Raw genomic sequence first — 72089 nt, 5'->3', positions numbered from 1 at the left:
TGGCGGACATATATGCCGAGCCGTAGCGCCTCCCCACTCGCACGGACCTATTGTCCCAAGCGAACGGGGAGATTTATCACCCACACTCAGACAGGGTGGCTCTCTGGGCCTGGCCCGTGAGAGGACGGACCTAAGCGCACTGAGGCTTTCGCCTAGCCTGGCTAACGACAGACCACATATCATTGAGAATGAGACGTGGTCTGGAAACCACACGTTCATTTTCTAGTATTTGAGGCGTGGTTTACGAATGCCCAGAGCAGTATCATTGGGTGCTATCTATCATGTCTATCAAATGCGCCTGTATGTAGCTAATAGCCAATCGGTTCAATGATAACAGATGACGTATGTAGAGCGACAGAAAATTAGACGAGGAAGAAGACGATTGTAGCAAAGTTCAGGGAAGGAGGAGGCAGGAACCGGAGAACAATCAAATAAAATGTATTTAAATGAAAAATAAACAAACAAAATACCTCCCAGCAGTCCCTCACAGAACAGCTGGCTACTGAAAATAAAATATAAATACCTGCCAGCAGCCCCTCATGGACGACTGCTGGCTACCAAAGTGAAAATATAACAAAATACAGGATGCCAGGGCCATTTCTACATGGTCTTTATATGGCTGTATGTGGCAAGTGTTCGAATGGTGGTGGGCGAATTTGCGATGGGCAAATATTTCCTTCAAGACCTCATGGAAAACAGGAGGTCGTTTTCACTATTAAGGTCTATCTGGCTGTGGTTTCAGCCTATCACATGGGTTTTGAGGGCTCAACTTTCGGGCAGCATCCTCTAATCCGCATATTTATGAAAGGTGCCCGTCGCTCTTTGCCAGTCATCAGGAGAACTGTTCCTGAGTGGGACCTCTCCATGGTGCTGGAGGCATTGTCTCAATATCCCTTTTGAGCCTCCGGGAAGTATTTCCCTAAAGCTGCTGTCCTTTAAGACAGCTTTGCTCTTGGCTTTGGCATCAGCCAAATGTGTCAGTGAGCTATGTGCACTCTCGGTTCATCCCTTGTGCATTAAACTCTCTCTTAGGCAAGATAAGGTTTCCCCTAAGCCGGCCTTCATGCCTAAATCCTTTCCTGTTTTCACTTTAGAGGTGTTGGAGCTGTTCACTTTTCACCCTCCTTTTCCCTCCTGGAGCATCAGAGTCCATGCTTTACAGACATATATGACCAGGACCAGTGCTTTCAGGAGAAGCGACCAGCTCTTTATTTCATGGGCGCCCCCTCATAGAGGGAATCCCATATCTAAGCAACACCTCACACATTGGCTTGTGAATGCTATAGCTTTGGCATATGAATCAAATGGAGGGCAACCCACAGGGGACATCGGAGCTCATTCCACGATGGGCTTAGCCGCCTCTTAGGCTTTGTTTAGGGGAGTGTCACTGCAGGACATCTGCTCCGCTGTGAGTTGGGCTTCTCCTCATAAGATTGTGCGTTACTACCGGCTGGATGTAACCAGTACCTCGGTAGCACATTCGGTTTTAGGGGTGGGGTCTTCTTGGTCCTTCCCTGCAACCCTGTTGGAAGTACAAAGAAGGAGTGAATGGGCCGGCTGGCCATGCACATTCCTGTCACCAAGTGTCTGACTTTAAAGAATAATGGAACCGTCACAGCGCGCTGAAACTGAGACCCCATTTATCCCTGGTATTAAAATGCGATCTGTTTCCAGATAAGTTATATATAAGTTATGTTAATGCAAGGTGTAATACGTTGTGATCGGATCTGCCTGACCACATCTGGAGGTAGTCTGGCTCGCATTGTTGGATCTTTACTAGGTGTAAACGCAATCTGGTTGTTGAAACCACATATGTATATTTTACTCCTCCCAAAAATGCTAAAAAATAAACGAGTGAGAGCGTGTTATGTAGGCTATATGTCATGTTATAGTCAGATACGAAGGCACTACTGCGACATGCATCACCGCAGATGAGCAGCTGAGCGCCTATTCATCAAGCCAACGTGCAAACATCGCAAATAAAAGTGAAAGTAAGTCACAGATGCTTAACACAAAATCATATTCAACAAGTAAAGAAACAAAATGATCTTACCTGGGCTGTTGCTACTCTCTCTTATTGATATCTTTGATTTTGAAATTAGCTGATGATCAATAAAATGCAGCTCATATCTGTTGCTTTTGGTGGCGTGCAATCCATTAAATCAGCATTTAACACGGGAGTTGAAGATCGGATTTATATCCGTTTTGCAAAAACACATTTAGGCCTATGTTGGCCAGGTGTAAATGGAATCGGTAAGATCAGAACACTTATCCGGATAACTTATCTGGATACAGATCTCATTTTAATACCAGGTCTAAATGGGGTCTGAATTGTTACACACTCCAGTCGGCGTCAAGTCATGGGTGTGGAAGCATTTTAGGCTAATTGGCCTTACCTGACATTGGCTGCGCACTTCTGTCTGTCTAGCCAGACTTGGTACAATTGGATGCTTCTGCAGAGGTCAGGTATAGATGACCTTCCCATAGGTGGTTCTCTAAACTCGATGTTTCAGAGAACCGGGTTTACAATAGTAACCTATTGTTTTGGATGAATTACAATGTACATGGGACGGTTAGACTGAAGAAAACTGTATAGTTTTAGACAAGGCATATAACATGGATTTCCAAGGCAAGCAGCAAGTATTTTAGTTAATTTATCCCGGAAATGGCACAGGTGTTAAAATAACAGTAAACGCAAGTACTTGAGGATAGACATGTGCCGGTATTCGGTAATGCGATAAATCGCGGTAATGAATATGCACGGTATTGTTATCGTGGGCTCTTCAAAATACCGTGAAAAATAATATATTCGAATTTAGACTTTTAGAGCGCGCATTAGCTGGTTATTTTCCTGCAACCGCTCAAACACTGCGTGCTGCGCAAAACGCGCGCACTCTGATGTAAACAATCCCCACATGTATAAGCACAGTGTGCATGCGGCAGTGCGCACTAGTCTAATGTAAACAATCCTCACATGGAGTAGAAGCATGGCAGAACGCTCCCGACGATTTATCCCCGCAGGGCTGCCAACTCTCACGCATTCAGCTTGACACTTAGACAGGACGCGGAATACGCGCGCAACGCGCAGGGATGTTTTGTTGCTCCGTCGACCTGCATCGACCACGCCGTGGTTAAAGTTCAAAATAGTTCAACTTTTTACTTCTAAAATGGTAAATCGCGTTGTATCTGATGGAAAACGTTGAACCAAGCGGCCAGTGTCGCGCATTCTGCGTCCTGTCTGAAAGGCGATTAACGCATTTGATACATTTCACGCGCTCTCCCACAGAGAAAAATCACAGAGCAAAGAGGACACTGACACCGACAGACTAGACAGAGCAGGTTACTTTTGATATGAGAGTTGTTATTGATAAATCAGCTCTTAGGTTCTGATCACAGATCGTTGCTCCTCAGTTCAAGTAAACCGAACATGTTACTTTCGTTTTTTATTTAAAGAGACAGTACAACTTACCGAAAGATATTTACTTGTACATCATAACGATCAATCAGTGTTTTCAAACACGGAAAGAGGTCAGTAACACTGCAGGAGAACTGTTGTGTCACAAAACGTTACATTTACCTCAGTAAAGCCATTTAATGACCAGCACATTAGTTGACTAGAAAAAATAGCAAGGAGTATTTTGCTAAATATTATATTTAATTTCTCTCTGTATGTTTACAGCAGTATGTGAGATTTTTTTCCCCTGAGAAACATTAACAGACTGGGGCCTACCTAATATTTATCTAAATGAGTCAATATTGAATTAAGACTAAAATCAAATCCAAGAATTTAATTGAATAATACAAACAGTAACCTACCAGTCATTGTCCCATGTAAACATTGTAACATGTCACTAAACTTTAAACAATTTGGTTTAGTTACCATATGTTTTGAAAATCACAATTACACATTGTGATGCAAGTTGAGGGGTTTTTTTAGAGACCCACAATGCATCTGTTTTTCTTGAGCATTAAAATATAATTTCATATCGTGATAATACCGTACACCGTGATAAAAGCTCAATCAATTAACCGCAGCATGAAAATTTGATACCGGCACATGCCTACTTGAGGATTGCATTTGCTACAAACAAGAAAATAAATTTGTGTCGATTCAGACCTTTTGATCGATTCAGTAACTGCATTCAGTAATATAGGGGCTGCTACGCCAAATTACTATTATCAAAATGCATTTTTCAGTATATTTATAGTATATAATGTAATATAATATATACACAGATTAATATATACACAGTTCATAATTAAGTTGAATGATAATTAAATGAGACATACTGGTTGAATAGTCAATATATCCACAAAGAAACACACACACAATAAATTTCAGCTTTGAAGAGAGAAAAACAATGCTTGTTTAGTAATCATAATTCTACAGAGAAAATGTCTTAAATTTTCAGCAGGAAGCATGTCCGCATTCCATAAATCCTCTTGTTCAAGTTATTTTCTCGGTGCATGACAAAAACTTTCTTTCAGAATGATATCAGCACCCGGCGGATGTCACTATTATCATTACAAAGTGTCTGAGGCAGCCATGAATTATCCAGCTAAAGGCTCAAACCCATCCACTGTCCGTACAAATCAGTTCAGCTCATTTCACACTTGGAACGACTTATTGTAAGCTATTCACATAAAATCGGAATCAAGCGCATGTTGGACTGGCTCGAGCGACCAAATATTTTTTGATCGGCTAAATAACCTTGCACTGTATTACACTTTAAAAGTGCATGAACAGAATCAGTGCCTTGAGCAGACCATTGTTAGCCGCAAAGACAAATTTGAGCTTCTCTACGAGAATGACTTGCTGTAACTGTGCCAAATAGATGCAGAGCGGCTTCCCAAGAGATGCCAAAGAACAAAAATCCCCAGTAATGTGAAATGGAGGATGTGCTCATTATTTCTGTTTGAGATAAATAGAGGTAAATGAATATTAATGGAGGATTAATCATCAGCCTTTAAAAATATGGGCTTAATTTCTGCCATGCTGAGAAGCCCTTAAAAGTTTAAATAATTGAAATAACACAGAACAATACGGGCAGTTATTATCTGCAATTTTGCCCCACCCACTTTCAGATCAGATGTCAATAAACTAAATACCAATGCAGTTTTCTCCCACAGAAATAACAAACATAAAGTTTACAACAACAGTTACAGGAAACAATATTTAACCAATTACCAAGGCAAAAATATAATCCTTAAATATACAAGGACACCTGTGCACAATGAATCAAAGAACCAATGACAACATGACACAATCACATGGGAAACACATGGCAGGATCACATGACTATAACAGGGAATCACATGTTCAACAGGAAACATGACAGACATGAGACAAGTACGTACATGAAACCTGAACATGACACAAACGAAAACAACCCGTGACAGTTTGTAAAGCTCAATGGATCATCATCATGATTTCTGTGACAAAATGGTAATTTGAGACAAATTAGTAATTTCACAATTGAAATCTCACTTCAACTGCATCAACATACACTATCTCAATTCCTTACAATACTGCATTTGCAAAAACTGCAACCTTGTATCATTACAATGCTGTCTCAATCAATGGAGTTTTGGTGAGGGTAATATTTGTCTGACTAATAGTACACAATGGGGAGCAGTGTTGCCAGATTGGAAATGCCCAAGTGTCATACCAGAAACTCAAAATTTGCAAGAAATTTGGAAAGAAATTTCTCCGTATTTGGAAGAAAATTATCAATTAAAATATCAATGATTACAATGACATTCATATAAAGTGTCACAAAACACGGAATTATCGTACATTATGGGATTTCTTTATTCTTGATCGTACAGAGGTGAAAATGATCGTACATATACGATAATTAAAGTACGTCTGGCAACTCTGGTGGGGAGTGTATGGGAAAACTGATTTAAAAACAGCAATTGCAATTCAGTTTTCTGCCACTAGAAGTGCAGGCATTAAACTCAGTGCTGTGGTAATTGTTTCACCAGGATACAAATGATATGACCTCACAGGTTCCAATCAGGGAATGCTTTAATTGAGAACATTTATGCAAATGTTTATTTCTGCAGGTTCAGTGCTTGTCGTTATCTGCATCCCCTTCTAATCAGACAGTGACGAACGCTAGGTCAGCATGGCCACTGAACAGGGTCAGCCCAAAGCATAATGAATCAATGAGTGTTTGAAAACATTTCAGCCTAATGTGTCACAGGAGAAAGTCTCCTCACAAAGACTCCACTGACTATTGGTGTAAGAATTAGCAGTTAATGATAATTTCACTCACTATACAGTTATTACAAGTACAGTGGTCCAAAAGTCTGAGAGCACTAGTGGAAATGCTTCTATTTCGCATTTTTTTTTCTAGTTTTATGTGCTGTTGTAACAGCACACCCTTATCCTCGCCATTGACAGAAATTTCCGTCATTTGCCGGCTTTCTGTGTTATCACTGTGTTATATACTGTATTAGAGGGCGCTATCACGCATCTTCTGACATACACTCACCTAAAGGATTATTAGGAACACCATACTAATACTGTGTTTGACCCGCTTTAGCCTTCAGAACTGTCTTAATTCTACGTGGCATTGATTCAACAAGGTGCTGAAAGCATTCTTTAGAAATGTTGGCCCATATTGATAGGATAGCATCTTGTAGTTGATGGAGATTTGTGGGATGCTCAATTCGGTTGAGATGATTTGAGCTTTGTGACATGGTGGCCATAAAGGGATGGACATGATCAGAAACAATGCTCAGGTAGGACTTGGCATTTAAATGATGCCCAATTGGTACTAAGGGGCCTAAAGTGTGTCAAGAAAACATTCCCCACACCATTACACCACCACCACCAGCAACCTGCACAGTGGTAACAAGGCATGATGGATCCATGGCTCTACCATCTGAATGTCTCAACAGCAATCAAGACTCATCAGACCAGGCAACATTTTTCCAATTTTTTTTTTTTTTTTTTTGTGGTGAGCTCTTGCAAATTGTAGCGTCTTTTTCCTATTTGTAGTGGAGATGAGTGGCACCCTGTGGGGTCTTGTTCTGTTGTAGCCCATCCGCCTCAAGGTTGTGCGTGTTGTGGCTTCAAAAACGCTTTGCTGCATACCTCGGTTGTAATGAGTGGTTATTTCAGTCAAAGTTGCTCTTCTATCAGCTTGAATCAGTCGGCCCACTCTCCTCTGACCTCTAATATCAACAAGGCATTTTCGCCCACAGGACTGCCGCATACTGGATGTTTTTCCCTTTTCACACCATACTTTGTAAACCCTAGAAATGGTTGTACATGAAAATCCCAGTAACTGAGCAGATTATGAAATACTCAGACCGGCCCGTCTGGCACCAACAACTATGCCACGCTCAAAATTGCTTAAATCACCTTTCTTTCCCATTCTGACGTTCAGTTTGGAGTTCAGGAGATTCTCTTGACCAGGACCAGACCCCTAATGCATTGAAGCAACTGCCATGTGATTGGTTGATTAGATAATTGCATTAATAATAAATTATAATCCTTTAGATGAGTGTATGTATATGTATTAAAATAACAAGATCCCCTACATTAAACAACATATAAATCAAAACTGCTGAATGTTATGATGAGCTATAGGACTATAAAACGACTCCATCTTATGTTTTTATCATTCCGAATCTGATTTCTTTTGGAAACCTGAAACAGGTTTCTTTTTTTAAAGAAACGTACCCACATTCTAGTGTCAAGAATGCACGGTGGTCCGTTCTTTCTTTTGACATTTCACATCTTCAGATATGACATTCTGAACCATGAAGTTTTGAGAAAATTATCAAAACACTGGTGGGGAAAGAGTTTAAAAAATGATATAGTTATTACTACTATAGTTATTACATAGTTATGACATGTAGTTATAACACAGTTATTTATAGTTGTCAGTTGTTACAATAAAAGTTAAATAAGTCTAAATATAACACACTTTCAGTTTTAAATGTTTTCAATGTGGTCTCATACTTTTGGAGCCCATTTGTAGTAATTTCCACAAGACAATCAATTTAAAGTAGAATAATCCTGAGAGATAAAAGTCACTGCAGAATCATGGCCTAACATAATCTTATATCAATGTTTTACAACCAGCATAATCTTGCCCTAGTCTACAACTACAGAAAATCTGACATAGTTCTGATCTGAACTACTTTCGAATAATCAGGAAAACCTAAATATTTAGCAGGCCATGATAAGATTACAAATGCTCTTGGAAAGTTATGTCTGAAAGACCAACATTAATGGAAAAATAGTCCTGCATATAAACACAGTGAACACATGATCAAAAACATCCCAAATGTTCATGCCCCTGTCACTGTGCTCGGAAGCTGATTGGATGACGCTTTTAAAGTGTGATCCTCCAATCAGAAGCCATCAACTTTCCTATGCAGCATGAGAGCATACTTTTGATGATGATGCTAGTAACAGACCATATGGTCATTCAGCAGTCAGGGACCTCCCATGAAATATCTAGCAACTATGCACTTGCCAAACATTTGTGGGATGTAACTGACTGGCAGAGAAAAGCCTACCAAAGAAGATGGCATAAATGAGAAAGAAATAATTTGGAAAATGCAAATCAGGTTATTTGCATAAATATTACTTCATGCCAATCAATGTGGATTAAAAACGGTGATGAAAGAGAAGATGCAGTTAGAATAAAAATCCTATTTGTTTTGTCTGAAGCCATTCTGAAAATTTTTCAATATTCTCAAATCACATAATTAATCTGAACCGTGTTATACAGGCCAAACCGGCCTCCCAGCGTTCTGAATATGCAAATGTGAATTTATGCACTGACTTATTTATATACACATTTGAAATCACAAGTGGAGCCTTGGGATTACTTGTTTGTCCACGTGATCAATTACAGCTATCCACCTGATTTGACTTTATAAACACAGCCGATTGTACAACCTCAATGATTACAAAACAGTTTTGCTCAGGGCTAACATGTTTTCCAAAGTGAAAGAGTAGCTCAATTTGGTAGATTAAAATTGAATTCAATATGCACCCATTTATAGCTGTTCTATCCAACAGAAAGAAGGGGAAAAAAATATAGAGATAAAGGCAATCGGACAATATATGGAGTGTTTTATTGTTTGAATGAGATGGCGGCTGCATAGCTAGAAATGTTCATGGATTTGTGTATTAAATATAGTCAAATGAAGTAACTGAAATAGTCAGATGTGCAGTCGATATAAATTTAAAATTGTACAAAACTCATAGGAATATTCTGGATTAAGGGCAGGTAAAGCTAAGTTGACAATGTTGATTACCACAAGACATTAAGCATTTTTCATATAGCATGCATATTGTATCTTACTTTTTCTGTGTAAACTTAAGTTCAATTTTACAACTCTGTTGCTAAGAAAATACAAAAAATCTAATGCTTTATAAGATGATAGGATTCACATTTCTGCTTTTAATTCCTACAAATTATGGCCCCATTTTAATTGCCTGAGCATAACCTTCATTTTTGCTTCTTCTTTTTTTTTAAAGCAAAGGATGACTCAATATTGTTTTGACCATGGAAAGTTTTATACACAAGCAAGATAAATTTGACCAGCTAAAAAAAGAGAGATATTTTTCCCAGCTAAATATAAATATTACTGTAAAATATTACAATGATGAAATGAATTTGACTTATTATCCATTGTTTTCAAAGCCTGTTTATAAAGTGTTTCTACTGACTGTAATGCAGTCCTTCCGGTCTGCACCCAGCTGGTCATAGAGTAGTTAATATGTTACAATATAATGGTATCAATGTACAACTTTGAGGCCTCTGTAAATTACTTTTAATGTACCTAAAATTGACCAAATTAAATATAATTCTGTTTACAACTTGTTTAACTTGTGATTTAAATATCAGTTGTGTGTCTTTATACCTAAATATTTAAACTCCTGTACAACTGACAGTATCCTCTGGGTCGAGATTTTTATTTGCCAGTTTCGAAAAGGATATGCATACAGATTTACTGTTATTAAAATGTAAATAATAGTTTGTTAGCCAACTTTGGATTTGAAAGTGCTCTATAAACAAATTTTGATTGATTGATTGATTGAAATCACTCAAACAGTGACTGATGAGCTGGGAAAATGCTTGAGAGAGAAGTTATTTTAAAATGTCATTGTTTATTACAGACTTTCAATCTTTGTATTTCTTGGTTTCATTTCTGATGGTTTTGGCTGTAGTACTGGTTGGCGGGAGAAAAAAGAGAAAGAAGTGTCAACTTAAGAACTTAAGTCAAATTTTTATTTAAACGAAATGAGTCTAAGTTTGTATTCTTTTCTGCCCTTTTTCTTTTTCTTTTTTACTATTGCTTTTACTCATATGTTTGTCCTTTTTGGTGTTCCTGCTTATAAATAAATGTTCACCTTTGTATTAGCCCCTTACTGTTGATTGTGTTTTTATTGTAGTAATGTCCTGTGTGATTTTAATTTCCAACCTATTTTGGAGTTTCCTTTTAGCGGTGTTGCCAAAATGACCCAAATTGGGTTGTTTTTAACTGCCATTTTTAGAGTGTATTGTGAATTGAAATAATCACAGAAATGTACTCCATGTACCGTACATGGCCGAAGAGTAACTTCACAGTCTTAATATTAGTATATTGCTCTGCTGCCAGTATTTTACAGTAAAAAAATAAATAAATAAAAAAATACAATATTTAGTTTTACAGTACAACTTTGTTTGCATGACAACGATGGACTAAAAACCAAAAACTTCTTCTTTTTGCGTTTTTCACGACAACGTTTTCGAAACGATCCCCATTCACACATATCCGCGAAAACGACTAAAAACATTGTCTTATACATGTCAGGGCAGAAGTTGGCGATGTAAATAAACACTACGTGCCTATAGACTGAACATATAATACGCATGCACATTATGTCCCCATTTTCACAAGTTCTTGTTTCAAAACATCACGAACATCCAAAAAAATTTCAATTTTTCATGAAAAAAAATTGGTGTCATGTAAACGGTCCCTCAAATTCCTATTTAACACTAAACTATATAACATATTTATGCATGTTAATATATATATATATATATATATATATATATTATTCAAATTCTCAGAATATATATTACTCAAATTGAGAGTTTATTAATACTTCTAACTTTTTGATGCAGTCAGCATGTCCATTGTACCATTGTATGGGTAAATCCAAAAATGTATAGTTACATATTAATACCTACAAATGCCAATGAGATTAGATTTGTGATTCCTCTGAAAAACCATTCATGCTGCATTTTTGTGATATAGTACACGATGTTCCCCCACTTCCTCCCAAGCACAAAAGTGCAAATCCATCTATGAATAAAGCGCTTTAATTTGTTTGTGTTCTTTGCCATTGTCTGATGTCTCATATCTGTGATACCCGGAAATTGAACAAATTCATCACATTTAAAGGTTGAACACACTGGAGAGTTAGCAGTTCCCATTACTTTTTTCTTCTTGCTGGCTTTGCAAAAACGAACACGGGCATCATTATAAAAGGCTTAAGAAGTAGTTGTACTTATATGAGTTTGATTGATATGAGCTTAACATATAATCCCTGCACCACAGAGGGTTTGAAGGCTACTGGTAAAAGCTATTTTCATGGATATGCTAAACACTCTCTCCCACCTATATCAGAGTCTTAATCTTCAAGTCAGTAAATAAATCAAATGGTTCCTGTTTACTATTTAAATGCGCATACCTTGTGCCTTCATAATCTTGTATCAAAATACAATAACTTACTCAGCCTCTGAAACAACATTCCTTTTCAGCTGATATCATAATTCCCTGTTACTTTTTTGCCAGCCTTTTTCCTCCTTTACTCAGGTATGTTACACCCACTTTTCACAGTTCAAATAATTCCCATTAGATAAATGCGAATTTGTAAAAACAGTGACGTCATGCGCATAATATATTATGTGTTCAGTCATTATGGTGCATTATGCTTCATTACAAAGTGACATCGCCAACTACTGGCCTGGCAGCATAATACAGAGTTTGTAGTCGGGGATCGTTTTGACCATGTTGTCATTTGTACGCAAACAAAAAGCAAACGAAAAAAAAACGTTTCAGTTTATAGTACATTTTTACCCTTTCTGTATATTTAACAAGACAATACAAATAATTTCACAGTAAAATATTGTTAAATTATACATAACATTCCGTTTTTAAACAGATATTCCATTTTAAGTTTAAATGTTATGTTTATGTGGTGTATATTGGTAACTTTAGGGTCCACTAGTTGCTTTTTAGCATGCATATTGCTAAGATATTGGCTGTTTATTAGCACTTACTGTACATTAATGTCGTATTCCCTTAATCCTACCCAATACATAATTAACAGCTACCTCACTAACTATTAATAAGCAATAATTACAAGTTTATTGAGGCAAAAGTCATAATTAATAGTTAGTTAATAGTGAGATTGGACCCTAATCTAAAGTGTAACCAGATTTAGAGCTTCCACCAAAAAAAATCATCCCAATGTATAAAACTACTTGCCTAGCAACAAGTTGAACACTGAAACAATATTACAGTAGCGTGTTTTATCCTATTGCAAAGGTAAAATGAGTTGTGAACTGAATTTGACACTGAGTGTACAGTATATGTATGTATATATGTGTGTGTGTGTGTGTGTGTGTGTGTGTGTGTATATATATATATATATATATATATACCCAGTGTATATCTCTTTTTTATAATCTCTTTTTTTTTCTTTCATAAAACAAAAGACACTGATCAAGCACAACCATTACATTTGACATTTAAAAAAAAAGAATGAAAAAAAAAATTGAATAAAGATGGATGAACGCATTCTCCCCTCAAGAAATGAATTCAAGATGGCCCCCAATTTGAGGGAACAATGTTGATGAACATGATGCGCTGTGACTACTGATCCAAAGTGAATAAAAGGCTGCACTATGCAGTGGAGATGCAGAGCCTTCCCATGGCCCCTGGCATCAATAAAAGGGGCCTTGCTCTTCTAAACTAGCAAGCAGTCAATTTCTCAATTATTCATTTTATTGTAACAATGACCCCAAATGTTTTTTTTTTTTTCTGCAAATGCACCAATAAGAAAGTCTTCAAATAATTCATCAGCCCAATGATGCAATCCACCCAACACCCTGAGGTCAGTGAATCCTAAATAAATCATCTCGCTCTTCATTCTCATTTGTAACCATTCACGTTTCTCTGAAATCTGACATTTTAAATTCCAGTGGGTGTATATTATCACTTCTGCATGACTCAGCACAAACTGACACACTGTGGACGTGCACTTCATTAGCATCAGCCGAATCCCCCTTTCCTGCTCTGCAACACGCTCTGGAGCCCTGAGCCTGACAGGGGTCGTTTGCACAAAGTGACAGTTCAGTTCCCCCACAGATCGGAGTGCAAGGGGCCCGGACCCTGCAGTGCAGTCAGGCAAGTTTCTTCTCCAGAAATGGTCAGGCAAAAAGAGCAAACGGACACTGCTGTCTGAGGGCAGACCAGCGGTGGAGAGAAAGACAGAGAGTAATGAGAAACAGCCTCGAGATGTTGCTCATCTTCTTCAGCAGGGCTTCATTTCTGACTAATTTAGGCGACACAATTCGGAGCGTCTGACTTTGAGCCATCACATCAAGTGTCACTGTGCCTGGAGAGGAGATGATGCAGAGATAAAAAGAAGAAACACCACTTGCCGATAATAGGAATGTGGGATAGCCCGCAATGCCCCATATATGGCCACCACACAAAAGCAGGGAGCCCTATGGGACCACTGCTAAAAAGATAATCCATAACAAGACTGTGGTACAAAAATAACTCCATGCCACGTAAAATATGAGTTACATTGGCCAGTCAACAATATAAAAGACTTTGAAAATTAATTAAAGGGGTTATGACATGAGAAATTTCCATAGTTTGTGAGACAACGCTTCCCCGCCATTGATAGAATTTTCTCACTTTATTATTTTTTTCCGCAGCTATACGGTAGGGGGCGCTATAAGGCATCTTCCGAAAGAGTACTGAATCTCCTTATCAAAACACAGGTTAAGAAGAAGCAGAAACAAGTGATAGCCTATTATCTTTCCCCAAACCAGTTCTGCAGGAAATCTCACCCTAAAACTCTAAAGATTTCATTGGTCATGTCAATCACTTTACTGATTTCCTACACCAAACACTGATCCCTAAACTACCCGTCACTGTAACCTTAACCAATGAAATAAGCTGCAGGGTGTGATTTCCACTCAACTGGTTTTGGTAAAAAAAAAAAAAAAAAAAAAAAAAAATGTATAATCATATGCAAATGTAAAATAACGCGACCACCAACATTAAACAGTATATGAATCAAAACGGACTAATTTTACTGAATGAAATGGCGACCCAGGATGATAGGACTGTGCTATTTTTGTGCAAAAAATCTTTATTAACAATATAAAAACCTCAGAGAACATATTTAAATAACAAAAAAAAAAACAGGTTCCATATCATGACCCCTTTAAATGCCTTAAAATCTTCACCCCAAATAGTCAACATTTCAGCGCAATGTATAGTCCAAAGCCATTAAATGCTTTTTTTTTTTTTTCACTCCCAAGTCCTTTATGTCATATCAGACAACCACGTCATATCAAGTTATGCTGGAGCGGTGAATAAATTGTGGCAGCCTATTTTATAATATACCTTGCGGTGCAAAACTAGCCTTGGTATCCCATTTTCCTAGCCGCGGCTTCACGGCCAAGGTTGATATTTCCACAGAAATCACTAGTTAGAATGCATGAAGGCTGATGAGATGGATTTCCCTGCTGTTTATATCTCAGTGACGTTCTTGTCAAACTTTTGTCAAAAAAAGCCACTTTTTGAAAATGACTTCCAACTCTAAAATGTTACAGTTTCAAACATTCCAAAAAAAGTATAAAAGCCTTTCCCAGTTACATCAAAGATGTGTCCTCAAACAAACGACTATCTGGCTGTATTCAGATTATAGATAGTTATAGTCGAATATATGAACCTGTTTGAGGCCATGTTTAACAAACCTAACGTTTAAATACAGCAACACCGCCATAAATCCGTTACTGCAATATTACCGCAATCAGCTAATGCCTGCTCAAGTGCATTTAATGTGCACCAGCATCATAATTATCTATTATGCAAGTCTAATATGTTTTTTACATTTCAAAACACTTTACTTTCATCCTCAGCAAGGCAGCATTTCAAACGCCGATGTTATCATAAAGTATAATCAAGCTCATGTTTTTGCTGGCCTGCTGGATATCATCCTAGTGCAATGGACCAGAAAAACAGTTTTAGAGATCCTCTCATCGTCCCATTCAAAGGCCACACTTTGTTACCATGCACACAACCAGGAGTGAGGGATATCAAAGACAACCATTTATTTTGGACCCACTCTTTACAGATCTTTTTTTGTTTAGTTTTTTATTTATTTATTTATTTTTGTCATGGCTGTTTGAAGCCCATTGGACGCTCATCCGGGAGGGCAGAAGCTTCATTCTGACACAACAGCGGGGCTTGTGTGCTCTTTTAAACCTGTGATAGCAATCCACTAAAGCCTCTACTCTATAAATAGAAGCTTTCAGCCTAATCTTTGAAAAAAAAAAAATAGAGCATAAGCTTCTCTAAACATGCAGATAGCTGAAAGTAAGTGAAACATCGCTTTTTAATAGTAAAACTATATTTCCAGTGCCTATAATGACAACTTGATACAGAAATGCTTTAAGATGGGGAGTTCTGTTTAAGAATTCATAGATGGAGAAGGAGTAATATTAATTATGGAGTCTGTGCCGTAATAAAACGCTCACACAATAACTGGGGAACAAAATAATCAATGGCTTAATCTTCATTTCAAGCTTGATTCATATTTAAAACATTATAAAATGAAAATCACTCTCAGCTACAAGATCATAAATGGAATATGACACAGTTTGGAATGGAATATAAAGCTCATTTGGAAAAGGGGATGAAAAAATGAAATTGGGGGCCTACTTAACTCTACTGAACCTCGATAATTCCAAAGCACCATGTTCCGCTTGATCAGGAAAGCTGCCACCTTCTCCCTATGGGGTTATTATTTTCAGCAAAGTGAGACCGGAATGGCATAGGACGGTTACTCCCCCCCTCTCTCTCTCTCATTATTCATTATTTTCGAATCACTGTGCTGAAATTGAAGTGATATTGTCAGCATCCATTCTCAGCCAACAATCTCTGTGAGCTGTTGTCCTTTCACAGTATGCTGGGTCATTCCTGACTCCAGTTGATCTCTATCTTGTGCCAGTTGTGAAATGTTACAGATGCTAATTAGCTTCAATATCTGCGACCCCGATGCAAGTCCATTATGCATCATCAGAAATGTTCATTGCTAGCAAATTCCTTCAAAGGCATTTGTGGCAATCTGTTGCTGCCAGCGCCCGTGGACAGCAGAGGGACGACTGACAAGAAAAGAAGACGTTTGTCATTGATGGAGGCTGACAGCAGCATAACAATTACATTTAGGCCAAAAGGCTAAGTATGGTGTCAGGTGCTTAAAGCAAGTTCAATTGACCCTCTTCACTGCCAAAGACAGCATTTGGGAATGCGTTTTAGGATTCACAACTGAATTCCAAAAAACATGTGTTTACTATATTAAAAGATAAAAGAGATGGCATGATGTAAACATACATTAGACTTAGTACCCCTGACCCCCAAACCCCCCCCCCCCCCCCCAAAAAAAAAAAAAAAAAACATTTAAAAAAATTAATTAGTTAATTAATAAATCCCCATCCAGGTTGTGTTACACTTCTGACATAACATGAAAGAAAGAACATAACACATCAAGAAAGAACATTCCTATTGGGTATACACCCATAAATTGTAAAACAAAAAAAAAAAAGAAAAAAAAAAAGTCATAGACATCAGTAGCAGATCACAGTGAGCTGTTTTTAGTGTGCTTTTATGTGGAAGGGTGGAGGAATACAAGGGGGCATCATAAAGACACGGTATAATTAAGCTGTGAAATGATCTCCAGCATTAAAGGACTGCAGCTGTCTGGTTCATACTCACCCTCCTTGGATGGTCGTCGCACCTCAGCGCTCAGATTGCACACCTGCGCCGAGCGCACGTGAGGAGTCAGGCATCCTTCGGTTTGGGGGTTTAAAGGCAACACCACGTTACTGAGCATCAGCACGCTCTCAGATTCCCCATCTCCTAAATGTTGCGGGCAGGTGCATTTAGCATAGACTATTCCACAGGATTCAGCTTTCTCTCCTTTCAAGCAGTTTTCCAACCACGTGCATAACACCTGACATCCAAACTGACTCGGGCTCGCCTTGTTTAAAACCACAAACTCCACCACAGACCTTTCCTCCTCATCCGTCTTCTTTGTCGTCAATCCGTTGTAGTCGTAGGGAAACACTCGCCGGAGCTGCACGAAATTTTTGTCGTAATGCAAAAAAACATAAATATTCTTGGCGTCATCACAGAGGTGCACAATGGACTCGTTGATCCTCAACAGCTCGTTGATCTTCTCGTGGGAGAAGTGATCGAACTGGTAAGCCAGCAGAGAGAATTCGGAACAGCTAATTTCTCGTTTGTAAAGTTTTAGGTAGATGCTGTATTTGGTAGGATCTGGGTTCTCCAACGTCCAAGTGCAGTTTGTGAAGTTCTTGGGAAACATTTCATTTATCGAGTAAGATCCATAGATAACTCCTTTCACTAGCGTGGAACACCAGAAATCTTGGGCACCAGTATATCCAAACATAACCAGGAGATAGGTGGAAAATATATAAATCAACAGATTACGAACAGCCTTCATCCTATGTCATTTGGCCTGCAAGAGAAACAGAGATGCACTACATTTATTGTCAGCCTATATGGAGGTGGGTAGTGATGCCATGTCAACGAGTCTCAGTCTAAGATCTCCTATCCAATTAAGCTTTGTGTTAAACACATACTTACCTACATTGTTCATTTGAACAGCTTAATTTCGATCATAAACCACCATCTCGATTTTATAGAGATTCAAATGATTCTTTCCATGGGAATGTCACACATTTCGGATAAACATTGCCACCTTGTGGTGTTTAATAAATGGGGGGCTAATAACTTTGAGCATCTGCTGTGGCAGGATAAAACAACATAATATTTAGCGATTTAATAACCATTTAATATGATCATTAGGCTACACGCTGAATGGTCTTTACCGTGTTTGAATGAGTGACAGTGTCATACACAGTGATCAATGCCTTTCAATAGCTTTATGGTCGTTATATTAAGTCGCCACGCGTTCATTTAGAAGAATAAAAAAGGCTGGCATTACATGTGACCAATAAACAAACAAACAAACAAATATTTGACAGAATAAAACGTGATGTATTCAACTGAGATGTGTCGCAATTCTGCCGTGATCTACATGTATGACCGCATAATAATCATAGCCTATCTCAGTCTGCTCAGGAACAGTTGTGATTTCGATTCAACTTAGTCTAAAAAAAACACCACATAAATGTAGTATATCGTATTTTAGGATATAGGGAGATCATATCCGGTTGTCTGGATGTCGTGATCTATGTTAAGGATTAAAGCAGCCTTGCATTCAACATCTAATTCCCTTACTGAATGCAATCTTTACAAACTTAGATTTTGGTGTGATTCTCTCTCCGCGACGATCTATTCACATCTCAACATAATGTGTTGAATTCCTAAATTTTCTAGAAGTCTGAGGGAAGGCGGTGAGAGAAGAGGAGATCCAGTAGGGGAGAAAAGCTATTCGATGTCTTGTTTGCATGAATCCTGCAGGCATTGCAGCTGTGTGCAGTGTCACATCATTACCAAACCGAGCCTTTATTTTTTTTATTATTTAATCGCCTTAAATGCGCCACTATTTGTACGGCATAGCAAAACGCGTACGATGCAATACAAAGAGAGGTTATCCATACGGGACGAAACAGTATTGGCGCACATTGCAAACATTGTGCGCTACTTTTCCTTTACTTGACAATCTCCTTTGTCGCGTCGCGCGCTTGCACTTTTCGTTGACTATGACAGGAGCGATCCAGTTTGTCGCGCCGCGTCTCGATCAGAAGCCAAATATTTAAACGAATTAGGGGGGTAATGTAGCGAGAAAAAAATGACAAATAAATAAATAATAAAAACTGCATCGACGAATTTATATTCACCTCTTACGAAGCCCAATAAGTCTAGCTGGATTGTCAATCATCCGTTTTTTGAAAATAGCGAACAGGCGTGAAGACGGATTTTACTATAGGCTAGGCTTATTCGGCGCCAAACTCCATTCTATGTCATTTTCCTGCGAAACTCGTCGATCATCGTTTAACTTCGCACTGGCCCTGGTGTTACGTTCGAGTCCTATGAAATATTGACGTAGTTTGTATTGCATTAACCAGAATAAACTACGGGATCTTGAACTCGTCTATGCATTGAAGAGGGATAAACTTGGGCGAGGACCTTCCCATCACCGTACAAACCCACCTATTTATCCATCTACTTATGTATAACAATAACACCCTAATAATAAACAGGTCTTACCTTGCACTCTGAAAGCTATGGCTATTTTTCCCACATACTTGGACACATCCTTTAGAAATTAAACGTGTCGCTCCCCTGCGAATCGATATCTCCCATTGCCTATGAAGTCTAGAGCAACAAGACGGTCAATGAGCAAAAATGCATTAGACTCCAGGCTGGATCATCATCATCATCATCATCATCATCATCTCGTTCCTTTTTTCCCACCTCAACGCAACCAAGTGATGAGAGCGCAATAGAAGTGAGCAGACACTAGAACGAGGGCGAAAAATGCTGTGAATCCCGTCTGATCATTAGTCGTTGTCTGCCCGTCCCTCAAGAGATGCCCAGGTCGGGTAGCAGGTAGAGCGCAGTCCCTGACGGATGGAGGATGCTGCTGACTCGCTGTAGAGTGAGATGGAAAGCGCTTTCTCGCCGAGCCTCAGGACTGGAGCTGCAATATCACGTCACTGCCACTAAGATAAGGCACGTATGGACGTCTCGAGCTGCGTCTCTCACCATCTCACCCCCCTTCCCCTGGATAACATAGAAACTCTTTTTTTTATTATTTGAAATCAAGGCAGAGGAATGTCCCTCGGACTGTAACGACACGGGTTCTTTTCTGCGACGGCACGGACTATTTTATTCGAATCCAATGGAATAACAATTCATAATCGGCTTGTTTCCTTGGGAATTATGTTTCGGTGAGATTTTGAGAGACGTGTACAGGAACTCGTGAAGTTGCTTCTCTTTATCGCATCATCATAAAGAATTCGAATTTTTGAATCGAGAAAAACTCTGATTTTATTTGTGTTGACGGAAAAGCTCGTACATAGAGAGAAAATATATATTTCTAAAGACAACAAAACTAAACTTGAGAGATGCATCGACGCACAATGACTTTTGAAACCGAATTCTGATGGGACTGAATTGAAACGGGTGTTTTTTGACGGGTGATTTATTAAGATCATTTTATTAGTTTTTCCACTTGGGTTTGTATTTGCAGCTGCTGAATTCACAATGGAGACCTTAGTTTTCAGCAAAATATCAAAGGTACAGTTAATATTTTTCATACAATATAATTTGATACAAGCTTTTGTTATTAAAAAAATGTAATCATAATTAAATGACATATTTTGAAGAACACGGGTTTAATCCATTATGGTAGTGACAATAAATGGATATTATGATATGTAGCCTACTGTACGGGTTATCTCAGTCAAATGTAGCATACTATACAGAGCCTATCGGTAGACTTTTAAAATTACATAGTAAAACTTTAGATTAAATGCTTTCAAGTTGCAATGGAATTTCTGATTTTTAAAAAGATTTGTAAACTTCTGCTAAAATGTAAATATCATGCTGTCAGGGTTAGTCAGCATAAATTATGATTGACTAAACGCCAATCATCTAAAAGACTTTTAAAACAAATATTTATGTGAAATTAAAAATGTATATGAAAAATGATATGAAAAATGTATGTATTTTCAATTATTTTCTGCCGGCATTGAGAATCAAACCTGTAACCATTAGGGATGGAGTTAAAAATATATATAACTTATTTATATTAAGATATTATTGATATATGTTAAAGTGTAGACAAGTGCTAATATACACACTTTGAATGAATTGTAGGCTAACATCTGAAAAACACATTGAAAACTAAACATTTGGATGAAACATTTCGAACTCTGGAAAAACCAAACAGTTTTTGAATGAAACCATAAAACTAGCATATGGTTTGCCAAATTACCAAACACACTGAACAATAATAATATATAATAATAATATATATAGCATTAATTTTTATTGTGGATAAAAAAAAAACAGTTTCTGGCATACTCACCTAAAGGATTATTAGGTACACCATACTAATACTGTGTTTGACCGCCTTTCGCTTTCAGAACTGCCTTATTTCTACGTGGCATTGATTCAATTAAGGTGCTGAATGCATTCTTTAGAAATGTTGGCCCAAATTGATAGGATAGCATCTTGCAGTTGATGGAGATTTGAGGGATGCACATCTATAGGGCACAAAGCTCCTGTTCCTCTACAACCCAAAGATTCTGGGTTGAGATTTGGTGACTGTGGGAGCCATTTTAGTACAGTGAATTCATTATGAAGAAACCAATTTGAAATGATTCAAGCTTTGTGACATGGTGCATTATCCTGCTGGAAGTAGCCATCAGAGGATGGGTATGGTGGCCATAAAGGGATGGACATGGTAAGAAACAATGCTCAGGTAGGCCGTGGCATTGCCCAGTTGGCACTAATGGGCCTAAAGTGTGCCAAGAATACATCCCCCACCCAATTACACCACCACCACCAGCCTGCATAGTGGTAAAAAGGCATGATAGATCCATGTTCTCATTCTGTTTACATCAAATTCTGACTCTACCATCTGAACGTCTCTACAGAAATCGAGACTCATCAGACCAGGCAACATTTTTCTAGTCTTCAACTGTCCAATTTTGGTGAGCTCTTGCAAACTGTAGCCTCTTTTTCCTATTTGTAGTGGAGATGAGTGGTACCTGGTGGGGTCTTGTTCTGTTGTAGCCCATCTTCCGCAAGTTTTGTGGCTTCACAAATGCTTTGCTGCATACCTCGGTTGTAACGAATGGTTATTTCAGTCAAAGTTGCTCTTCTATCTGCTTGAATCAGTCGGCCCATTCTCAACAAGCATCAACAAGGCATTTTCGCCCACAGGACTGCCGCATACTGGATGTTTTTTTCCTTTTCACTCCATTCTTTGTAAATCCTAGAAATGGTTGTGCGTGAAAATCCCAGTAACTGAGCAGATTGTGAAATACTCAGACCGGCCCGTCTGGCACCAACAACCATGCCACGCTCAAAATTGCTTAAATACCTTTCTTTCCCATTCTGACATTCAGTTTGGAGTTCATGAGATTGTCTTGTCCAGGACCACACCCCTAAATTCATTGATGCAACTGCCATGTGATTGGTTGATTAGATAATTGCATTAATGAGAATTTAACAGGTGTTCCTAATAATCCTTTAGGTGAGTGTAATTCCGCGTTGGATCTGATACCCCATTTTGGCACATAGCATGGGGGCTAAAGATACATATGGGATAAACGGAATCATTGATTATTCTCTAAACCACTAGATGGCAAAAAAAAACACTACTTACAGTACTTTCCGAAACATCCCATTTGCAAGATGCACATGGATGCATATCTACAGCACGGATTTAATTTCTCGTACTATTTATAGGCCAAAAAATATTTGTGTAATAGACACGCACGTTGGAATTTGGCTGATCGAAGGGAGCAGGGTAAAGTTGATTCTGTGCTAATTTGATTACATTTTTTTTTCAATGTTGTACATTTAGGAAATGATAATCGCCTAAATGATTTAATATATATTTTGAGATAAAAGTCATCTTAATGATTTTCAGTTTTGTTCAAGCTAATTAAAGCAACAGTTTTTCCAACAACGGACGAATAATTAAAAGTATGGTATTTGGGTTAAAAGGTGCCCCTGCTGTGGGGGCTAAAGGCACATTAATTAACATGATAATAAACAGCTGGCTGACTTTTCATTTGTTGACATAGTAGATTCAGTTGGTAAATGTCATATATTAAATTGGGTGTCCACCTCAGAGATCACCATATTTAGGCTATCATGAAATCATTATCTTAAAAAAAAAGAAAATAAAAAAAAGAAATCATATTAATCATATAATAAAATATAATTTATTGTTATGTAAAATGTACTGTAAAATATAATATTTTTGAAAAAAATATATAAAAATTTTAATGACTGCATTTTTACGCATAAATGAACTATTTATCAAAATAAACGAAATAGTGCAAACTTTGCAAAAGTAATTGTTTTGAACAAATATTAACTTAGACTTTATTAAAAGCGTATTACTTTAGCTAAAGTATTTGTATTAACACTTTGTGCCTTTTGCCCCGTATGTGAAGTATATATTTTCTGCAATCATGGGTAATGAAATAAATTTTTCTTAAGGTGTGCCTTTAGCCCTGTTGTATCCTATGGTTGAATCCTACATGTACAGTATGGAGGACAGAGGAGCTGGAGATGGATGGAGGTCTCGCAGATGTCTATGATGCAGTCAGAACTCGGGTCGGAATTTTTAAAGGCCTATTTGATGACAATATGTCATGTTAATGTAAAATATTCTTTAAAAAAAAAAGGCAAAGTATGAATTATATTTAAGGCAATTTGAACATTTTTTTCAGTAAATATTATGTATGGTTGCATTCCCCATATACTGTTTGGCTTCATCACTTTCTCCCTCACCACCAGTAAGCTGGTGTGTGGTGGGCATTCTGGCGCAATATGGCTGCCATCGCATCATCCAGGTGGATGCTGCACATTGGTGGTTTGAGGAGATTCCCCCTTCCATGTAACGTGCTTTGAGTGCAGAGAAAAGCGCTATATATGTAATGGATTATTATTATATTATTACGTTTTTGGTAACACTTTATAATAACTACACGCTAATAATAATTAGTTAAGTATGAGTAAACCATTAATTCATCATTCATAAAGCATTAATAGACATTAATAAGCAGTTTATAAATACAGCTATAAATGTTTTCTTCTTGATTTAAAAGCATATCTATAATTTGTTAAATAATTGTATTTCCATCCTTTATTAATGATCAATTTATCATTTATAAATGAAGAATTGCATTTTTTATGAACCAGTTATTTGAGAGTTGTCAATGGTTCGTAAGATTACTTAGAGCGTGTGAGTAAATGATTCATAAACTATTTAAATGTACATTCATACAGCTTATCATTCAGACATATAGAGATGGTTACTTAGTGTGTTAATAAATGCTTTATTAACATGTATCAATGCTGTAGTTCAGGGTTTATTTGGGTTGTTAAAAACCATTTAGTAGTGGTCAGTTGACTATGTTCGTGAGCTCATCTAAAGTGAGGACTATTCATGCCTTGTAAAGCATTTTTAAAGGCTGTTAAATATTTCTATGTTCTGTATCACTGTGTTGTGTTTGTTACTTTTTTACTGTTTAGAAGATTGATGCGCCTTTAAATCTCCGTTATAAATGCTTTATAAGGCATGCATAGTCCTCACTTTAGATTAGCTCACAAAAATAGTTAACTAACCACTAAATGCTTTATAACTACCTGTATTTACTACATTTACTTACACTTTCTAAGTGATCTTATGAATGACTGACAACTCTTAAACAACTGGTTTGTAAATAATGCTAAACTTCATTTAGAAATTATTAATTGATCATTAACAAAGTATGAAAATACAATTATTAAACACATTATAGATATGCTTATAAATCAAGAAAAAAACATTTATAGCTGTATTTATAAACTGCTTATAAATGTCTATTAATGTTTTATAAATGATGAATTAACTGTTTACTCATGCTTAACTAATGAGTAATAGCGTGCAGTTATTATAAAGTGTTACCACGTTTGGTACGAGCCCTTATTTTAAGTTAAAATTTGATCAATTTTACCTTCAGCATCAACACTGAAATAATTTTATAGTTGCCTAATATTACTGTACTGTAAAAAAAAAAATGCCTACTGAGTCATTTTCGCCATATCGACAACTAAGATGGCAGATGGCGCCAGTTCTCATAATGCTTACAACATGGTCACAGTAGTGTTTACAGTAAAGATCTGGCAGGGGTTTTTAGTACCATCAAATTATACAAAAATTATACCTACAGAGCCTACAGAGATTCAGCCTGCAGAGATTTCCAATTTTTTCATTTCTGTGTATCAAAGAATAATGATATACTGTACACTCACATGGTCTCTCTATTAGGTGCACCGTTTGATGTGCGATGCGTTCAGAGATGCTCTTCAGACCTCGGTTGTAACGAGAGGTTATTTCAGTTACTGTTGCCTTTCTATCAGCTCGAACCGGTCTTGTAATTCTCCTCTGACCTCTGGCATCAACAAAGCATTTTCACCCACAACTGCCGCTCACAGCATACTTTCTCTTTTTCTGACCTCTCTCTGCAAACCCAATAGAGACCCAATAGAGAGGCTAGATCAGCAGTTTCTGAAATACTAAGAACAGCCACCTCGCTCAAACAACCATGCCACATTTAAAGTCACTTAAATCACCTTTCTTCATCATTCTGATGCTCAGTTTGAACTTCAACAGACCGTCTTAACCATAAATGCATTGAGCTGTTGCGTGATTGGCTGATTAACAAGCAGTTGAAACGGTCCACCTAATGAAGTGGATGGTGAGTGTAGATTCACTTGAACACTTTATATGTCCATATCAGTAAACATGATAAGCACGTGCTATAACTTATTTGTTTATCTCCTGGCTTTTAATGTTGAAATACATAAATAGGCTACAACCCACAGGGATATTTTCTCAACATACAGATTAAATGATTCTTATAATTACTAAGTTATGGCTGTAGTTCACTATATTTTCCAGAGGTAGCTACAATGCCCCATTTCATAAACACTAATAAAACCTTCCTTGTGTGTATTTTCAATCTGTGACAGGTCATTACAACATCAAACCAGCCTTTCAACGCTAGAGGCTTGAGTCTTTATTTCGGCCTGATAAACAAAAGTATCATGGTTTCGATGTTGGCTCATGTGAAGAGCTGCACAGCCATTGTTTATTTGACCTCTAAGAGTTTGTGTGCTCTATATTTTCTGCCTTAGGAAATGTCCTCATGGTTTTGTGTAAATCTGATTCATTCTGATAAAGTGTCTAAGACCTTCTCTATTTATGCCTATTCAATGAGTGAATAAAACAGGCCACAGGGTCAATCCACCTGGGACTGGTTTTGTATCACTGTAATACAATCTTTTTAACGTGACACAATATTTTTCTATAAAATGGACATAAATGGTTTGTGTGTGTGTTATAGAATAAAGCAAGGCCTACAAGTGGATGTATTGGAATGCTATGAGTGTCATAAATAAAAATATGTAAAGAATTATTAACAAAATTGTCATTTTTGAGTGCACTATCCCTTTAAGGCAAAGTGATTATTTCCCGAAAGTGGGGGAGATACATAGATTTCTAAATGGGTGCAGGATTATATTAGTTGCTTAACTCCTGCTAGCTTATCACTTATCTTGCTTTAGACTTTATTAAAAAATACCCAGTAATATTTTCATTTCTTTGAAAAGTAGGTCATTTGGAATATTTATGTAGCATGAAAGATGGCAAAATATCTTACTTTATTAAACAATCTTTTTATGCAGTGTTGTGAAAGTCTTTTCTTTGACATTCAGACATGCAACTAAAAAGTCAATAATGAAAATCTTTGAATGAAACAGCTAGTGTCTTAAGTAATTGATTTAAATTTCAGAGATGGCGACATAAAAGCGTATTAACAAAAGAAGTAAAAAAAGAAAAAAAGTATCCCGAAAAATAATTACTTACATAAACAGGGTGTCATTTATTTTTACTTTTTTTTTATTAAATGGGAAAGCTTTCCCACACTGCGCCTGCAACAGTCATTTCATAAGCAACAAACTGGATAATTGACAGTATGAAATGTTTTAAAAACCACTGGGAGGTGAACCACACATCCACACAAGGACACATAATTCTTGCTGTCATCTACTTAGTCCATACAAAGATGTTTATCAGTAGCAATCTGTCAAAGCATATTCACTAAGGAACTGATATAAATCTGCAGACAAAACAGACTAACTCTCTCCATTCACTGCACTTCACAGTAACAGCTCTGTCAAAAAAAAAAAAAAAAAAAAAACTATAGACGCTATAAATTGTGATTATAGTTCAATGCTTACCATCAAAGGCTTTCAAGCTATTTTTCTATCATTTGAATGCTCCTATCCATTTTTTTTCAGGACAGAAAATGCATTCAACATTAAATAATTAACATCCATCATTTATTTGTCTCGTCCACCCTTAAAAAACTTCTCATTTACAATTAGTACAGAAAATAAGGTGCCAAAACATCATAAAGACCATAATCGGAGCATATCACACCTGATCTAAAATATGTGTGTTGAATAATTGCTATTAAATTAGACATATAGACAAAACTGTTAAAGGACGTCATTAAATCGCAATAACATTCAAGCGGTTGTGCTAAATTTTGAATAGTCATTGCTAGAGGGTGTTGTTATGAAATAAATAATTGTCTCCATTTCAATGAATTTATCTGAATTAGAATTGAACACACCACACAAAAAGTTTAATTGCAAAATTGAATGACAGGAAGAAGAATTGCACAAATAATGTATTCTGAGAAAAGACGTGCTCTTCTAGTCTTCAAAAGTTAGTCATTAAATTATATAATACAAATAGAGTCACATTTCGAAAGGACGAACTATCTGCAATGTTAAAGTGAAAGAAATGCATTTCACACATTTCCATACATTTAAATCCAATTTCCTCACAATTACATTTTTAGGTAACACTTTACTTGAAGGGGTGTGCATAAGACTAACCTTCATAATCATGACATGACATATGTTATGAATATGAAGGAAATTTTAAGCAGGTTTGTGACAACTGTCATTAAGTGTCATTCGCTCAGTTATGACATTTTTTAATTCAAATATGACATTGAGATGTCTTTGTCATTACACCTTGACATAAATCAATAGAGTGCATCATAACCTGTCAGTGTCTTTGTCATGACAACTTGACACTAAGACAACACAACTTGTCATAAACATGACATAGCAGATTAATTATCAAACTTAAGAAACCACCTAGCTTTATGGGTTAACATTGCATTAAACTGTCAGGTGGTTGGTTTTGACATTGGCTGTCATGAAGCCATTATAACTTTTTAATGACAAATTCGATTAGTACCACTGTAGTTGAGGTCACAAAAAATGTTCATGACACCGTTGTAATGGCCTCATGACAGCCAATGTCTAAGCCAACCACATGACAGTTTAACTTAATTTTATGTCAAGGTGTCGTAACAAAGACATCTCAAACAATGTCATATTTGCATTAAAAATGTCATTATTGAGCGAAAGAAACTTAATGACAGTCGTCATGAACATGCATAAACCCTACTTCATATTCAAGACATATGTCATTGTATGGTTATGAAGGTGGCATGTCAGTCTTATGCACACCCCTTCAAGTAAAGTGTTACCCATTTTTATTAGCAGCCTCAATTCAAATACAGAAAGTGGATTGGAATTCAAAACAATTTTTTAATCAGTTTCTGAATGGCGCACAACAACCGGGGTAGCTTTGTTGAATTCATTAGCATCAAGGCATGTGTTGATACAGTATCTGTGTTTAACTTGTTTACACCTCATAATAAAAGTTCACGACTACTCAGCTCATCACAACAGCTTTATAAACACTCCACCTCCTATTATTGTGTATAGGAGATAATATTGTTACTGCTACTCACATATACAGTAGTGTAGATTGCAAGTTGATGAGCCTTAAGAGTTGATCATGATGCAATAACACAGTGCAAACAATTGCTCTACTGTAATTCTATCACAAAGACTGAGATAAAATTAAATAAAAATGAGGTCCAAGTTCCCAGCCAAATGCAATTTACACTATTAACACACAATCTTTATTTTTCTCTCACAGCAATTTGCTGTGATAACTTCTTACTTATTTTTGCTTGATCAGTTGAGTCATTTACTTGTTATGTTTCATCTACAAGGACACAAAGTATGCATATGAACACATCATTTTGATAAACCGTGCTTTGCTTTGAAATGTATTTCTTTGTATATCTGTAATCGTGATAATAGTTAACCGAAAGTAACTAGCATTTTTCCTTGAACACCATAGGCGATTCCTCATACTCCAACACAAACGTTCTTCAGCTGACTGTCACATTGTGCTCCAAGGGTCCTGAAGTTCAACAAAAGAACGTCTGTTTTGTTACCAATAGTCCTTTTACGTTCAGATCAGAGAGAGAGGGAAAAAATAATCTTAATCTCTAAAGGAAATCGGAGGAAGCACTAACTGGTAGAAAACAACTGCAAATGTAACAGAGGATATTTTAATCCTACCCCCTCAAAAAGGTCCCCAATCTCAAATCACCACTTCTTTTTCATTAAAAATCAGTGATCTCTTGCTTCACAGATTGCGTTCCCATGCCTTTGGTTGTTCTGGCACGGCTTGTGAGTGTTGCATCGAAAATCCTCCTCAGGCGGCAAGAAGAACATCAGGAGTGACCTGGAGGCGTCCCACATACAGCGGCCATAATGAAGAGCGGGGAGCTTTGGGAGCTTTCAGCTCAGTGAGCTGTGATGGTGGGGGAGAGACTATTCAAAGCCTTATTGAAACATGAATACACTGAGAGGGGTGTCTCCTGTGAGGAAGAGGGGCCAAATATCAGGCTGTTGGAGCCTCGCCGTCTATCTCTGCCATGTCAAGACCATTCACTTTTTCTCCCTGCGGCTGCATTTGACTTTGAAATAGGATTGTTGCTGAAACTATTACAAGTATGATTTTGTTTTAGACAAATGGTCTCTGGGCATCCACAAGTATCACTTTCAAGATCCCCAACCTACACGTCCCCCAACCAGATAAACACACTATACCAAAGAGTGGAAATACTGTCTATTTCCTCTGAAAATTATTGACATGAGATTCCTCCCACTAGACATCTTGAACCAAATGAGTCATTGGAGAAATTGAGATTAAAGGAAACTCCAAAACAGAACTGAGTCTGGAGCCTTTATCTTGTTTTGCTGTTTTTTAGTACATGAATATTATAAATAAGTTTAAGACCATGTCTGGATTAAAACTGTGATAAACAAACAGGATTTTAATGGACCCTCCTCGACTGAAATCCTAAACCAAGAAGCAGGCAAACAACAAAACTCAAGAAAGATTCGCAACATCATAAGGAAATCATAAGGAAAATTGCCACAACCAAAGCTTTGAATTGACCTCTTTTAAACCCCACATTTACAGAACTATGACAAACGTACTTGGTTACTTATGTAACCTTGGCTCCCTGAGAAACGGGAACAAGTACTGCGTCGCTAGACGGTGGTACGGGGAGAACTCCTTTTTCTCCTAATTCTGAAGCCTTTTTAATCACGCAGTGAAAATGCATGGCCATAGGTTTGTGCAGAGTAATAAAACGAACCAATGGCAAGGCAATGGAGCTGCACAAGCTTATGGCGAAGAAACACGTGCGACAATGTGGGCGTGGCATCTGGCTAAAAAAGCAGGTGATCTGGCACAGGATACACAACGCATTCTCACCCCAAGGCGTCACCTTTGACCATGCTTCAATATTTGACGTTTTAGGCGCCCTTTAGCGTCACTTACATGACGCGATCCTACGGCGTCATCTAACTGACGCTAAAGGAAAGCGTCTGTTAGAGGACGCGGTTAGGTTTAGGTGTGGGGTGGGGGTAGGGTACACGCGATCCTAGGGCGTCATCTAACTGACGCTAAAGGGCGCCTAAAGCGTCAGATATTGAAGCATGTCCAAATGCTTCCCAAGGCGTCAGTTAGGTGACGCCTTGGGAGTGAGAATGGGCTGGGATACACAGATTAAATTCTACTCAAGCGACGAACTGAGAGTTGTGCAGCAATAGCAATGCCTGAAACGCAGTACTCATTCCCGTATCTTAGAGAACCAAGGTTACGTATCTGAGTACTTTCCCTTTCGATATTTTACTTGTACTGCGTCTCTAGATGCTGTTATGGGGAACCAATACAATCACGCCATGCAATGGCTGCGGAATTTGGCCTTAAGCCCTAGAAGAGCCTAGAGGAACCAAGACATAATAGGGAATACTCATTTTGTGCTGAGCCACATAGGAACGTAAACCAGGAAGAACTCATAGAAGTCGATCCTGCCCTAGACAATCGTTCCAGGAAACCTGTATGGCCTAGGCAGAAGGGCCGAGAGCTGGTTAGGTAAGAGAAGGCAATATCCTGTTACCAGTTTCCCAGACCTTGATCAGAGCCACAAAGGTATTGTAGCAATAGGCAATAGCCACAGAGTTACCCCATATGGTAGGGAGGAAAGTTTATAGTGGTTTGGGCTCGGCTGAGGCAAACAAATTGTGAGTAATTACTAGTTAGTTCCAATAATCTTCACTTTATAATACGGATCCAAATAATTAGTAATTCCCACAGAAGTATCTAGTAACACTTTCATCTGTGAGCTATTACTTACTAATTATTTGGATCCGTATTATAAAGTGAAGATCATTGGAACTAACTAGTAATTACTCAAGTGTTACTACATGATCTAGTCATGATTTGTGCAAACGTTTGAGATTTTTGGTGAACTTTAGTATACTTTTAGAAAATGTCTTTAGTAACACTTGAGTAATTATTAGTTAGTTCCAATTATCTTCACTTTATAATACGAATCCAAATAATTAGTAATTCCCACATGTATCTAACACTTTCATATGTGAGCTATTCTTTACTAATTCATTAATAAGAATTTATTTTAGTTAATAGTAGTTACTAGATTGTTAATAAACTTTTTCAGTATTTCTCTGGGAAGTATTAAAAAAATAGTAGTTATTGATTAGTTAATAGTGAACTACCACTTTCGTCTGTGCGCTATTACTTACTAGTTCGTTAATCAGAGTTTCTTGTTAGTTAATAATAGTTACTAGATTGTTAATATTATGTTACTTATTAGTTCTTGTGTAGTTATTTATTAACGAAGGAACCGTATTCTAAAGTGTTACCCTTGTTTTCTATCCATGTAGCCACTCCGAAGTCCGAACAAAGTCTTATGCATTTACAACGGGTGAATCTGTTGTCACTGGTGATTGTCGTTTAAACCTTTCTGGATTTCAGACGTTTCAGATATTTCAGCTGTAATACCTTTCTTAATGTTTGAAGGGTGTGAAACACCTCCCCTGAACCAATATTTGGTATCTTCCAATAACGTGTCAGCTTTCCCCCTAAAGTCCAACTTCCAATTACTTTGCTTCTTATTTGCCAACGTTATTGTTTCAGCCCACTGCTTTCCCCAAGACGAACCACCAGCTTTTATTCAGAGCAGTGGAATTAATTGGTGAATCCCTCTCATGCTTTGAGAAATGAATAGATCTACATAATCAATTACACTGTGTGGGATGCTGCCAACAAAACTTTGGAGAAATGTCTGCTTCATGACAAAAGAAGAACTGTAGGGAGCGCAGACAGCAAACGAAGCGAAGCCTGACAGGGTTGAATCAGAATTGTGTATAAGAAAAAAAGAAAAAGAAAAAAAAAACTTTACAGACTTATGTGACTGTTTGCCCTCTTCTACAAATCTACTGCTCCACATTTCAGAGGCCCAGCATGGAAGCTGTTGAGCACTGGCGCAATGGTTTCCTCTGGCTGTTGATGACACATCATGACTTCTAATGTTCTGGCAGATGGTTGTGTTTGTGTCACGTGGATGAATCTTACTGTGCCAATTAGTGTTTAGAAAACTCAGAAAGTTATAATCAAGCTTTGTTTCGGCTGGTTTTTAATCTTGTTTAAGTTGTTATGTTGTTAAATGCCAACTTTGAAATATTATTGGAAAATGTATTGGCTCTCTCAGTAGTGAAACTGTAATTTAACTTCGCTTGGTTGCACAGGATATGACTCGTATGCAGCCGAGATAAATTCTATGATTAAAATCACATATAATGAGACTCTGATGAAGAGGTTAATTACTGAGGCCATTTTAAAAAACTGAACTGTAATTATATGTCCTATAAAAGAAGGAAATGTACTTAAGCAATTACTCCCTTTTAAGCATTGCTCATTTTTATTTTTTTTACCCATTATTTCCGTCATGTTAAAACATGCTTGACCAATTCATAGCATGTTTTTCTACATTAGATGCTTTTTTTTTCTGTTGAGACACATCAACATCATATGGTTTCAATTGGTTTGTAGAAATCATTCCATTCAGCCGTTCTTGGATCCTATCCTGGACAGGAAAAAATTGACAGGATCTATTTCACATGTCTATTAAAGAGCTGACATTTACATGTTTGTCTTCGGGCTCTAGCATTAGGCCAGCACTGATGCAGCTTAATTTCCTCTGTCAAGATGCCATGGTGCCTACGAGCGATTCTGGCATGTGGCGTCTCTGTTCCGCTTCATCCCCTCACACCTGAGGCATGGCGGTCCCTTCAAGCATATCGAGGACCATTTCACAGCCCACAAAGATCTCAGCCAGATCTATTTATAGTTTAGAGTATCAAAGTTATATATCATGCTAACTGGAAACTTTGTTTAGAAAATGAATGAATCTCTCTGAGGCTCAGTAGTCACATTTAACCTCAGAACTTTATGAGAACATTTATGATACATGTTAAGATGCATCAGCAGCTGGAGTTGAAAAAAGGGGTGAAATCAAGTCTTGTACAAAAGCGATTCTCTGTAAAGGTGCAAAAAGGCTATAAATATAGAGTGATTGCAGCTGCTGGTGCAACCTAGCAATTAACAACTTTTATTTGAGGGTCATCAAGAAATTGGCAGAAATTTTTATAAAATTGTCCTTCATCTAGAGAGTCTAGGGAGATAAATAGAGTAGTATATGTACTAATGCAAGAGTTGGTATCTGCAATGGGTGTGACGTGGTTGGTGGATGAAAAAAACATGGCAAGATGGAAAACAGTGACCGTCTACTCAGAGTTGTACACATCCTCTGACTTGGATATGAAGAGTTCAGATGCAAAAGCCTCTAAATGCCATTTGAAATTTTCTTCTTTAATGATGATTTTTATCAAACTTGTATATTTAAGTTCAGTAATTTCACTTAAATAGCAATTAATAGGTAATTATCATTGCCATTTTAGTGAAATTAGTAAACTTAAATATACAAGTTTGATAAAAATCATAAATAAAGAAGAAAATTTCAAATGGCATTTAGAGGCTTTTGCAGTTTCTATGGCACCACAATCAATGGCGAAATTAATCTGCAGCAGTTGGGTGGTACAAGTCAGAGCTCTTTAAGTTGTTTGCGTTCATGATTATTGTAATGTTTTAAGACATGAGGCAATTTAATGCTGTCTCTCATGACATGTTCGCTGCTCTAGCTATGTGTGTTCATGTTTTTTGAAGGAGGCGTGGGTTTGGAAACACTCTGAAGGGAGTGTTATGGCATTATTTTCTTGTCAAATGTTGAGAGCGCATTATTGTAGCGCGAAAGTACATTAATATAATGCACGAGCGCGAATCTCTCTGTTCTGTTATACTGTGCCGAGCATGAATCCTTCCACTCTCAGATAATACGAATTTTCTCTGGGGTCTCTCAGAGAATATGGCTGCACTTAAAACATTTTCATTTCAATCTCGAATCTCTCCTCTTCGCTTAAAGTAAGGTGTATGTGCTTAGACTGTGTTCCGTGCGTTCGTGCAAGTCTAAGTACTCTCAGAAAAGGCTTCAACGGCTGACCAATGAAGAGGCGACATCGTACATGGAATCTTATTGGCTGATATTCAACCGCACATGCACTTCAGCTTTAAGTGAAGCTACTTCAGATTTTTAATGTATAGTGTTTTTTTGGTTTGTTTGTTTTTGTTTTTTAATTTGTTTTCTTTTAGCTGACTATCACCGGCTGTTAGCATATTCCTTTGACTCCCATTCATTTTGGTGTCACTTTGTCAGCGAACATCTGAGGCATCCAAAGACTTCATTTGCCCTTTATTTATTTCTAAAGAAACACGACAATGTATAAAATGCTTTGTATCTTACGTTACGGCAATGTAGAAGCCGTTTTTTATAAAAATAGGCTAAAGATTGCATCATAACCACGGTCTTTCTGTCGCACAATAGAGACATTACCGTACAGACAGAGAAGCTCGCAGGCAATCGTTTACTGTCTATGAGGCAATCAGGTGGACATGGAGGCAAAGTCAAGGGAGAAGCTCATGTATAGAGAGCTCATGTAGAAAATATTTCAACGTTTTTGAGGAATTAGGTGATTCAGATTTGTCTTGGCACAACTACTAGAATATTTACAACTGTACGACAGTCGTCAAGCTCAGTTTGTCTAGCTGGCCACCATTTTGTTTGACAATATTTTGAAAGTCAACAAGAAGTGACATCATCGCTTAGAGCAACTTTAAGAATAGCAGCATATCAAATATCCTCCATATTCTACACAAGCCAAGGCTCAAGTTATTTCTTTTTTATTTATTATTAGTATTATAGCATCTTCTATGAACTTATCTCCATTTATACATTTTAATAAGATTTTTTACTGAGAAGAGGTTTCTTTTAATTTAAATCTTTCACAAAAAGGTTTCCTGCCAAATAGGTCAATTTCTGAGTGAGATAATCTCTGGAGCACAGAGTTTATTCACAGGCCCTTAATCCGTCAGCACAGATTACGCAACACAGACTGTGTTGATCTAATCATATCATTTTGTACTCTAATTCATTATGTATTGTGAAATGTAATGAAATAGAAAACAAAAACACTTTGACTGTATAAATATATGAATACTTAAATGCGTGTCTTTGTTGTATTCTACAAAAAAAGTTAGTCCCAAACACCCACAGCAAATAATGTGACTATAATTATAACACAATATCTTCAAGGCGTCATGTTGTTCACCGCCAACCCCCTATGTCTTACCTAACATACTAAATTTAGCACAATTAAATTGAAACGTATGCTGAGAGAATTACCTTAAATGAAATTTTAGAGCATGTTTCATTTTATTCACACCCTCTGCTTCTCATTCTGCTCACTTGTGGTGTTCGCTCGAGCCATGGCTGGATTTGTTAGCGAATTTTAAATCAAGGCGTTTTTACCCCAGCAGTGCTCCTGTTTTTCAGAGACAATGCTCCGGCGCCACATGAATCCTCTGGGTCTTTCGTCCTTTTTCCTTTGAACACTACACCAACCACTGGGCCCTCGGCTGCCCCAGACCTCCAACACGGTCTTTGCAAATATTCAACCAGAAGCTGCCCTCATCATATGAGAGACCAAATGCATCTGAAAGTATCAGAGTTTCTCATGAGAGGCCGAAACGGTCCCTTGAATGGGCATATGGCTGCAGCAGATGTGGCTGTTTGGAGGTCAGTTTTGAGAGGGTGGATGAATATGGTTTGGATTCAGTTGTTGCTTTTTCACAGCCAATTGGAAGAAAGTAAAAATGTTCTCACTGTCACCTGACTGAGACTGTCCCTCTTTGATTTTTTTTTCTGCAAAATTTGAATTTTAAACACTAGATGAAGGTAGATGAAAGCATAATTATTTTAACTAAAAAAATAATAAATGAAGACACAAAGGATGGATGACCTGTATAACTAGAATTAAAATAAAAAGAAATGGAAATTAATCAAGCGGTTTAACCTTTAAGGGTGTACTCACACTAGGCACGGTTGCCATGAACCGGGCCCGAGTACGATTGTCCCCCCTCCCCACTCCCCCTCTGGCCTGCACTCACATAGGGTTTCAGCATTCGTGCCGGACCACGCTTAACGTTACGTCATTATGGTGCGACGGTTTCGGGATAAACAAGAAGAGCGGCGCTCTCTGAACACAATGGAGTCCATCGCTCTGTTTTCTTTGTGGATAATTTTGTGTCGTTTGGTCCACGGTGGTCCACAGCCCTCTCACAGCCTGTTGTTAAACAAATGTGTCGCCTTAAGGCGGGCATACACTGTGCGATGTCTGTGCGATATCAGAAAGGTACCTACTCACAATGAACGAGTAAATCGCATGCGATGCAAAGCCAAAGCTCAGGATTTATGTGCTCACACTGTACAGTCCGATCGTCGAGCTGCGACTTCACTGCTCACACTATACGTGTAATATCTGCGATAACCCCCTGGATTGCGCCTATTTACGTGTATGTATCCAGAGATATTGTCAAAACAAGCATCTGCTATCAGTATCAAGATGATTTAGTATTTTCAATTTATGCATTTAATTATTATTATTATTATATTATCATTATTAGGGGAGGCCTATAGGCTAATTTTACTATTAAATTGATCCGCTATTATAATTAATTTGCCACGCAATATTTTCCCAGCACATAACCAACGTGCTGTGAGGATGATAAAATATTAATCTTACTCCTCATTAAAAATTGTCTAAAACATTTAGGTCGATTACAATGAATTATATACATATAAAATAACTATTAACAGTCTATAATATGTCCGAACATTGCCATTATTAATCATCAATGAAAATTAAAAACAGGTTTATTTCAAAAACATTGTTTGACAAAATAATAAAAGAGGTGTTACATATCAGGTGGCTTGAAGACGGTGGGTAATATTATTGTGACGATCACCAGTTGGAGTGCCCCAGAGAATCACCAGAGGGCACTCCACATCAGAACTGATCAATTCTCCAGAACTCCATTTCCCATAATGCCTCATCCCGGTGACTGATTACACACACACCTGCACCTCATCAGACTCTCTATTTAAGCCACACTCTTACACTCACCCAGTGTGAAGTATTACATTGCGACTGTCTGTAATTTCTGAGCGTGTTATCTTGTTTCTGCCTGATTGTTTTGTGACCCTGCCTGTTTTGGATATCTCCCTGTCTGCTGCCTGCCTACGTTACCTCTGCTTTGTTCCTTGACCTTGATTGTTTGCTGCCTGCCCTGATCATCTGCCTGGTATTGTACTTCGATTTAGCCCTGTCTTCACTGCTGTATCTGCTGGTTCTGACGCATGCCTGTTTGACTACTCTGATCAATAAATGTAAGCTGCACATGGATCCCCTTGAGTCTTCCAATTCGTAACAGAATACTTCGCCACACAAGGATCCAGCGGCTTTCCCTGTGGATACCAGCCATGGACACATCAGCCCAAATTCTGTGTCTCCGTCAGGGGAATCGTTTGATTGAGGAGTACGTAGAAGATTTTATCAAACTAGCACCTTTCACCTCTATGAGCCAGGACTGCCTGATGATCTTCTTCCGAGGAGGGCTATCAGAACCGCTCAGGTCATTCATGCCCTTGCATGAGCCTAACGGGACATTAGAGAGCTATATTGCACTGGCCCTTCTGTTAAGCGGTTCAGTGTATACGGTGGGTATGGTAGATGAGGAACCCCGTGAACCCACAGTATCCCCTCGGACTGAGTTTCTCCACACTACACCCACCAATCCAGCCATCGGATCGGTATATGGCCATCCAGGACTTGTTTCCAGCGTGGCTGACCCCCCGCTGATGTCAGCTCGTGCTATCAAGAGAACCATCGCTCACCTTCGCCATGTCTCAGCAGAGCTTCCAGAGCCTCGCCACGCCGAGCCTGCGCTCACCGTCAGCCCTGCCGAGCCTGCGCTCACCGTCAGCCCTGCCGAGCCTGCGCTCACCGTCAGCCCTGACGAGCCTGCACTTCACTCAAGCCTCACGGGTGATGAATCTCCTGTTCAAGTGAGTGATTATGAGTATCCAGTTCAAGTGAGTCACGATGAGTCTTCAGTTCATGTGATTAAGTCTTCAGTTCAAGTGAAACGCCACCGCAGGAGGAAAAGGAGGGTTCGTTCGGTTCGCCAGGCTTCGGTGAGCATACCAGGACGCCTCGCCCTGCCGGCCCCGCCTCTGCGCCTCGCCCTGCCGGCCCCGCCTCTGCGCCTCGCCCTGCCGGTGTCCTTCAAGCTCTGTTCAAGCTGTGCCCTTCAACTCCCTGTGGACTTCTCCAAGTATTTTTTTTGGGGGGGGGCAGTAGGTACCTTGTGAGGGCCATGGAGGCGATACAGACATGGCCTTCATCTCATCCTGCTTTGCCGTGGCCTCCCGAGGGGTCCTCACCGCCGTGGGCAGCTGAGGGGTCGTCACCGCCGAGGTCTCCTGAAATGTCTTCACCGCCGTGGCCGCCCGAGGGGTCCTCACCGCCGTGGGCAGCCAAGGGGTCGTCACCGCCGTGGTCTCTTGAAAGGTCTTCACCGCCGTGGCTGCCTGAGGGGTCTTCACCGCCGTGGCTGCCTGAGGGACCTTCACCGCCGTGGCTGCCTGAGGGACCGTCACCGCCGTGGCCGCCCGAGGGTCCCACAGTTCCGCCCTGGTCACGTCCACAGCCTGCTCTGCCCTGGTCATGCCCACAGTTTGATTAGCCTTGGACGTTTGAGGGTCCGACAGTTCTGCCCTGGTCTTCGCCTCGTCCAGCTCCGCCCTGGCCTTCGCCTACACAGCCTGCTCCGCCCAGGTCGCCTGCTCAGCCTGATACGCTCTGGTCACCTGCTCCTCTTCTGCTCCACGGACCTGGCCCTCCATCCCACCCCCAGACCCGCCTCTGCTCCACCGCCCACCTGGACAGTTTTGTTTGTTTGTTTGTTTTGAGCGTCTGGAAGCCGCTCTTTGGGGTGGGGCTATGTGACGATCACCAGTTGGAGTGCCCCAGAGAATCACCAGAGGGCACTCCACATCAGAACTGATCACTTCTCCAGAACTCCATTTCCCATAATGCCTCATCCCGGTGACTGATTACACACACACACCTGCACCTCATCAGACTCTCTATTTAAGCCACACTCTTACACTCACCCAGTGCGAAGTATTACATTGCGACTGCCTGTAATTTCTGAGCGTGTTATCTTGTTTCTGCCTGATTGTTTTGTGACCCTGCCTGTTTTGGATATCTCCCTGTCTGCTGCCTGCCTACGTTACCTCTGCTTTGTTCCTTGACCTTGATTGTTTGCTGCCTGCCCTGATCATCTGCCTGGTATTGTACTTCGATTTAGCCCTGTCTTCACTGCTGTATCTGCTGGTTCTGACGCATGCCTGTTTGACTACTCTGATCAATAAATGTAAGCTGCACATGGATCCCCTTGAGTCTTCCAATTCGTAACAATTATCCATTTTGCAACACGAACTGGAGGTAATTTGTAGCTCGTTTTTATTTTAATTTTATTTTTGCTGCAGATGAAATGGTTAAACTTCAGTTTTCGCGCAGGTGCAGTGAGGGAAAAAACACTGAGTTTAGGGCAATCGGTTCGTAGCTTTGCTTCCTCTGTGCGATATAGTCACGAGGAGCGACCAAAATTTCTGACATGCCAGAAATTCATCCGTCCATCCGATTGTCGATCGTGAGAGGTTGATCGCCTCGTTTCTCCCTGTACACTGCACGAACACTGCACGACAAACGACGCACGACAAAGCTGAAAATCGGTCCGACACGAAAATGAGTCGCACGAGTCAGAATTCGGCTCAAAATCGGACGAAAATCGCACAGTGTATGCCCGCCTTTAGTGGCATAAAAAAAGTTTCACATAATCGTGCTGCTAGTATGAGGAGGTTTGCAAGGTACCAGCTGAAGTGCAGCAAGAACTTTGCAGCTTTGATTACGGACTACAGTTCCCAAAACCATGACGTCACGCGTCTTGTTCCGTGCTCCAGCACGGTTAGCGCTCACACTGCATGCGAACCGCGCCCGAGTGCAACTGAACCGTGCTCTGGCCCACCTCTTCCAAGCGGGCCAGGGCCGGCTAATCGAGCCGCGCCCGGGCACAGTTCGGAGCACTCACACTAGTCAAAGAACTGCGCTTTGGTGGTGAGATAAATTGTGTGAGATAAATTGTAAGTATTATGCTTTCATTTACTCAAATAGTTTGAGAAACCAGAGTTAAAAGCCACAAGTTTTTTTGTTGTTATTATTATTATTCATCTTAACTCATTCGTCACCATTGCGTGGCTTAATTTGTCATGTGGAAACGCGAAAACGAAAAAATAAATTTACGTACATTATTTCTTTATTATTCATCATTTTGTTATTTTCTGCAACTTTAAATGTGTAAATAACATAAAATTCATGGCAATGGACATTGTTTATTTTTGTAATGGTATCTGAGTGTTTGCAAGGTTGATGCTATTCAACTATTTAGCCTACTTTAGTGGAGTTTAATGTAAAACAATGCTTAGTGTTGCTGTCCTGTGAGGAAAAAAAGTAGGCTACTTCACAGTTGTACGTGAATACTTAATGAAGTAGGCTATGAATTCCTTACATTCCCCCACTGGTTATTTTGAAAATTAAAGTAACAAATTGTAGGTCTATTACCACAATATTAACAAATTGTTGCTAACTACAGCTGCCCATATTAAAGTACTCATCTGAAGCGCTCGGACATGTCCACTCAGAATTGTTCTTGTCGCCTAGCAACTATGACTGACAGCTGCCGAAAACGAGCAGGAGTAACGTTACCTTACTGGACTTTTTATATTCAAATGGTTTTAAATATTCAAATAGGGTTGACAATCTGAATAACTAAATTCACCATGGTCCATTTCTGTACACAATAAAAACAATACACTAGCCTACAAATTCGCATCAAGGTATGATATAAATGAACATTTTAATATCAATAGGCTATATGTGCCTATGTATGTTTTTTTGTGTTTGTTTTTGTTTTCCTATTTCACATTATTTATGCAAGTTAACACCCAATACTTGAACAGTTTAAAGTGTAATCTGGGCATTCAGGAAGCAGCCTCTGAATACGTACGCATAAAACCAGCTCTGGCCAAAACTTGGCTAAGCCGAAAATACAGACTGATCTCATGAAGTAGCGTGTGTATGACACGCCGATTCCTATTTCCATTTTTGGCGTGCTATCAAGACGCATAATCGCCTTTCAGCGTGTTTATGAACGCCGTTGACTTAACGTTACATAAATATATGACTTACCTCAACCTCGTTCCTAAACCTAACCGTCACTGGGGTTAATGGCATTTATGACTGTTCCCTTACCATCCTCGGTAAAAAAAAGATATGACTTACCTCAACCCCATCCCTAAACTTAACCGTCACTGGGGTTAATGGCATTTCTGACTGGAGATTTGACTGCGTGTACAGACACGCGGAATGACGTGAACGTTGGCGTAGACATTTATGCATACACGCGGATACACGCGGATAGCTCAAAATGCGTAGAGATAACACGCCACCTGACCGTATATGTTTACGCAAAAGTCATGATATCATGTTGGAAAATACATGCCTTGGAAGCACCGGGGCTGAAACATCCTCCCATGCAGTGGCATAGCCACCTATCATAGCCTCAGATTTCTGATTGCTTTAAAAAAAACTTTAGGAGGCAAAATATGTGAATATGTGAATTACACTGCGCAAACCAAAGTAATTCTATCCACTGGATGAAGAAGGATTGGCTCTCAGTCTCCACAGTACATTTATTGATTTTATTTTTCGTGTTCGCATTTATGAAGAAAAAACTATGTTACGGACGTGTTCTCTGTTATGAACGTGAGAGCTCTGAAAGCGGCACTAAAATATACTTTAATGGTGCCATGTGCAAGAATTAGTGTGTAAGAAAGAGCTACATCAAAAGACTGAGAAATAAGGGCAATGATGTCATAAAAAAAAAAAAACCTGAAAAGTTACAGGTGTCATAATACCAGTTTCGGCCATCGGCATGCGGTCGGGCAACATAACCATCAGTCAAACTGCAATACACAGCTTGTGGGCGTAATTGAACCTGATGTCAATCGTGTGGAAAATAGGCCTACAGCCCACTATTACATTTCATTTCAAAGAAGAGTTAAAAAAAAAATGATTGGTCGATATTATGTATGTATGAGGAATACGTCTCGGGTTTCGACTGTAACCCTTGTTCCCTGAGAAGGTAACGGAAGCTACGTCGAGAATCGACATTATGGGGAACGCCTTCAGCGTGATGCGTTTGAAGCCTGTATGGAACTAGTCCAGTCTTGATTGGTGTTGCGTGATGACGTCACTCGTGACGCCGCATGTGACAGTGAACCTGAAACTGTAAAAGGACACCGGCAGCATAACAGCGCCAGCTTTCAATTGGTCGAAGCAAGTCGTTCTCAGGAGCGCGAAGGAGTTGCCGAGGGACGCCGAGTTCCGTTCCCTTCTCAGGGAATGAGTGTTACAGTCATAACCCGAGACGTTCCCTTTCGAGGGAACTTCAGCTGCATCAAGAATCAACACTATGGGGAACGGATGGGATGAAAATCTAGCATACTCAAGACGAGAGAACTTGTGAACCCGGTGTATAGGGCAGATCTAGACTGAGATGTTTTATGAAGGTGTGAGGGGAGGCCCAACCTGCGGCATCACAGTCCTCTTGAAGAGAAACCCCTGACAGAAGAGCCTTAGAGGAAGCAACTGGCAGAGGCGAAGGCAAACTGTGCGCCTCGTAAGTTAAGGTTATAGCCTCTACAATCCATCTACTTGTAACAGACAAGCTTGTTACGAAGTGTTTTTTTAGCTGCTGTTTTTCTTCCACACCGCTAGGGGTGCTATGGTTCCTATGGTTCCTAAATGTGCTCCTTAAGTAAAGGTGGGTTTGTAGAAGTGAGCAGGACAGCAGCAGTAGAAAGCATGGCTTACCTGTTTTTGTGCTATGTCCAGGTTGGGAAATGTTACATTTCAAGCTCAACTTAAAGTAAGGATTTGTTTCTTTTCCTGTTATAAAATGTATGCTTCAATAATGATGTTTGTTGTTAAGAAGTTTGATACAGTTTATTTACATGTATTTTAGAAGGACTCTTTATTGATGACTTTGACGTGGCATGTTGTGTTGCCAACGGTAAATATGGATTCAAATCTCAGAATGATGTAAGCTTGGGACTTTTTGCTTACTTATGACTGTTCCTGAAATGGAAGAGTCAAATGCATGAGGATTGTTATCAGTGGTAGTGAATTCATCTCAAATGGTTGGATTATTAATCTACTGAGGGACTACTTCTACTTTGGACATTGATTTAGGGTCTATACCAGCAGATAAGACCTACACACATCAATTTACACTTCATTGAAGTGTTCAACCAATGACTACATGTAAAGTAGTCCTGTAAGCTATCTGTTTTTGTTTATTGTAGTTTATTTGTTTTTCTTTTGTACTTACTGTTTGAGTGTTGACAATTATTGTTCTTTTTCATGGGAATATAAAAACAGATATAGTGTTTATTCATTTGGGCATAATTTTTTTCTTCTTGAACAACTATTAGACAATCGGAATCCCCCATTATTGTGTTTTATAACTTTGTTTCGCATTGAGAATACGAGACAGTTATATACTGATAGTCTGCCCCTTCTTAATTGACCAGAAACACACATGAAGTTGTTCCTGACCTTCTCCACCCCAAGGTCCTCTGAGTATAGACCTCGAGGGCCCAGACCGGGCACAGTAAATATTGCTTAGCTTGCTCATCCGTCACATGCGGTGGAGGAAAAAATGCATGAAGAATAATAGACCATGCCACATTTCACGGCACCTTAGGTACATAACCAGGTCTAGGGTGGAGAATGGCCTTTACTCTGCCAGGAGCGAACTTGAGACTAGAGGAAGCAACCGATAAAGCCTGTAGGTCCCCAACTCTGTTGAGGGAAGTAATTGCAAGCAGGATGGCAACTTTAAAGGACATAAATTTCTCATACACCTCATCCAAAGGCTCGAAGGGTGCCAGGGATAACCCTTCGAAGACCACTGTCAGGTCCCAGGAGGGAACTCTGGACTGGATGACAGGCCACAACCTCCTAGCTCCACGAAGGAAACTATTAGTGGGTGTCTCACCAAGGTGCCCACCCCTAAAGGCGTGTGGAAGGCAGCTATGGCTGCCACATAAACCTTAAGCATGGACGGGGAGAGCCCGTCAGAGAAGCGACTCTGGAGGATCTCCAGTACTGAAGCCACCGGGCAGTTAACTGGGTCCAACTGAAGTTCTCTGCACCAAAGGTTAAAAACATTCCATTTAAGTAAATAAAGTTTCATCGTGGAGGGGGCTCTAGAATTTAAAATGGTCTCCACAATCTCAGTTGAGAGACCAGTATTTAGGAATTGGTCTCCTTCAAGGGCCAGACCCAGAGCTTCCATAGCTCCAGCTGAGGGTGAAATATTGTGCCCTTGGCCTGGGAAAGAAGGTCTCTCCTGATCGGGATTTGCCAAGGATGGCCTGATAGAAGAACCATGAGATCCGAAAACCATACTCGGGCCAGCCAGTACAGAGCTACTAGTAGTAAGCTGATCCTGTATCCCCAGGGGAGCTGGATGCGATAGGGAGAACCAGAGAGGGCAGTGAGAATTCTCATGAGTGGCAAAGAGATCCACTTCTGCCTGACCGAACTCCTTCCATGTTAGCTCCACCGACTCTGGGTGGAGTCTCAAATCCCCTTGCCTCAGCCCCTGCCTCGACAAATTATCTGCTCCCACATTGGTGCTTCCAGGGATAAACATAGCTCTGACTGAGAGAAATTTTCCCTGGGCCCACAGGAGGACCTGGTGCACCAGTCTGCATAGAGGGCGTGATCTCAGGCCCCCCTGTCAGTTTACACTGCATGAAAAGACTCAAATCCGGCAATATCCGGGCATGGTAAACTCCTGTGCAATTTGATGTTTGCTGGATGTATGTGGGAAAAAGCGGATCAGAGTAACACGGAACAGTATATTTCCAGACAAACCCGGAAACCTCACCTAAGCGGGCATATACAGGAATCCGTGAAATTTCACGGACATATACAGCTGAAACACTGCTGGGTGTGAGAGGTGTGAAGAAGACCTTTCATATGTTAATGACTGACACTAAGGGTGCTGGCTGTTCTCAGAGGAAGGAGTGGCAGGGGACTTCAGGATTGAAAATTATCTCTGGTCTACAGCAAACAAGTTTTTTGTACAGAAAAATAAATAAATTCTTAAGGCCCTGAAACAGAAAACCGACGTCAAAGAACTAGCAATGACTAAAGCCAACTCTAGGGTAGGCTTAAGTTATGTCGCCTGTGTCAGGGCCTTAAAACCACTGTATGAAAAAAAGTATCCTAATCAAATATTCTTTTATAAAAACAGGACAAAATAAACACCATGAATATACGTTCACAAAAACATCTGAATATTTAATGAAATAAAAAATACAGGGAAACATTTCAGAATATCTAAATTTTTATTGTGAAGTTTTACAAATTGCAGACAACAACATTTGTCGCCATTGGCTTTGCTTAGTTGGGGACATTTTTATTTAATATTCAACAATGTTATTGAACTGCCTGCATTGACACCATTATATGAGATCTGAACTGAGATGGACAATGACATCACGGTTTTGGCAGAGTTAATCCATGCTTATTTGGGCATGCATGATGTGAAACGAGTGGTCGCAAAACCACCGGGCTTTCCCGTGTTATTGTCAGCAGCTGGTTATCCTTCCATGTTGAAAGGTAAGTCCAGCTGCATCATATTTATTCACAAAATTAAATAGATTCACTTGCAACGCGTCATACCGAGGTTTGTGGTTTGAGTGAATAAGTTCTTCCGCAAACAAACAAGCTGCAAGAAAAGGGGGCGTTTTGAGGTTTGAAATTCACCACTCACAACCATAAACACAACAATGTGGTGACGTAATGGAGGTGCAACCAATAACGTTAGTGTATTGCTTCAAGCTGCGAGAAAAATACTTTAAAATTACAGCATTCTTTCCCGAAGAAAAGAGAACAGTTCGAGGTTTGGAAACACTTTTCTTCTATTCACCTTATTTTGCACGACAACAAGGGTGACGCCATTGCGTTCGTTTTGTCATCTTACTCCCGTCTGAGAAAGACTTCAACTTCCGGCTCATGAGAGGGATGAGATTCTGCGCTAGTTGAAACGAACGGTAAAATATGTCAAGTATTAAATGTTCAGTTAGGTGCTGCCATAACAGTTGGATTAAGAGGAGAGAACAATTGGACCAACGGTGTAACGAACATAATGTGAGGCGGTCAGATTGTTGTTGTGGTGCACTTTACGATTTAGCTACACCCACCACCTAAAGACGAGGAGCACCGGAGGCAATGGCGGAAGGCACTAACGTTACATTTGGAAGCATAGGCTTGAAAGTGCCCAACTGAGGCTAAACACGGAAACGATTCTGATGAGAAAACGCAAAAGTGGCGTTGCGTCATCTTTTTTTTATTCTGCGTTTAGACGAGCGTTTTGTGTGAGAAATCCGCGTGCAAATGGAGACGCAAAAGTGTGTGAAATTCAATGTAGTATGCACTTCAGGCGGCTAGGAGTGCATACTACAACAACACCAAGTCCACGCGCCTGCGTACAACTTTCACCGTCAAGCAAACTTTTGCGTTTATATCGTTTACACGGGTAAGATTTAAGATTTCCACTTGGGGGGTGGTTTCACTTTTTTTGCGTTTTTGAGCCTCAAAAACGCCATCGCCGTGTAAACGAAAGGCACATCCGATAAAATATTTTTACGTTTTCACCCGCGAGCGTTCTCGTGTTAACAGGGCCTAAGGACGGGAATCCGATTGAGGAACACCCCAGAAATGGCTCGGCTACGATGTTCCGATAAAGAAGTCACGCCGGGTGTTGAATATTGTCAGATTCAGGTAAGCTAACTTGCCTAACTGTTATGTGCTTGTTTGCCTAACTTTAGATTCGTGAAGTCCGTTCTATGAATGCTTTTAAGATCAGTAACAAGCCGTAAACAAAATACAATGGATCTTGCATGATTACCATTGCCCACATATACATGTTATTTATTTAACTTTGTGATATTGACCTAAGAGTCTGAAAGAATGAATGAATGAATATTCACGGTAGTACAAGATAGTATGGTAACTTACATTAGTCTTACAATAGCTCACATTACTGCTATTGCACATTACGAGATGTAAACAACACTGGTCCAGATGCACTTCCTGTTTCAGTTTGTAAAAGGCTTCTTAATTTCAAATGTAAAGAAAATATCTTGAATATGTTTGTTTAACTTTTTGATTCAGTTGTTCTGTTGGTTGTACTTTAACCCAACGTTTATACAGTGTTAAAACTGAAACAGGAAGTGCTTGTGAAATCTTGTGAAATGGTCTATACAGAGATTGCTGATGCTAGCAGGCCAGCTAGCTACATCTCTCATTCAGATATTGATATTGACTTATGGCGAGTTAGGAGATTGTGTATTGTTTCGTTTTTAATTAATGTATCTTTCTCACACACTGTTCTGTGTAACTATGGGTGCCATCATCAATGAATTCTCCATGATCTATTTTAAGTAGCTACTAATGTAAAAAAAATGTTTATGGTTATAATATTTCCATAGATGCATCAATGAGAGTCAGTAATGCAGTGGATAACTATGAGGATGATCACATCCACATGCCCCACAGCTGTGATGCAGAATCACAATGGGAGGATCAATCTGTCTTTGGCCACAACCTGATCTTCTCAGAGAGACTCTCCAGCGTCTTGATGCTCTTTAGCGAAAGTATGAGCAGCACAGACTAACGTTACATGAAGAATCTTACAACGCTTCGAAAAGAATAAAAAAGGCACATGACGTGAACATTGCGGTAAGTCCAATTATTGTTCTATAACGTGGCTGTAAGCCATAGTTCGGTTACAATTATTGTTTTGTCTCTTGCGGTTACTGTGATGGTCAGCTTATTCCAACTGAAAATTCAGTTTTGTGGTTCTTGAAGATTGTGAATCAATTTAATTGCTTTTTAATTTCAAACTTTACAGGAATCTGTAAGGCGCCTCCATAATTCAGAGAACAACCCACACAAATACGTTCCACAAACCAGGTAAGACTGTTTCTTATATACTATAGCCTAAATGTTAGTTTAATCTACTACTCTATGGATTTGGAATGCCAAAAGTGAATTTCAGTAATGATACCTGCAACTTTCCCCCCCAGAATAAATTCATCACATAACCTGGCTGTGACCACTTACCTCTTCGAAGAATTAAGGTCAACTTTTACAGACGTTGACCCTGAATGTGTAAAAGGTAATCTTAAAGATGTTGTAATCATTTATTGTCCTCTGTTTTACTTATTTTTATTGCCATTACATTTATTTATGATATATTTAGCAGGTTGGAAGATGTATTTTGAGACTTTGCGGAGGAAGTATTCTTTGGCTCAGCCTGAAAAGGCCCAGAAAAGAAAAACTATGACGAGCATTGCAAAGAACCTTCAAAGAAAGCGACTGGTAAGTTAAGAAACTGGTTAAGCACTTTTTTTTCTCTTCAGAATGTAACTATCCTCCTCTCTGTGTTTTAGTGGTTAAGTTACTGTCATGTTTTTCAGTTGCTGGAGACCAGGTCCAGGGTTGTACAAACCAACACAGAAAAGGAACTTTGGAAGACCGCAACAATAGAACTGATGTCTGATGAAGATGATGCTATTGTTGATGGAAGGCCAGTGTGAATGGTGAGGTCTCCACCAATCTGCTCTCTGCTAGGTACTATAAAACAGACTAGAGGCTGACCCACACTATGCGTCACACCACCAGCGTATCATGGCAGTTTGAAAAATGTTAACTCGTATAAAAAAAAAAATATATATATATATATATATATATATAACCGTTCAAAAGTTTGGGGGTCGGTAAGATATTTTTTTTTTTTTTTGGTTTGGGGGGGATAGCTCAAATTAACTCAATACTTTTATTCAGCAAGGATGCATTAAATGAATCAAACGTGACCGTAAAGACATTTATAATGTTACAAAACATCATATTTCAAATAAATGAAATATAACTTTCTATTGATCAAATAATCCTAAAAAGTCTACAACTGTTTTCAACTTTGGTAATAATAATGAATATTTATTGAGCATCAAATCATCACATTAGAATGATTTCTGAAGGATCATGTGACACTGAAGACTGGAGTAATGATGCTAAAAATTCATCTTTGATCACAAGAATAATGTATTCCAATAGAAACGTTTATTTTAAATTGTCATAATATTTAACAATATTACTCTTACTTTTTTTGTATTTTTTATATATAAAAAAAAAGCAGCCTTGGCGAACATATGAGACTTCTTACCGATCCCAAACTTATAAACGGCAGTGTACACCTTGAATATTTTATATACACTTTAATTTCTTATTTACTTTTCTCGTATTATTTCATATATTTGTTCCTTTTTTTGTTGTCCATGTTGCTTATCTCCATTTTGTTTACTTGTTTGCATTTTAATGTATGTTTATAATGCACTCTCTGTAATGTTCTATTTATTTATATTGTTTACTTGGAATATCTACGTATATTTTATATATATATATATATATATATATATGAAGAGTTCAGATGCAAAAGCCTCTAAATGCCATTTGAAATTTTCTCCTTTAATGATGATTTTTATCAAACTTGTATATTTAAGTTTAGTAATTTCACTTAAATAACAATTAATAGGCAATTATCATTGCCATTTAAGAGAAATTACTGAACTTAAATGCACAAGTTTGATAAAAATCATCATTAAAGGAGAAAATTTCAAATGGAACTCTTCATATATTTTATATATATATATATATGTAACTTTTTATATACACTGTGTACTTTATTCCTTTACATCTGTCCTTTAAAATGATTGGGTAAAAAAAAATTAACGAAAATAAAAAGTTAACAAATTATTTAATGTATGTTTATAATTTTCTTTGGAATGTCCATGATTTTTTTTTCTTCCTTTGAGATGTTATTACTTCATACTTTTTTTTCTAGTTTTTGTTCCCAATTCCTCTGTAATGCTTGTTTATAATGCTATTTGGAATGTGTTATATACCTTAATAAAAATTTCAGACTTTCCCATTGTTCTTTGTGTGTTTAAATATAAATATAAATATATATATATCAAATTTATTTTAATGAATATATTAAAATTGGGGGAGGGAGGTTTGGTATATATTTGAGCAATATCTGCATAGCTGGTATATAACCAATCAAATCAGTATGTTACAAGGCCTAGGGTGGGCCATGTTTAAAAGTAACCAATAAAGTCCGTTTACTGGGTTTTCAATGTGTCCTGCCCTCCAATAGTGGTCTGGGTGTTGGGAGTGGCTTTAAAAGAACAACCAATCCAGTTTGGTTGGAAGGCAAAAAGGTGTGAATGTTTCCTGCAAAAAGGTGTGATTTTTTTCCTGCTTTAATGGGATTACTTGCCATGGCAACAAATGGCTCTAGCACGGAAGTATACGTCCACAACATACATCCGATTTGGTATCATTCCGGATGTATGCGGATATATACAAACCCATGGAATTTGACATATCCGGCCACTATACTCCTGGATTCTTCCGAATTTCAGCAGTGTATACAGGAGTATACTGGTCCGGATACACCTATTTTCATGCAGTGTTAAATAGGAGACAACTGACGTATTGTCTCTGCGTACCAGAACATGATGGCCTCTGAGGTCTGGAAGAAAATGTCTGAGAGCCAGAATTACCCCCAACATTTCCAGGCAGTTGATGTACCAGGATAAATGGTGGTCCTTCGATAGAAGGACCCCTGATGTAGCGGCCTTCCATTACCGCACCCCAGCCTGTTGGGGAAACATCCGTGGTCACAATTTTTCACTGACACGGTGCCCCCAAAATAGGACCTAGGGACAGGAACCAAGGTTTCTTACACATTATTAGGGAATGAAGGCATCTGCGCATTACCTTGATAATGCGAAAAAGGTCCCCCCTCTGGAAAAACCCTTGATCCACCACTGTAAGCCTCTCATGTGTAGCAGTATGAGTATCAAAGAGCTGTTAAATTGGCTAGATCAAATTATTTTTCTGACATCATCTCCAGAAACGGTAATAATTCTAGAGTACTTTTTTTCAACTGTAAATGCTGTTCTTCATCCTACTGCTAATCCTTCATTCACTCCTTCTGCTAAGTTATGTGAAGACTTCTTAAACTTTTTTATTGGTAAGGTTGAAGGAATTAGATCTCAGATTTCATCTGTTGCCAATGATTTTATCGCTCATGTTGACCCTACGAACCAATTTATTAGTTTTGTTTCTTTACAGCAGATAAATGATATAACTGCTCATATGAAGCCCACCAGGTCTCCTGGTGATGTGCTCCCTTCTTTTCTGTTTAAGAAGGTACTTGATTCAATTGGCCCGACCATTCTTTCTATTATGAATACTAGTTTGTCATCTGGTGTTGTTCCGGTTAGTTTTAAGCATGCGGTTATTCAGCCCCTTTTAAAAAGAAATGGCCTAGACTCCTTTGACATGAGTAGTTTTCGTCCAATTTCGAAATTACCTTTTATTTCAAAGATACTCGAAAAAATTGTGCATGCACAGCTAAATGACTATTTAATGAGGAATAATATTGCCGATAGATTCCAGTCAGGTTTTAGAGCTGGTCATAGTACAGAATCTGCTCTTTTGAGGGTGTCTAATGATATCCTACGAGGTGTTGATTCTGGAAACCGTGTTGTTTTGCTTTTGTTAGATCTTACAGCGGCTTTCGATACAGTGGATCATAACATTCTCATTAATCGTCTTAGGAATCAGGTTGGTATTCAGGGCTTAGCCCTGAAATGGTTCTCTTCATATTTGAAGGATAGGACCTTTTCAGTCAGTTTAGGGGAATATTTTTCTTGTTTTTCTTTTCTTATTTTTCTTTCTCTTGTGTGTGGGGTTCCACAGGGATCTATACTGGGACCTATTTTATTTTCCCTTTATATGCTCCCTCTAGGCTCGATTTTTGAGAAATTTGGGATTCAGTATCATCTGTATGCGGATGATTCTCAAATTTATTTACCATTGAAACATGGGCATAAATGTGCCATTCAGTCTTTCCATGCATGTTTGGCCGAAGTTAAGTGTTGGCTTGCGAATAACTTTCTCCAATTAAATGAGGATAAGACCGAGATGATTTTATTTGGAAATAAGGGGTGTGTGGATGATGATTGCCTGGGGTTGTTTCCTGGGGAAAAAGCTGTCTAGTGTGAGGAACCTTGGTGTCATTTTTGACTCTGAGCTTAAATTTGACCGGCAAATCAATGCTGTCGTTAAGAATAGTTTTTTCCATCTTAGATCAATTGCTAAATTGAAATCTATCCTTACTTTTGATGATATGGAGAAGGTTGTTCATGCTTTTGTGTCATCCCGTTTGGATTACTGTAATGTTTTGTATCTGGGTGTGAGTCAGGCCTCTCTCTCCCGTCTGCAACTCGTTCAGAACTCAGCTGCCAGACTTTTAACAGGTACTAAGAAGAGAGAGCACATTACTCCGGTTTTAATTAAATTACACTGGTTACCCATAAGATACAGAGTTCAATACAAAGCATTGTTGTATGTTTTTAAGTCTCTGAATGGCCAATCGCCTGAATATGTTACTGATTTAATTAGCCGCTGTCAATCCAGTAGATCTCTGCGCTCAAATGATCAATTGCTTCTCATGGTTCCGCGGTCCCGTTTGAAAGGTAAAGGTGATCGGGCCTTCTCTGTTGCGGCTCCTAGGCTCTGGAATGACCTTCCCCTGTCTGTGAAATCTTGTCCTTCTTTGGGTGTTTTTCAGAGTGCGCTTAAAACTTACTTGTTTTCTTTAGCATTTGATAATCCTTTGTACGTTTTTTTTATGTCATGTGTTTGTATTGTTTTTTATTTCTTTATTTTACTTTCTATTTTATTCGTTTTGTACAGCACTTTGGTTCCACTTGTGGTCTTGAAAGAGCTCTATAAATAAAGTTGAGTTGAGTTGAGCAGGCCAAAAGGAATAACGCTGGACGCTGCCGTCAGGACACCCAGCACTCTCTGAAAGTGTTTGACAGTGATGATTTGGCCCAGGCTGAAACTTCTTATTGTGGTCAGGATGATATTTATGTGAGCAGGAGAAAACTATGCCCGCATCGTCATTGAGTCCCAAACTACCCCCAGGAACATAATCTTTTGCAGAGGAGTCAAAGAACTCTTCTTGTCATTGAGTCTCAATCCCAAGCACCTCAGATGGTGCAGAACAATATCACAATGTTGAACTGCAAGTACTTCCGACTCTGATAGAATTAGCCAGTCGTCGATGTAGTTAAGAATGTGAATGCCTTGAAGTCTGAGAGGAGCAAGAGCAGCATCCATACATTTGGTGAAGGTGCGTGGTGACAGTGCTAGACTGAACGGAAGAACTTTGTATTGGTAAGCCTTTCCCCCGGAAGCAAACCTTGGAAGCAAACCTGGATGGAAATATAGAAGTGTGTATCTTTTAGATCTATCATTATAAACCAGTCCTCGGACCTGATTTTACTTACGATAATAGGTATGGTCAACATCTTGAACCTGTATCTCCTCAGAGACTAGTTCAATACCCTGAGATCTAATATGGGACATAAACCCCCATCGTTTTGGGAACTATGAAGTACCATCTGTTGAACCAGGCTTCCTGCTTCATGTGTGATACTATTGTATCCATGTAAACAACAAAAATGCAAATTTGTGAAAATGGTGATGTCATGCACATGCGTATTATATTTTCAGTCTATATGTGACTATAGGTATGTCTAAACTGCACGTGCAATATTTTTTATGGTTCATTGAACAAGCATGAAAAACATTATTTGAACCATTTGCAAAGAGATATGTGAAGCTTATTTGTATTTTACATGGTAATCTTTAAAAAAAACAGTATACCGAAAAAAGTGACGTTTCTTTTTTTTATGCTGAACAGGTCTGAACAAAAAATCTAAATATAGGCTATACAGAATAAGGCAACCATGTATAAAATATTATGTAAATCGCTATTTAGCCATTCAGAGTTCTTGTTCACTATCTGGTCAATGGAAATTAAACGGCATGGACACGTTAAACCAGCACTATAACTTCAAACAGCACATGCATAATTCTGTGTACATAATTCTAATGCTGAACAGATCCTAACACAGTGTATAAGATAAATAAAGATAAGCAACCAAAGACAAGCCAAATCACTGCCCTTCATAACTCCTTGATTGATGCAATTGTTATTATATAAAGCTTTCTACTAAAACTCCCACCTTGCATTTTACATTCTCTGACTGAAAGGAGCCAATTAGCAGTTGAACTGTTTCTAGTCGTATCTGATGACTCACAACTGAAGTGATTTTTCATAATGTTAATAAAATAACTGACTCACCTTAATCTATTGTTACACTCTTAACGCACTGCAGATAAAGGAGGGCACCATCTTCTAAAGTAAAATATAGGAGCAGAGAATAATTCACTGGTGAACAGGAACATTTATTTATCCACCTGCACCAGGTTGTCAGAGAGTTCACTCACAAGGCATCTGCTCAGCGTTTGGGAATCTTTTCTCACTTAGCTAGTCAACGGGTTATGAATAAATGATTCTGAGTATGTCACATATGACATCCATCAACACTTGTGTGAGAGACTTTCAGCGCTAAGCGCTGCTCTAGATGCAGCTAATTAAAATTTCTGTGATAAAATAATTAGCATCACTTGCAGACAATGGGCTGGAAAATTCCTCTTCCTAATAATTAAAAGAAGAAGATAAGAAAGTGGGAAATAGTCTTTGTGGAGAGTGTGGCTGCACTCCATTGCAGCTTTTTGTGCAAAGCATGCATGGGTGCAATGATGAGAGTGCTTGACAATAATTTTGTAACAATATTTGTCACTGAGAAATGTATAAATGCATCAATACATGGATAACACTATAAGCCATAACTTACCAGAATGATCACAGCTGTGGCGTTTACCATTGGAATGGTCATTGAAATGCATTATGGGTCCCCTGCAAAGGTGAAACCGATACTCTCTCAAACACAATATTCTTATGAGAACAAAAGCAGGATTCCCTGTTGAATAAGAGCTTTTCTTTGTTGTCATTTTGTCAAACCTGATGCTCAATTATCTTAGAAAAAGAGCTCTGTGGGGTTTCTCGAGTAATACTTTGCAGCGAGACCTGACAAATGTGCCATGCAAAAAAAAAAAAAAAAAAAAAAAAAAATGGAGATTGTCGCAACAAGATATATGAATCCACATCAAAAATGACATTTGTGAAATCATTACACTTAATCACATTGCAGTGCAATATTCTTAATCAAAAAACTAGCGTTTAGCGTCAGCCATCTTAAAATGCCAGTTTGAGTAGCGTTCAAATCTGAGCAGGATCCAACACCCACTAAACATCTCTGCGTGTTTCCATGCTGTGAAATTTTATGACCCATGCAGGCCGTCATAGAATGATGTACTATCTGCCAAAGATGGTCATGATCTAAAGCAAAATGTCCCTTTAATGATCCAGCACCTTACATACTGTCTCCTGTTGACATATTGTTGTATTTAGGCTGCATGAAGCTTCACTCCTTCTAACATTGAAATATAATTTTCTCTTGAATTGTATTGCTTAAATCTATCAAGACCAAGAAAATGGGTGGAAACGGAATCCCATGATAAAAATGAGCTTATATTGCTGAAGCTCTGATAATAACTTGTGGATTATTCTTCCGCTATTGAAGGAAAGCATTGTTGCAATCGCATCAGTTCACAGAAATTTGAGACACAAAGAAATCATGTATAAAAGCAAGGCTTTCTCATTATTCTCTTTTGGAAATATCCTTAGAGTGTTCCTATGTTCTTGTAATCTCCAAAAGTCTAAATGAAGCAGAAAGTTTACTTATTATATATTTTTTTTTTTTGGAAAGTACTTTTAGAAAGTAAAAAAAAAAAAATTACCATGCTCCCAGGCCTTTTTTTTTTTTTTTCAAATCTTAGAAGATAATTTGCCCAAGAAATGTGTTTCATTTCATTAAGGGACACCTATTATGGAAAATTCACTTTTACATGGTGTTTTAACATAAATGTGTGTTGGCAGTGTGTGAGCAAAACCACCCTAGAATGCTAAAAATCCACCCAGTGGTTTTTTTTACAATCTCAATAAATCATATGCACTGTCTCAGAACGAGCTGTTCTAAGATTCAGCTCTTTGTGACGTAGAATTGAGCAAGGGGTTTGATTGATAGTGATCTGTACAGCATCCCATAACATCCTCCATTGTTTCAACGACAGCCGGTAATGTCTCTTGGAAACATAAATGTTCTGTCGTGGGTTAATCCTGTTGTTGTGGCTTAAAAGTTAATCCTCAAGTGTGGATCGTCGTCTACTGTTTGCGATCTACCGTCACCTCCAGTGACAGCTAAGTGTATTTTATGATTTTTGAGCAAATCGTCTTTTCAGTCGATGTCAAATGCATCTAAAGTTGTTGTTGTCGTTGTCGTCATAGGATGTCTGTGTATATAATTTGAACCTTGTTTGTATAGTGTGTAACCAGACGTTTATAAATATATATATTTTTAAAGATATTGTAATAAAAATTGCATATATGTTCTTGTTCTGTAAGTTAGCCATCTCCTCACATTTGCCACAGAAGCAAAAGTAAACATGACGCAACAGGTCCCTCGCATAAATGTAATTTCGCTTGTACTTAGCGAACTTTATCACAGTATGTAGTTTCAAAAAATTGCGCCAGCGTTAGTGTTTGCGTGTGTGTGTCTGTGTGTGTGTGTGTTCCACATCCATAATTGCAAATGGGACACGATTACAACTCTATAAGTACATAAATGTATCAAATAACCATACCGAGACGTACTGGTCCATTCTCATTTGTGTTTATTCTGCCGGAGTCTCTTCGTACTATTTATATATTCCGATTCAAACGTACTCTGAATGACATTCAAAACAGCGGTTTCTCTCACTCTCTCAGTACCGACTGCCATAGGTATCAAGTTACGCCCTCATCCAAAGGCAGGGCGGGGATATGCAGCTCAATTGGATTTAAGGTGGTATACACCCAAAACAGCTCATTTTTAATCAGGCCCCAAAATTACATTTTCAAATGTTTATAATAAATTAACTGTGGGGTATTTTGAGCTGAAACTTCACAAATACATTCTGGGGACACCCGAGACCAATATTACATCTTGTAAAAAGGTGCATAATAGGTGCCCTTTAAAATTGAGATCTATCCAAGTATAAGTGGACAATATAACAATTCAGAGTCACACGAAATTAAACACAATGTAACCCTGAAATCTCTGTAACTGCAAAAAGACATCATAAATGCAAAATTAGACTATACACATATGTATGTTCAATGGTTATTGAAAAGTGTTTGCTATAATTGCCATATTAACCTCACAAGGCCTCAGAATGAAGCTTTACCATTATTATCTTCATTCACCAGCAAACTATCATTCTCTTTTTTCACTTAATGGAATGAAGGTATAAAACCTCTTCTTATACTACTCTTGTCTCATAATGACTCTGTTAGGGACCGATTATTCACAGAAACAATCTGAAAAGATATTTGGATTACGTTTGGATTTTTGTGAACGATACCTCACCACCGTTTTAGACTGCAATTATCTGAAAGCTTATTAAACAAAGTGATTGTGAGGTAAGACTTTGGAAAACGGCTTAATTTAGCTTATCTCTTTAACAAAGCTGAACTTTAAAGAGAAATGCGAGTATATCCATGCTGTTTTCTTTAGGGGATTTGTGAAAAAGCAGCTAATAAGTTTTCCAAGCCTCCAACTGAGTCTTCATTCCTGTGCATAAAGATATGAGAGGTGTTTGGCTTGATTTTTGTGTAATTTATCAAGTCCAGTGGGTTTCAGGATTTATTCACGCTTATTGATACAAAGGGTGTTTTTTCTTTGTTTTTTTTCTTTGTTTTTTTTGTTTTTTTTCAAATGGATTGTAATTATGCTAATGAAATACATTGGGCAATAGGCTAACGGCTACAAATGAACAGTTTTCATCTCCAATTATTCAAACCGTGGACCACAGCGTGTCAACATTAGATGTCCCTCAAATGTGCTTTTTAGTCTATTCTTGCAAACAAATTGGATAAACCTAAAAGCAATCCGATTAAATCAACAACAACAAAAAACAACAACAATGTACCGCTCAACCCAAAGCATAATGGCTACCTCGATAACGTCGCATTCAGTCTAATGCACTACTATTGGGCAAACACAAAAATCTTCTCACTATGGGGTATGAACATGTAATTGATCAAGAGAGTGAACGAGAGAGAGATCTCCTAGCCTCATATTTACCAAACTCCTTTTCAGTGAGGCTGGTTGTTGTGTAGGCTTGAGGCAGGCAGCTGCATGTAAATGAAGTAGCATGTCTTTGAACGCCTTTGTTAATGACAGGTTTTGTGAGATATTTTAAGATCTGGAGCAGTGCTGAGAGGGTCTGCCGGTCCTGTTTGACTCCAAAAAACTTATAGTATTTCTGCAGGTCATGATTTAAAGGTGGTAACGTCTGTAACCCGCATATGCAAACACATCAGTGACTTCTGTGTGTATGTTTGTTACGGAAGGGATCATCAATGGCTATATTTTAATGCACGACGTGGAGGCAAAAAAATGCCTGATGTGAAGCCTCCGCAAAGTGCATTAAAATTGTTTAATGCACAGCTAGCCATTAATTATCCCGCTTATACCATGGTCATTTGACAGCATTGACAACTTAAAGGGGAACTTGGTGACTCTAGCCATTTCTTCGCTGATTTTCACTTTTGTTGTCGCATGTTTTCTCATCGAGCATTTCATAACACTGTCGTAAAAAAAAAAAAAAAACGAATTTGCGTCACCCTCCTCCTCCTTTCTACCACTGCTCATGTGCTTCTGTTATTATCGGAGCCGGCCAACTTTATCATGTGGAGCTTTGTCTTGCGAGGTGGGTAATAAATCATACACCGTATAGAATTGTGTCGAATTGCCATAAAGCAATTCGCATTTCTCGCTCATTCTCACACGTTCTAGCTTCTCACGAGACTTCCTATTTCCAACTTTCCAATGTTAGTCACCATGTTACAAGGTTTGTTTTCCGCCTGGGAACGCTGGGGGAAGAGGGGAAAGTCACCATTTTCACCAGAATAGGTTATTTAACCGTCCAAATGATTTCTAAAACCGTTTTGTTAAGTTAGAATAGCTGCCAAGTTCCCCTTTAAAGCCATTATTGATGTTTTCAGTGCAATATTCAACCGGAAGTATACAATTGATGGTTATTTTCATCAGTTACGGCTCTTTAGATCAGACACGGAGATAAAGTAGTGTAGTAACAATACATTTATTTGAATGAATGAATTATTGCATTTATTTGAATTTATTTATTTATTAGAGAGAGAGATGCGTACCTTTGTCTGTTCAGTGCCCCTCTCTCCATTTAACACTGACGCTATTTGAGTTTGATTATTGTAAAAAAAAAAAAATGATGTAAAGCCCTCGTTGCTGAGAAACATAATGTAGCGATTCAGTACTGAAACTATTTTATTACTAAAAGTTGCGGGACAGGGTTGATAACAGGTTTCTGTGCTACTGTTTCTGTGTGTGTGCATCTCCACTCTCTGTGTGGGAGTGACGTATGAACGTGTTCGTTTGAATGAAAACAGTGCATTAATATAGAACGGTGACAAACCATATATACGAGAGGTTGAGAGCTCACTAAATGCACAATGTGCTAAACGTTCAACACAATTATATGACCCCAAATCAGAAAAAGTTGGGACATTTTGAAAAATGCAATAAAATCAAAAACCTGTGATTTGTGCATTCTATTTAACCTTTTATTAGCTGACAATACAAATATGGCACAGCGTGGATGAACACATTGAGGAGATTGTGCTGTGCAGCTGTCAATCACTGCACGGTGTGGAGACTGTCATTCAGAATCACAGATTATTCTTTTTGGAAGTATGACCAACATAAGAATTTTCACCAGAAAATGTCATCTGAACAAGTAAGAAACATCCACTTTTGTTCTGGTTCTGACATTGCATTAAATCGCGCTGGTTAAATCTAAGAATCGTTTTTAAGTTATCATATCACGCAAAACCATGCAAATTATACTTTGTTCTCAAATTACTAATGTTAACAACGTAAGTATTGCGTGACTATATGTAATGTCCTTCCGCTTTTATCCTTGTTTTTGTTTTAAGTCTCTTTTTTTCTCTTGGTACTCCGAAGTCTGAACAAATTCTTTTGCATTTTACAGCGGGTGAATCTGTTGTCATTGGTGATTGTCATTTGCCATCAAATTGATAAGTTTAATTATATCAAGTGCAGTGAGAAAAGGCTATAAATCTTCACCTCCAACATCCTCACACTCAATATAGCCAACTAGCCGAGACTCCTTCTTTATGTGTACAGATGTGACGTAATGATGCAAAGAAATGATTGAATCTCCTGTGGAAATCCACCAGTATACTGCAATTAAAAACATTATTACAAGCTTACTGCCTTAAATCGAGCTAAGGCAAGCATATCGTTTTGAGCACTGGCTGGCTATTTATTTTCTCAAATATGTATTTTGGATCATTTTTAACCCAAAAAAAAAGCTACGGACTGCAGCTTTACGCTTTATATAGTTAGCAGGAGACCTCTGATGAATTCTAGTGCCATATGAGATGTTAAATAAGAAACAGATTAAGGATAAAGATAAGCACACATGTGCTAAGGATTGATAACCAGCATTTATATTGCAATTAATTTAAAAAAAATCTTGAAGGTGAAATCCCATTTCTGACCTCTAAAGGCACGTATTTTTAAGTTTCCCAAACATTCTGCTCACCTGCTATTGGTCAAACAGATAAATGGAGAAATATTCAAATGTGTTACGCTAAAGTTGCTGACTCAGTTGAGTTTATATTCTGTATTCCTTTATGTAAAGCACTTTGAATTTCCATTCCATATACAAATAAAATAGCCTTGCCTATAGCATAAAAAGTAGTGTCATTAGCAGACATATTTAATCATTCTTTCATTTTCCTGCTCATATCTCAATGCATTTAAAAAAAAAAAAACATTATTTTTTTATTATGTATTCCCAGCACAGATGAACAAATGTTTTCCAAGAAATCAAATGCAGCCCAGTGCAAATTCAATAGTATGTCTCATTGAATATCATATTGAAATATGGTGTGCTCCTGATAAAATGAAACCAAGTTCTCTTTTACTGTTTCTCATTTAACTCCCAGTGCACACTATAAACTCACACAACATATACCCTACGTTAAAAGGTTGTGGTCAGTGATTTTTTTTATTTTATTTTTTTTTATGAATACTTTTATTCAGCAAATGTGCAATAAAACCATCAAACGTGACAGTAAAGTAATTCATCTTACAAAAAATGATATTTCAAATAATTTATGTTCTTTTAAACTTTCTAGTCATCAAAGAATCCTGAAAAAAATAAGTTTCAACAAAAATATTAAGCACTGTTTTCATTAATGATAATCATCAGAAAATTTGTTGAGCACCAAATCAGCATATTAGAATGAATCCTGAAGGATCAAGTGACACTGAAGACTGAATAAATTATGCTGAAAAAATTCAGCTTTGTCATCACATAAATGCATTACATTTTAAAATGTTAAAATAGAAAACGGTTATCTTTTTTTTCTGAATTTTCAAAATCACAGAGTTTGATATCAAGTTCTTGACATTTCTTTTACACATTTTCTGATAAGTATAACATTTGATAAGTAAAACATTAAAACATGAAGCAACAATGATTTGGAAAAGGAAAAAAAAAGAAAGAAAACGGTTATCTTGAGTTGTAATCACTGTGTTTTTATCAAAGAAGCACAGCCTGGGTGAACAGTCCCTTTGTAAATTATGAATCATCATTAATTAATACTGTGGCATTTTAAAATAATCACTCTTATTTTGATACGATTAACCAGTTTCTTCTTGATCAAGGAATATTTTGTTTTAGCTCATCTTAATGTGTGTTTACTGGTGCCATCCAATTCAGCACCCAGTACACAACCAGGACCTAATTAGTGTGTCAAAAGATGCATCTGAACACATCCAAGTCCCGCCTTGAACAATGGCTATTTAGGGACTCCTAGCTGAATAATAAATTGTGAAATAAATAGAGCGAGGTTACACTCAGGAAGCTGCCTTCTTCATATCTAGTTGTCTGAGACTTTTAATATAGTGCAGATAATAACCACAGTTTAGAAATCAAATGTGCCTCCTGAAATATAGGCTATGTCTAATAGTATCATTATTTATTAGGCTGTGCTTCATTGCCCAGTATATATTCTGTACATGGAATAACTTTTTTATGCATTGTTAGTATTAGGATAGTATTTAATTAATGTTGTTTGTGTTATTAGTATCAACATAAAAATAGACACTTGTCTTATGATTAATGTCAGAATTTACATTCACACTCTTATTCTAATTAGCTATTATTGTTCTGACTTATATATAAGTAGCAACACAATAGATAACATATTTAAATTTGACAACAAGTACTCAGAGTTTGGAAACTCTGGATCATTGCTTATTATAAAACACACAAACAAAATGAAAGCTGCTGCTTGACAATTGGAGACCTTTTCACTTTGTATTAGACACATTCCTGTCAGGAGTGTTGGAGAAAAGAAAAAAACTGCTATGGCAACAAGTGGAGACATGTCCCCTATATCATCACTAACAAGTCTAAATGAGGGTTAGTTCATCCAAAAATGAAAATTCTATCATTCATCACTTACCCTCGTGTCATTTCAAAACCTGTAAGACTTTTGTTAATCTTCGGAAAACAAACGAAGATATTTTTAATGAAACCTGGGAGATTTCTGTCCCTCCATTGACAATTTACGCAACTACCACTTTGACGCTTTAAAAAGTTCATAAAGAGATCATAAACTAATCCATATGAATTGAGCGATTTAGTCCAACATTTTCTGACGATCTTTTCTGACGATCACGATCACTTTATATGATTGAACTTCGGCTTTTATTCACAATTCTAATTATTATCTGTCATAATGTGGGTTTTGTGTTTTTCTTGTCATTTCATGATCAGTGGTTCCCTGTCTGTTATTTCTCCCGGTGTTTCTTGTTATTCCCGACGCTCCCTTGTTATCTTATGAGCTCGTTTGTCCATGATTATTTAAGCCCTGTGTTTCTACCCTGTCTTTGTGGCCAAGTTTACACAAAGCCAGGTATTTAGCAAAACGAATATTTTCCCCCTCTCCGTTTTCAAAAATAACATCGTTCACACACCTGCATAAATATGCCGTTGAGTGCCATCATAACTATGCCAAACCTATTGGCGGCAGTGTAGGGGTTAAGGATAAAGCAATGCAAGCCAATCAGAATCCTCAGAATCGACAAGAGCAAACCTAAAACATCGTTTCTCCCAGTTCACAAGACAACACATAACCAGCGTTTTCAGATATCTCCACTTTAGCCGGAGTTTTTAGAAATAATCATTTTCTGTGATAAAAATGGGGTTTTCGTGTGAAAAAAAAGAGGCCAAACCGCAGGGAAATATCTGCGTTTTCCGTTCGTGTAAATGGGGCCTGTGAGTTGTTGAATGTAAGCAATGGTGTTAACGTTGGTGATTTCTGAATCCGTGAATCCTGTTTCTGAGTCATTATATCCTGTTCCTGTCTAAGTTTGTAGTATTGTTAATAAAGCCACACTTGCCTTCTCGCTATTTCTACTGCACCACATTACTTTATCAATGTTGAAAAATGTTGTGCTTTTTAACCCTCTACTGCATGCATTTTGATGGCACATGGAAAAAAATAATAATATTCCACATCATTTCTTGGCTCATTTAGGAACATTTTATTGATTTATTGAAAAATGTCCCTCCCCTGACCCCCCCCACCCCAAAATATTTTTTTTGTTGCCCGAGGGCAACGTTGTGCAACAATGGTAAAGAATCACAGAGAAAATTGTCATTATACAACTCTCAGAGAGCAATACAAAAATCTTTTTTTTTTCTCCAAAAATGTCAAAAAATAATTTAAGTACAAAGGGAAAAACACTTGAAACTCATCAATCTATTTGATTTGATAGAGACATAGGTTTGTATCATGTAGTGCGTCGTCATGCATCATGTACTTTATGTATCCTAATCATCCCCATATAAACTGTATTGCCAAAAGTTTTGGGACACCCCTTCAAATCATTGAATTCAGATGTTCCAATCACTTCCATGGCCACAGTTCTGTAAAATAAAGCAGCTACTGTAAGCATGCAGATGATTCAACAAACATCTGTGAAAGAATGGGTCACTCTGGAATTCAGCATGGTACTGTGGTAGGTTGCTACCTATGAAATTTCCTCACTACTAAATGTTCCACGGTCACTGTTAGTGGTATTATAACAAAGTGGAAGCACTTTGGGAACAATAGCAAACCAGAGCGGGGTCAGCGCATGCTGAGATGCACATAAGTCGCCAACTTTCTCCAGTGTCAATAGCTACAGACCTCCAAACTTCATGTGGCCTTCAGATTATCTGAACACCAGTGCGTAGCAAGCATCATGGAATGGGTTTCCATGGCCGAGCACCTGCATCCAAGCCTTACATCAACAAGTGCAATGCAAACCGTTGGGTGCAGTGGTATAAAGCACGCCGCCACTGGACTCTAGAGCAGTGGAGACGGGTTCTCTGAGTGATAAATCACGCGTCTCTATCTGGCGATCTCATGGACGAGTCTGGGTTTGGCGGTTGCCAGGAGAACGGTTCTTGCCTGACTGCATTGTGACAAGTGTAAAGTTTTGTGGAGGGGAGATTATGGTGTGGGGTTGTTTTTTCAGGGGTAGAGTTTGGCCCCTTAGCTCCAGTGAAAGCAACTCCTAATGCTTCAGCATACCAAGACATTTTGGACAATGTCATGCTCCCAACATTGTGGGAACAGTGTCACTTTGGTGACTTTGGGTGTTCCTTTGTACCCAGGAACCCTGCATCTTTCCTTTGTGTAACGCATTATTTGCCATTGTAAAGTATTGTTCAAAACCTCCGTGAAAAGTACCCCTTATCGCACAACGTTGCCTTGAGGCAACAAAAAGAAAAACTGAATTTGTGAACATGCAAAATAAAAAAAACATACTGTAATAAAACCTGCCAGAAGGCTTTTCTACACCTTCATACAGACACACATATTTTTTATATACAGTTAATGTCATTTTAAAGAAGATCACTAAAGCACATAATCTTGCTTTCAACTCACAACATGTGCTCCTGTGACCATGTGCCAGAAAAGGACTTCCCACCTTCAAATGGTGCTTGATGGTGACTCCCAAACCTTATTGGACTGTTCTTTGATACTTTTTCAAACTTTCTAATTGGTTGCAATCATTTAAAGAAAAATTTACTGAACATAGGGCTTAAGAAAACTTTCTGTTGCCTGAGGGCAACGCTATGCTGTTCTTTTTTTTCTGAAAACTGATATTTTTTTTCGGGATTCTTTGATGAACAGAAATAACAAAAAAGAACATCCTTGCTGAATTAAAGTATTAATTTCCATTAAAAAACACTAAAATTAAAAAAAAATAAAAATATGCCGTGTAGTTCATGGTCCAGATACTCCAATTTGTTGTATGGCATTATTATTATAATTGTTTGACTCATAATCCCATTTTCAAAGTTTTTGAATTTAATCTTGTAATCAACATGACATCATGACTTTTGCATAAAGTGATTCCGTGCGTATGTAGCTACACGTAATTAAATGTCCGAGCGAAACGAAGCAAAATGTAGATCTACACCTGGGGAATGATATTTTTTTTTTCCTAGGATGGTAGGAGAAGACTCATAAAGGTACAATATGCAGGATTTTTACAGTAAAATATCCAAAAACCAATCGGCCAATGTTATATATATTTTTTAATTGAATGATTACTTACAATATCCCAAATGTTTCCAACTATTTGTAAATCGTGAGAAAATTGCGATTTTTAACCAAGGAAACGGGACGTGTGAGCAGGGGTGACGAGTCGCCAGTCAATGACGTCATCCGAAGTTCCCCTCGGTTTCCGCCAGGTTTGACCTCGTAACCATGGCGACAGACGTGAACAACTGGGTGGGTTATGTCCGTTATGCGTGCACAACAGCATGAGCGTCCCTAGCAGGGTTTTGTTCAAACATTACGGACCATGGCAAGCAGATTTTGAGACAAAAAGAGGACTAAAGCGAAGATCAACATCTTCGTTTTTTTCAACATCGCAAACTAACTTTGACTTGACAGAGACGCGAGTGTTGCATGTTACTTGAGCAAACAGGTGAGCAAATTAATGTATGTAAAACTAATCAATGTTATATAGTTCAACATGATGAAATGTTAGAATATGATCTTATTCTCTAATGTTAATCTAGCTTAGTCTCATACAGCCAACAAACAACCTACCTAACAACATTCAACACACACAAATGCTGTTTAGTGGAATAGTGAAACTGTTAGAGCAAGTGAAGCAGCGTTGCGTTACCTCAAGTTTAATTCCTCTAATAAACTGACCTATGTGAGTAATTCAGTGTGTAGTTCGGTAGAATGAATGTTCTTATTCCTTTATATCCGCGGGACTCGCGTTGCGTGTGGCGCTGGTATACGTCTAGCAGTCGCGTTCTGCTTCATACTAACAGTCATGTTAAAAACATCACCATATTCACTCATCCATAAAAGATCCATCAACTTGACGACAAGATCCATAATTCCGCTTAATGCAGAATCTACGTCATTAATTTATGCCTTTGTTATTGTAAGAGGTTAGCGACCCCTGGTGGCGAAAACTCTTGCATATTGTACCTTTAACCCCAGTGACGGATAGCTTTAGGGACAGGGTTTGGGTAGGTCATATATTTATATATACAGTACAGTAATAACGTTAAGTCAACGGTGTTCATAAAACACGCTGAAAAGCGATTATGCGTGTTGATAGCACGCCAAAAATGGAAATACGAATTGGCGTGTCATACATATGCCATTTCATGAGATCAGTCTGTTGTAATGATACAACTTACATTTTCTTTGGCAGTAACATTATTCATTATTCAGTAGATTCAAAAGACTTTCCTTCCCTGCATGATCCCACATTTTGACTCATTCCAAGATCCCTCATTCGTTAGCAGAATAACACAGTTTGAACTCATCTCTTCAGCCAAAAGTGTCATCATAAAGGGCATAAACCAAAAGGGCAAATGGGCTTGTAGGCTTTCTTTCCCATTTGTAAGTTCCCTCTACCAGCAGAGATAAGGCACTATGCATCTTTGAGATGAAAACAATTAAGGGAGCCACAAAAAAGGCTAGACTTGTGAATAAATACTCTCAATGTTGTTGTTCCTGTCAACTGTTCAACAGCAACTATCTAATGATCACCAGGAGACCAGCGTACAGAGTCAAGTGTCAACTGTGGGCATCATAATGATGCTAGGTCTATGAATATTAATGGTTTTCACAGAATTTAGTTTATTTATTTATTTATGATCAATACTCATTAAATGAGCCAAGGTAACATTGGCATGTTTCTTTTTCTCTCCGTTTACAGTGTTCCGTCAAAGCACGTCAGACCACATCCCCTGGAGAGGGCTGATCAATTGCCCGGTCTTTATTGATAAAATGACACGGTTCTCCTTCCCCACATACAGCCCTACGGTGGCTGCACTCGAGAGGTAATGGAACCAGATGGGGGAACATATAAATGCCCAATGCTGCTCACCTGGGGGTGAATTTATATTCTCTAAAGGATTATTTCATTCCGATCCCTATGTGTATAGTTTGGAGATATTAATGGGGTAATTTGTGCTGTGCATCTCCCGGGGAGCTTCATGGGAGAACTCCAGGAGGATTCATTCCTCACTTTTGGAGGTACTTATGCAGCTGGACTAAAACTGGACTCATTAAATGTTGAAATTACAGCCACTAAGCTGGAGAATTTGTGATCTCCACATGCTGCCTGGCACTGGTTGTTGGTGGTGCAGGGTCGCATCCAGCCCACAGTCGCTGCTTGAAATATCACATCAGTCAGCGGCGTGTCGAGTCCTCTCGTTTAGAGGTTGATGAATGCCACCCAGGAACTGAAAGATGAAAACTTGGTGCTGTTGGGGAACATTTTGAATGGCGCGGTTGACAGGGCAAACGTGGCAGAGCCATATCACATGCTGCTCTCAGCAGTCGGTCCAGAGACATGCTCACCATCCACCAATTAAATGCAGCTTGCGATCACCTTGAATGGGCACAGGGCAGTGGTCTGTACAAGCGTGCTGTGTTCTGACAAATAATAATTAGCCTCGGTCTACGAGAGCATGAGACCGAGGAGAACAGATGTAAGCAATCTACAAGCACACTGCTATAATACTCAAGTGCGTTTACATGCACTTTTAAAACTCAAATTCAAGAAATTGTGCCTGCGGATGGCGTTTTTGAACTGAACGCGCTATATCTGAATTATTTTAACATTGACCTCACCAAGCTTACTTAAATGCCCTAACTATAATAAGCCTAACTTACACAGAAATGGGCATGTCTGCACTGAAAATAATGACAGCAAATTCATTTAACACTAGAACTGCCACAACGGTCATTTTGACCGTTTTGAATTTTATATCTATAATAACTTTGTTGAAAAAAATAATAAAATCCTGCTGGTACCTGACTTTTCCTAAAATTGTCTGTATTTTCATTTAAAATGCTTTTCATATAAATTAAGTTATGTAAACGTAAGGCAAAACAAAAAAAAATGAACATATTTACCTATTTCGGCCATAGACGGTCATATTGACCGCACTGAATTTTGCGGTATTTTTTTGTTAAATATCCCGCGGTTGATCGTGTTCTCTCTCAACTGTGAACAGAATGGTCCGTCCGGTCACCTCTGTAGCGGTGTTTGCTATATAATAATTTCTACATTAGTTGTTGATCAGAAATAAGCAAATAAAACCGGACTACAGTTATCTATAATTCGGATGCAGGGGAACAATCGGAGGTGGAAAGTGACAGCGACGTTTCCTGGGTGCAAGTTAACATTTCCTCCTCATCAGAGAGTGATTCAGAGTCAGAGTCCACATCAAGCAAAAAGAGACGGCTGCTATCATCAGACACGGCGGATCCAGATGTTCTGCCCTGTCCTGCGCTGTTTGTTTTGCTGCATGGGCTGTTCACTAGTTCTGCGAGTCCTATTATTATAGCCTTGACCGCGTCGCAAATCGTCACTATCTAACATTTTCGTCATAGTTTTTGTCATTCAAACCTAGTTTTTATTTAGTTATCGTCTCGTTTTCGTCTTTGAAAAAATGTGGTTGACAAAAATAATTACGAAAATTATTCATCAACACTGTTTTGAATCTAACGGTCAAAATGACCGTTTGTGGCCGTTCTAGTAGTTTTGGAATTCTGGCACTTCTAGTGTTAAATGTTCCTGATGCAAAATGGACCCATGCCACATTTTCAGGGTTCTCTGAAGCGGAAGTCATCCTAGCTGGGGAAACTTCTGTTGGTGAATTGAAACTACAAGAAATATCATTTAAATTAGCAGCATTAATTAGTTTACTGCACTCTTTGTCAACGCATTCTCACCCCAAGGCGTCACCTTTGACCATGCTTCAATATTTGACGTTTTGGACGCGATCCTACGGCGTCATCTAACTGACGCTAAAGGAAAGCGTCAGTTAGAGGACGCGGTTAGGTTTAGGTGTGGGGTGGGGGTAGGGTACACGCGATCCTAGGGCGTCATCTAACTGACGCTAAAGGGCGCCTAAAGCGTCAGATATTGAAGCATGTCCAAATGCTTCCCAAGGCGTCAGTTAAGTGACGCCTTGGGGGTGAGAATGGGCTGTCTTTGTCATGTATCGTTAACAATATGGTGTGTTTCTTCTTTGTATGGATCTCAACCTGTTGGATTGTTGGAAAAGTGACCCATTTGAATCTTCATGTTCTGTGTTTAAACGTCTTCCTATCTGCTCAAAGGTTGTATTTCTTATGATTAGTTAATGCACTGTGAATGACAATGAATGATTCAATTTGTATTAACTAACATTAAAAATGGGGTCCAATTATTTCCTTTTATAAAGTCCTGATTTTGTTTTTGGGGTGTACTAGAATATGTTTTCATGATTGATTCTTCAAAACAAAATCCTTCCAGGATACGAAATGTGCTGTGATTGGTTTGCAGGCCAAGTGTATTGTGATTGGGATCGCTAAGCCTGTTTGGCAAATCTCATGCCCTTCCATAACTGTGACTTCTTCTCTAGTGTAAATATAAATGATGGCGTCAATTTCAAACCAATTCGAGCCTGATTCAGACCCTGACAATGTTAACAAACGCAGACTGATCTCATAAAATGGCGTATGTATGACACGGCAATTCCTATTTCCATTTTTGGCGTGCTATCAACACACATAATCGCTTTTCAGCGTGTTTATGAACACCATTGACTTAACGTTACATTACTATATATATAAATATATGACCTACCCCAACCCCATCCCTAAACCTACCCGTCACTGGGGTTAAAGCTGCAATACCTAAGATTTAGATGCCGCTAGAGGGCGCTACATTCAAAACAACAACAATGGCTTTGCTTGATGATGACGTGGAGAAACGCGGAATGATGGGAACTGTTGTTTTCAACTCCACCGTGGATAAATCAGTCAGACGGGAATCGAAAATTAGTTGTCATGGATGAGGTAAAGTTCGATTTCTATAAACGTTGCGTTTAATGACATGCTTGTTTTTCATTAAACTGAAATAACCACGCAAGAAAAGTAAGGTTTAAAAGTAAATTAGTTATCACAGACGTTACTGTACGAGTCACTAGACGAAGCTATGGTGGAGAGGGTTTGAAGGGGCAGGTCTCTTGCAAGGATTTGACGTGGCTGGTCCTCCTTGGTAACTTTATAAAAATAAAAAATCAATTTAATGTACATTTGACACATCTTTTCATGTCGTGTAAGTATTCAACCACAGCTACAGTTTCACAAAATTAACGTTAAGGGGATCGCACACCGGACGAGAAGCTGCAGCGCCGCGTCGCACCACATAATTATTCGAACACATTATTATCTATAAGTGTAACGTTACACATACCGGCAGCGCCATTCGGCGTCTGTCCGCGGCGCCCAGCAACGGTGTTCAAAATCCTGCTGCGCCACAGAGCGCCATTTACACAGTTTTATATAAAATTTTAATTATTTTTGT

General features: G+C 38.5%; 1 protein-coding gene and 2 long non-coding RNA genes across 10 annotated transcripts in view; 2 read left to right on the top strand and 1 right to left on the bottom strand.

The window, feature by feature from the left end:
- Positions 1–19618, bottom strand: part of adgrb3 (adhesion G protein-coupled receptor B3) — a 224932-nt gene extending 205314 nt beyond the window's left edge. For all 4 annotated transcript variants that reach the window (XM_089117199.1, XM_089117200.1, XM_089117201.1 and 1 more), the window contains exons 1-2: positions 19528–19618; positions 17044–17809 (exon numbers count right to left, since the gene is read on the bottom strand). In XM_089117199.1, coding sequence (XP_088973325.1) covers positions 17044–17794 — 751 coding nt within the window. In that variant the 5' untranslated portion in view covers positions 17795–17809; positions 19528–19618. The remainder of the gene's footprint in view (positions 1–17043; positions 17810–19527) is intronic.
- Positions 19619–40693: 21075 nt separating this feature from the next.
- Positions 40694–70947, top strand: LOC148977177 (uncharacterized). Its single transcript, XR_016145565.1, has 2 exons — positions 40694–40970; positions 68442–70947. It is a non-coding gene; the product is annotated as an uncharacterized LOC148977177 (long non-coding RNA).
- Positions 46846–50140, top strand: LOC120493717 (uncharacterized). Of its 5 annotated transcripts, none has more exons than XR_016145563.1 (7): positions 46846–46864; positions 47644–47745; positions 48456–48705; positions 48878–48939; positions 49053–49144; positions 49229–49347; positions 49446–50140. It is a non-coding gene; the product is annotated as an uncharacterized LOC120493717 (long non-coding RNA). The 5 variants fall into 5 exon arrangements; XR_016145561.1 differs by lacking the exon at positions 46846–46864 and adding an exon at positions 46906–47500; XR_016145562.1 differs by lacking the exon at positions 46846–46864 and adding an exon at positions 46914–47015.
- Positions 70948–72089: the final 1142 nt, after the last annotated feature.

This window comes from Pimephales promelas, chromosome 11 (assembly GCF_988280905.1).
Source record: "Pimephales promelas chromosome 11, fPimPro1.hap1.1, whole genome shotgun sequence".
In the NCBI taxonomy this organism is placed as follows: Eukaryota; Metazoa; Chordata; class Actinopteri; order Cypriniformes; family Leuciscidae; genus Pimephales; species Pimephales promelas.
This window is presented reverse-complemented; position numbering and strand designations above follow the sequence as displayed.